At 36.4% G+C, this 72,089-nt stretch overlaps 1 pseudogene; it reads left to right on the top strand.

The window, feature by feature from the left end:
* The first annotated feature begins 31,375 nt into the window (after positions 1 to 31,375).
* Positions 31,376 to 34,115, top strand: LOC149170983 (SAC3 family protein B-like; annotated as a pseudogene).
* Positions 34,116 to 72,089: the final 37,974 nt, after the last annotated feature.

Here is a 72,089-nt window from a genome sequence, read left to right as displayed (position 1 = left end):
CGAAGAATAGAGAAGGGTGGCTATGTGATGTGGTGGGGGTGTTGGGCAAGAATTTTCCTGAATTATCTCTCTTCCTATGAGGCATGAAAATAAATATTTTGGTTAATTCTTTTGTTTTTTCTGCTTGTACCTGCAAAACTGAAATTGATTGAGCAAACAAATTGCAACTAACTGAAATGAATTTGCTAAAATGAATTTGCAGAACTGAAAGCAAGGAAATGACTAATCTACTTTTGTTGAAATGGAAAATGCAGAATTGAAATGAAAGCAGGGAAATGACTACTCTACTTTTGCTGAAACAGAAATTGCAGAATTGAAATGAAAGCAAGGAAATAACTACTCTACTTTTGCTAAAATAAACTACTTAGCAGAATGTTGCAAGAAGTAATAGAAGAAAGTTGTAATCACAAAATACTCTAACGCTTCCCCAGCAACAGTGCCAAAAAAGTGGTGAGCACTAGTATTATAGCAATAATGCTGCAACTCCTGGGGCTTCCTACTTTACTTTTATCAACCCGGTAGTTTGTAACAAACTTGGAAGCGATGGTGCGTATGCACAAGTACTAGTTCTTACTACAGGCTATCACTTGGTCAGAACTAGGAGCTCAAACCAACTTCTATGAATTCTAGAAGAAGCTTTATATGTAATGAAAGAAAGAAAAGGTTACTCTACAAAGGCTACTCTACTTGCAGAAAGAGAAAGAACACTGAAATGTGAAGGAACCCTAACAAACCCTAATTAACCGACTAACCGTACTTTTGCAGAAAGAGAGATGAAAAACCATAAAATGAATGCCATTACCTACTTAGGAAGTAAACAACATCTATTCAAGCTATCTCTAGAAGGAAATGAGAAAAAAACATATTTTTGGGTTTTTATATATTTTATGTGAAATTGTCATGCATGTAATTTATTTGTTTGTGGATGTGGCAGCGAATAGGTGGTGATGGAGGGTGACTTTGTAGGAAGGTGTGGAGGGGTCTTAGGAGGCCTCTGGTAACCTTCTAGAGGCTTTCCCTGCAATCAAACTTCAAAAAGTCACCTACAGGAAATTCTATAAGAGGTTGCAGGGGATCTATAGGAGATCTACAAGAGGATGTCGCGGGCTATTTTAGAGATTTTAAAGGTGGGAAAATGATTGGAAAGGGTAGCTGAAGGCTAGGAGTATGTGTTAAGGTGTTTGAGGTTCGTCAAGGAGGATTAGGGGAGAGAATGATGGTTGGATTTGTTCAAGGGATGAGAGGAATGTTTATGAGAAAAGTGTAGAAAATTAGGGCAGATTTATGAGGGGCTATGAATGACCTGTGGAACATGTAGCAAAGAGAGATTGTGATCGCTGATTTATTGACTTATTATGAGCATAGATGTACTGCAAGAGAGCTGCAAATCAAACTCTGAAACTGAGCAAGAAAAGAAACTATCTTCACTAAAAATAGAACTATATCTCATGTTAACCTAAATTCTAATCTAGGAAAATAAAATGTTGAACAATGCTATATGGAAAGGAAATCATGGAAAAAGATTTATTGTAGAAACATAAATGAGCATGGAAAAATGCATCTAAAGCAAAGCATTAACCTCTAAATCAAACTATAACACCAAAAATTGCATGGAGAAGGAAAAATTGTGTTTTCGTGGCTACAAGAGGGTCTTGACCTTAGGTCATGGTCCTAAAGGGATGAAAAGAGGTCAAGGATCTATTGATGGCCTTTTTGTATCTTTCTCCTAACACTATTTAATCTAGTTCAGCAAACTGAGATGGAAACAACTATGTAAATCACCAAAAGAAACCTATTCTAACCAGGAAAAAAATCTATCTAACTGCAACTAATTCATAAACTGCAACAAAACATATAAATACAAAAAAAGAGGTGTTGGGTAGCTTGGGTTGGGCCCTAACCCAAGACATTCAGCCCTCTGAGGTAACTCAGTGCTATCTGTTAGAAAATTATATATTACGGAGCAATGGAACACATAAAATATTGCAGAAATATAAACATAGAAAACGCACAAAACAAGAGAGACACAAATATACGTGGTTCACCCAGTTTGGGCTACGTCCACCCCGAATAGCCGGTCCTTCCTTTCTATTATCCAGCAAAATGAAGAGACACAACCTACAGCAAATCTGCTGTAATATCCTCTATTTTCTCTCACAGTCTCACCTCTTTGTTTCTCGCTCATAGAATACACATCTATATCTCAGCCTCAAAATACAATGCCCTCATACAAAGAGAGGGGGTTTCCTTCTAGGGCAAAAAACCCTAAACTAAACATAAGTTCTACCGTCGGATCATCTGCCTAATGAACGGCCCAGATTGACCAGAAATTACTATACTTTTACAAGGCAATTTTACATTTTTTTTTAGCTTCGGGGGCGCTACCCCCGAGCCCCCGCCGGGGGACCACTGGCCCCCGGACCCCCCAGCTGGGGGGATCAGCCCCCCCGGACCCCCGCAGGGGGGACAAGTCCCCCCCACACCCCCTCGAGTGGAGGGGTGTACAAACTTCCTGGGGTATACATTCGGCTGAAACAAAGACCTTTGAACAATCATGCTCCACACACAACACTAGCTCAGAAAAGATTTCATCTTCATTATCAAAATAATAGTCACATTACATGAAATTGTCCACAAAAATAAGCTCAAAATGAGCTGAGCAAAAGCTGCCACAAAATTGTGAAAATTTGACTAACATCCAACAACCTAATGAGGCTCTAGGCCTCTCTAATTATACAACTGGAACTCCCAATAGTTCTCCTCAATTCGAGGAGGCTTGGTTCCCAAGACTTGAGATAGATAGCAGTTACTCTTCACTTGCTCGGCTACCTCTTTGATGCATTGATGTGTCTGCTTGTGCTCCGAGCTTTCTGAAGGAGGATTCGAAGTAGCGAGTCATCAATAAGGGGGACACCCTCCTATAAATCCTCTCCCTTGTCTTCCTCGAATATTTGCTGCCAAATGCTCATTAAACCTTTGCCTTTGTCTCAAAATTGACCAAAAATCTACGTAAAGCAAAAATTAGACTTCATGGCATAATGTCTAATCCAACTCACTCTATTAATATACATATAATAAAAAACATGCAATAAACTAATGAGAATGGTGGATTAAGCTAAGTTAGGAGGCAAAATGAGCCCATATAATTACCCATTTATGGGGCTCATCAGCTGTCTCAGCGGAACTTCCTATAGCTGACAAGATTCATCACATGGCCACAGGATTCTGTACGATCCAAGAGGAGGCCGTGATAACCTAGTGGGAATTAAATTTAGAAATTATGGAGCTAAGACTGAAGGCCTAGCCACCCACACCCTTGGGAGTTCGAGAGCAGCGCCGCAGGGAAATTCGAGCAGGACTGCAAGTGATAAAGCATGCTATCCAAGATTGCTCGAAATTGTTGGATCAGTCCCTCCTGATGCTCACATCCCTCCAAGAATACCCAATGCTACAACAAGTATAGGCAAAAGTGCGGCAGTTACAGCAGGTTTATGACAAAGTCTGGGGAACTATGCAAATGGTTGCCGTCATGCAGTGATTAGCCAAAATGAGGGAGGCTCGGGTTCTCAAGGCATAAGTTGATGCTGCTCGATAGAGGGAAGTAGTGCTTAAAGAATGCATCCAACCATAGCTTGATGAGGCATTCGCGGACTCCAAAAAAATCAAAGGAGATTTAGCACACATGCAAGCAGTATATCAACCTGAATAAGCAATAGAAGATTGATACTGATGCATCGGTGGCTCGCGTAGAATGGATACAATAGATGGCGGAAAATTTTGTTGCGAATGCAAGTGAAGCACAGAAGTTGTTGAATGACCTCCACGCGAAGATTGCTGCACCAGCCGAGTGACTCAAGACGAGTCATGATAATTGTGTTAGGGGCTCGTTATGTAGCAGAGGGCCCACATAATGGTTTTGGGGCTCAATGCCCACAATTTTGGATAAAAGTATGGTAAAAGCTCCATGAGGTGTGCAGAGCGGGAATTGTAATGAGTCAAGTCAAAGGGTTGTCCGCCCAAAAATAATGTAAGAAAATAGAGAGTGAGTCGACCTTCCCATGGTCTGTGGACCATGGAAGTGTATAAATAGAGCAAGGCTCTATGCTTAAAAGTCAGCTTTTTGTTTTGATCTTAATTGTTATGGTTTTATGAAGGAAATATTCTATATGCGTCTGTAAGTCCGAGTCAAGGAAGTTGGTAGATAGATAGAGGCTCTGCAGCTGTGTGTGCAGAGGCTTGGTAGAGTCCGCAGCTATGTGCACAGACCCCTACAGCTGAGTGCACAGGGTGGATCTGGTTGTATTGGTAGAAGATAAATAAAGATAAGAATTGCTAAAACATTAGGTGCTTTATTGCCAATATATTTATTGCTTATGTTCTGAATTTATGCACTGTCTTTTTTGTTAATTATGTGCACTTAGTTTTATTGTTAAATGTTTGCTTAAAGACTGTAAGAAGAAGATGAGATCTATAATAAATTCATTAATAAGAAAGAGCATATGTGTGAATCTATGCGGAAGATCGACAGCAGTACAGAGTGGTGCAAGGCGACAGAATGGTTTGTGACCCCTCTAGACCACATCAAGACATCCCAAGGGTGCGGAAACCTGGTTCCAGCACCCTGCCCTACTACCTCGGGTGAGACTTTAGTCCGTGCCCCACGAATTATTTCTGAAAGGACTGGTAGTATGGGACTTGTTTGGCTAATAACTCTTCCGAACCTAGGTTAGGCCATAATAAGTTGGCGGAGGCCTACAGCAAGGTACCAGAGTTGGTTGTCCCAGCGGAACTTCCTATAGCTGACAAGATTCATCACATGGCCGCAGGATTCCATACGGCCCAAGAGGAGGTCGCAAAAGCCCAGTGGGAATTAAATTTACAAATTGTGGAGCTAAGACTAAAGGCGCAGCCACCCACACCCCCAGAAGTTCGAGAGCAGCACTGTGGGGAAATTCAAGCAGGACTGAAAGTGATAAAGCGTGCTGTCCAAGATTGCTCAGAATTGTTGGATTAGTCCCTCCTGACACTCACATCTCTCTAGGAAGACCCAATGCTATAGTAGGTAGAGGCAGAAGAACGGGAGTTATAGTAGGCTTATGAAAAAGTCTGGGGAACTGGGCAAATGGTCGCCATCACGCAGCGATTGGCCAAAATGAGGGAGGCCTAGGTTCTCAAAGAACAAGTTGACGCCGCTCGATAGAAGGAAGCAATGCTTAAAGAATGCATCTAGCCATGGCTCGCATAGAATCGATACAACAGATGGCGGAAATTTTTGTTGCGAATGTAAGCAAAGCACAGAAGTTGTTGAATGACCTCCATGTGAATATTGCTGCACTAGCCGAGTGACTTGGGACAAGTCATGATGATTGTGTTGGGGGGTTGTTGGGTAGCGGAGGGCCCACGTAATGGTTTTGGGGCTCAAAGCCCACAATTTTGGGTTAAATTATGGTAAAAGCTCCGCGAGGTGCATGGAGCATGAATTGTAATGAGTCAAGTCAAAGGGTTTTACGCTTGAAAATAATGTAAGAAAATAGAAAGTGAGTCAGCCTGCCTATAGTCCGTGAACCATGGAAGTGTGTAAATAGAGCAAGGCTCTATCGTTAGAAGTCAGTTTTTGGTTTTGGTCTTAATTGTTATGGGTTTATGAAGGCAATATTCTCTCTGAGTATGTAGGTCCGAGTCAAGGGTGTTGCTAAATAGATAGAGGCTCTGCAGCTGTGTGTGTAAAGGCTTGGTAGAGTCCACAACTATGTACGTAGACCCGTGCAGCTGAGTGCGCAAGGCAGATCTGGTTGTATTGATATAAGATAAATAAAGATAAGAATTGCTGAAACATTGGGTGCTTTATTGCGAATCTATCTGTTGCTTATATTCTGAATTTATGCATTGTCCTTTTTGTTAATTATGTGCATTGGGTTTTATTGTTAAATGTTTACTTAAAGACTGTAAGAAGAAGATCAAATCTGTAATAAATTCATTAATAAGAAAGTGCATCTGTGCGGATCTACGCGGAAGATTGACAACAGTACAGAGTGGCACAAGGCCGCAGAATGGTTCACGACCCCTCCAGACCACATCAAGACATCCCAAGGGTGCGGAAACCTAGTTCCAACACCCTCCCCTACTACCTCAGGTGAGACTTCAGTTTGCACTCCGTGGACTGTTGCCAAAAGGGTCGGTAGTGTGGGATTTGTTTGGCTAATAAATCTTCCGAACCTGGGTCAGGCCCCAACTTGTGGATCCATTGTGCGGATACTAAATTGTGTCTATCTGTGTACTATGTATCATTTATATATGAATTCTCAAGTAATACATGGATAAATTTCCTCAGGAAGAAATCTGAAGTCTTTGATAGATTCAAAGAATTTAAGGATGTGGCGGAAAACCAGAGAGAGAAGAAGATAAAGGTATTGAGAACAGATAACAGTGGAGAGTTTTCCAAGAAGGAATTTGAAGAGCTCTGTAAGAAGTGTGGTATAACATAACAAAAGACTACTCCATATGCACCTCAACAAAATGGAGTTGCAGAAAGATTGAACAAAACGTCGATGCAAAATGAAAGAAGCATGCTTAGTGGTAAGGGGTTAGGACAGGAATTATGGGCAGAGGCAATGGAGAGTACATGTTACTAGGTCAACAGATCACCTTCACCACCGTTGGAGGATAAGACTCGAAAAGAGGTATGGCTTGGTGAGAAATCTTCTCTTTCACATCTGAGGGTATTTATACATGACACATATGTACATGTTCCAAAGGAGAAAATAACAATGTTCGATAGTAAATCTAAAAATTGCATCTTTATTGGGTACAAGGATGGTTTAAAAGGTTATAAGATTTGGAACTCATAAACAAGGAAGGTTGTGTACAATCGAGATGTGGTGTTTAGGGAGGTAAAAGATGTTATTAAACATGAATTCCTACCAAAGGAACCTAAGAAGATAGAGTTTGAGCTAAAGGAGGAATATTCAGACTCTACAGTAGAAGAGGAATCAAAAGATGAAGAGCCACAAACTCTAGTTGTGAGAAGATCATTTCGAGAAAGAAGGAAGGTAGAAAGGTATAGTCCATCTGATTTCTGTTCAAATTCTTCTTTGTCTATTATTGATGATGATCCCAAAACTATGAGGGAAGCAATAGATTCAGAGGATGGAAAACTCTAGAAAGAGGCCATGGTTGATGAAATGGAACATTTGCACAAAAAAGAGACTTGGGATTTAGTGGAGTTGCCGGATAGAACGAAACCCATTAACAGCAAATGGGTGTTTAAGAAGAAGATGAATTTAAAAGGAAAGGTGGAGAAATAGAAAGATTGGTTGGTAGAAAAAGGTTATTCCCATGTGTGGGGAATTGATTTTGGTGGCATTTTTTCTCCTATTTCCAAGGTAACTTCTATTATATTAATTTTATTCATTGCTGCTACTTTTGATTTTGAGGTAGAATAGATGGATGTGAAGACATCATTTATTCATGAGGATCTAGAAGAATAGATCTACGTGAAGCAACCTGAAGGCTTTGCAGTGAAGGGTAAGAAAGAACTAGTATGCAAGTTAAAAATGCCCTTTTATGGGTTATAAAAATCACCAACTTTGTGGTATTAGAAATTTGATACATTTATACGGGGACTTGGCTTCACCAAAAGGAAAGAAGATCACTATGTGTATTTTAAATTAATTGGTGATGGTGTTATTTATCTAGTCTTGTATGTGAATGATATGTTGTTGGTTGGAAACGACAAAGAAATTATCCAGGATTTGAAGATCCAATTTCCCTCCAAATTTGACTTGAACAATCGTGGTGTTGCAAACTATATTTTCGACATGGAAACTAAACGAGATCAGGCAAAGAAGAAGCTCTAGTTAAACTAAAGGAAGTATGTCGAGAGAATACTGGAGAGGTTTAGTATGAAAGATAGTAAACTGGTGAAGCTTCCTATTCCTGTAGTTGTAAAGATATCTGTTGAATAGTGTCCCAATACACAAGAAGAGAAAGAGGACATGTCCTGTGTTCCATATGCAAGTCTAGTTGGTAGCTTGATGTATGCAATAGTCTATACTAGACCAAAGATTTCACATGCAGTGGGAGTATTGAGTAGGCTTATGTCAAAACTAGGGAAGGATCATTGGATAGTAGTGAAGTGGGTTTTCAGGTATTTGTGTGGTACTAGTTATTATGGCTTTTGCTACCAAGAAAGACCGGGATTGGACATAGTTTTGGACATCTGTGGCTTTGTTGATGCAGACTAGGATGGAGATCTATATGCGAGAATATCTACAAGTGGGTATGTGTTTCACCTATTTGGAGGTAGAGTCAGTTAGACGAGCAAGATACAGTATGTAGTGGCACTTTCAACTACAAAAGCAAAATACATGGCAACCACTCATGAAAGCAAGGAAGTAGTTTGGTTGTAGACATTGCGTTCAAGTATGGGGTTAGTATGGCAAGCTATAAGGATAGACTGTGAGAGCCAAAGTACAATTTTACTAGTAAAGAACCTGGCTTATCATTCAAAGATAAAGCGCATTGATGTTCAATATCACATTGTGAGGTATATGGTTGAGGACAAAAAAGTGTTGTTGGTAAAGGTGGACACTTTGAAGAATACTGCAAATGCATTAACAAACTTTGTGAGCACTGAGAGGTTCCCTTCGTGTAGAGAAACAATGGGCATTGCAGAGATGGATCAATGACTAAGATCTCCTGTGGGAAGAAAACAAGAAGTGGAAGAATGTTGGGTTGTGTTATATTCTTTGCATGGGTTCTGGGGCAACGCCTCGAGAAATTATTTTTGGGCCGTATATTAGGTGGGAAAACCTACCTATGGTTTTGTGCATGGATTTGACACATGGTTTTGGGCATGATAGTTTTGTGTCCATGGTATTTTGTAGATCTGGTCAAGGGAACTACAACTATGTTCTAATCTAGGGTTAATGGATTGGGGTTTATAGACACTTCGACATGTATATATATGTATTGGAACATTGAAAGGAACATAATGAAAAATCAATCTAGTAGTCTCAGTTTTGGGATTCAGGGGAAAATCTTTGTGTATTTCTATTTTAGGTTTTATGCTCTCACCTTTGTCTATTTTCTATTTTTAGAATTCGTGTGCAGGTAATTTTTGTACAGGGTTAAAAATTACATTTGGTATCTGTAGGTTTTAACTCCATACATAAATTACCTCCATACGAATTTTAAACACAGAAAATAAACAATGCAAGAGCATAACACATAAAACACATATACACAGAGATTTTCCCCTGGATCCCAAAACCAGGACTACCAGCTTGATTTTTCATTATATTACTTTTAATTTTACAATAAATATTTATACATACTGAAGCATCCAATACCATGGACTAAAAACCATCACTTCCAAAAAACATGTGCGAAAATCATGCACAAAACCATAGGTCGATCTGCCCAACCTAACATAGGGTCCGAAACCAAAATTTTCTGGGGCATTGCCCGAGTCCCCATCAAGTGGGGTTATGGGTATGCATCAAACCCCTTGTGACCCCCCCCCGCTACACATTTGGTGCAATGAAGGGGGCCGGACACTAATCCCCCGGTTAACTATGTGGGATAGTTGTGGAAAGAATATAACACAACCCAACATTCTCCCACTTGTTGTTTTCTTTCCACAGGGGCCCACAAGAGAGCTTAGTCATTTTTCTAGCCTTGAAATGTCCATTGTCTCTCTACACTAAGAGAACTTCTCAGAGCTCACAGATTTTGTTAATGCATCTATAGTATTCTTCAAACTGTCCACCTTTACCAGCAACAACTTTTGTCTTCTATCATATCCCTCACAAAGTGATACTGAACATCAATGTGCTTTGTCTTCGAATGGTATGCGGGGTTCTTTGCCAAGAAAATGACACTTTGGCTGTCAAAATGTATCCTTATAGCTCCCTCTACTAACCCCATGCTTGAACACAATCTTTGCAACCAAATTGCTTCCTTTCGTGCATGAGTGGTTGCCATGTATTCTGCCTCTGTAGTTGATAGTGCCACTACAGATTGTTTCTTACTCATCCAACTAACTGCACATCCAAATAGGTTAAACACATACCCACTTGTAGATCTTCTCTGATCCAGATCTCCAACCCAATATGCCGCATCAAAGCCACGAATATCCAACATTTTGTCCAATCCTGATCTTCCTTGGTAGCACAAACCATAATCACTAGTGCCATGAAAATACCTGAAAACTCGCTTCACTATTGTCCTGTGCTCCTTGCTTGGTTTTGACATAAACCTGCTCAATACTCGCACTGCATGTGCAATGTCTAGTCTAGTACAGACCATTGCATACATCAGGCTACCGACTACACTTGCATATGGAACACGGGACATGTCCTGTTCCTCTTCTTGTGTCTTTGGACACTGTTCAACAGATAACATCACACCTATAGGAATAGGAACCTTCACTGGTTTACTATCCTGCATATTAAACCTTTGCAATATTGTCTTGATATACTTCCTCTGGTTTAACCAAATCTTCCTCTTTGCTCGATCTCTTTTAATTTCCGTGCCCAAAATATTGTTTGCAGCACTAAGATCTTTCATGTCGAATATGGAGGACAATTGGGTCTTCAAATCCTGGATAATTTCTTTGTCATTTCCAAATGGCAACATATCATCCACATACAAGACCAGATAAATAACACGGTCACCAATTAATTTAAAATACACACAGTGATCTACTTTTCTTCTGGTGAAGCCAAGTCCCCATATAAATGTATCAAATTTCTGATACCACATCCTTGGTGACTGTTTTAACCCATACAGAGACTTCTTTAACTTGCATACCAGTTCTTTCTTACCCCTCACCCCAAAGCCTTCAGGTTGCTTCATATATATTTCCTCTTCCGGATCCCTGTGAAGAAATGTTGTCTCCACATCCATCTATTCTACCTCAAAATCAAAAGCAGCAGCAACAGATAAAAGTAATCTAATAGAAGTTACCTTGGCAACAAGAGAAAAAATATCACCAAAATCAATTCTCGGCACTTGGGAATAACCTTTTGCCACCAACCGAGCTTTGTATTTCTCCACCTTTCCTTCTGCATTTGTCTTCTTCTTGAACACCCATTTTCTGCCAATGGGTTTCCTTCGAGCCGACAGCTCCACCAGATCCCAAGCCTCATTTTTGTGCAAAGATGCCATTTCATCAACAATGGCCTCTTTCCAGAGTTTTCCATCCTTTGAATCTACTGCTTCCTTCACAGTTCTGGGATAATTGTCAGTAATAGATAAAGAAAAATTTGAACAAAAAGCAGATGGACTATACCTTTCTGGCTTCCTTCTTTCTCGAATTGGTCTTCTCACACCCGAATTTTGTGGCTCTTCATCTTCTGATTCCTCCTCTGTTGTAGAGTTTGATTCTTCCTTCTCTAGCTCAAACTCTATCTTCTCAAGTTCCTTTGGTTGGACTTCATGTTTAATAACATATTTTACCTCTCTAAAGACCACTTCTTGGCTGTACACAACCTTTCGTGTGACTGGGTTCCAAAGCTTATAACCCTTTAAATCATCCTTATACTCAATAAAGATGCACTTTTCAGATTTACTATCCAACTTGGTTCTTTTCTCCTTTAGAACATGTACATATGCATCACATCCAAATATCCTCATATGTGAAAGAGAGGGTTTCTTACTAGTCCATACCTCTTGTGGAGTCTTATCCTCCAACGCTGATGAAGGTGACATGTTAACCAGGTAACATGCAGTATCCGCCACCTTTGCCCAGAATTCCTGTCCTAACCCGGCACCACTGAGGATTCTTCTTGCCCTTTCCATCAACATCTTATTTATTCTTTCTGCAACTCCATTTTGCTGAGGTGTATATGGAGTAGTTTTCTGTCATGCTATACCACACTTCTTACAAAATTCTTCAAATTCCTTGTTGCAAAACTCTTCACCATTATTTGTCCTTAGCACCTTTATCTTCTTCTCTGTTTGATTTTCCATGAGAGCCTTAAATTCTTTAAACCTATTAAAGGCTTCAGATTTCTTCTTAAGGAAATATATCCATGTATTCCTTCAGAAGTCATCTATAAATGATACATAGTACACATACTTACCTAGTGATGGTACCTTCACAAGTCCAAACACATCACTGTGCACAAGTTCTAATATCTGTTTCGCCCTCTTACTACTAGAGGGGAAACTCACCTGATTCTGCTTCCCATATACACAATTTTCACAGAAATCAAAATCCAGAGAGCTATTACTCATACGTTCTACCATACCTTTACCATGAAGTATTCGAAGGCCCTTCTCTCTAATATGTCCAAGCCTTTGATGCCACAACATGGTCTTCTCTCCAAAGACCATTAGATTTTTTGCTCCACTTTTAGGAACCACAAAACTGTTGTAGCCATCAACAACTGTTCTACCTTGTAGCTTGTACAGAGTTCCAATCCGAACTCCCTGCATCAATACCAGTGCTCCCTGAACCATCTTGCAAGTATCCTTCTTGAACACTGTTTTTACGCCTACATCATCTAGCTTGCTTACAAAAATCAGATTTTTGGCCAATGCAGGAATATGCAGAACACTCGGAAGTGTTCTAACGCTTCCACCTTGCAACTTCAACTTTACTTTTCTGCGACCAATGATTCTAGCCTTCCTATCATCCCCTAAGAAGACATCACCACCATCATATTTCTCATACTCGCATAACCACTCTCTATGGGGAGTGAAGTGAAAGGATGCACCTGAGTCAATTAACCATGCCTAATGATCTACATGTGTACCTGAAGAAGCCAAGTACACATCCCCACCTTCATCTGAGGTGGTTTTCGCCTCTATAGAGCGAGCATCATCAGATCCCTTTCCTTTATCAGGGGCTTTAGATTTACAGTCCCTTTTGAAGTGCCCTTCCTTTTCGCATTTCCAATACACCACCTTTACAGGTTTTCCTAGAGATTTAGATCTCTCTCTAGATTTAGATCTCCGACTCGATGGCTTATTTTTGTTTCTGTTCTAGGATCATCCTCGTATAGACAAGGCATCAACATTCTGGCTCTCCATATTTTTCTATCTCATCTCCTCGGTCAACAAGGCTGAGACTATTTCATCAAATTGCAAGGCAGTTGCATTGTTACCTATTGCAATAACCAGACTATCCCATGAATCTAGCAGAGAACACAACAAACTAATGCACTTATCTTCATCTAAAATTTTAATATCAACATATGCTAACTGATTTACCATAATATTAAATGCGTTCAGATGCTTTGTCACTGAGTCTCCATCTTTCATCCTTAGGTTATACAACTTTTTCCATAGGAACAGTTTATTCACCAGAGACTTAGATTGGTACAAAGTCCCTAATTTGTCCCACAAAGCCTTCACCATAGCTTCCCTTGATACATTCAGCAATACTGAATCTGAGACACATAATCATATTGTGCTCTTTGCCTTCTAATCCAACTTCTTACATTCTTTATTAGACACTCACATTGGTTTAGTACCTGGATCTACCATGATCCACTGATATTTATCCACCAACAGATCCTCCATCTTGAGTTTCCACAACTCAAAACTCTGACCATTAAATTTCTCGATCTCTATCTTTCCACTTCTCACCATCTTCTTTTACCATCAGAATCGATATCGTAGATCTCCCACTAAACATGGTCTACCACAAGCCCGAGCGAAACCCCTCAGCAACAAAGCCATCCCCTTGAAGCCAAAACAACTTTGATATCAAGTGTAGGTTTTAACCCGTACAGAAATTACCTGCATACAAATTCTAAACACAGAAAATAAACAATGTGAGAGCATAACACATAAAACACATATACACAGAGATTTTACCATGGATCCCAACATCAGGACTACCAGCTTGATTTTTCATTATATTCATTTCAATGTTACAATCCATATTTATACATGCTGAAGCATCCAATACCATGGACCGAAAACCATCGCGTCTAAAAAACATGTGCAAAAATCATGCACAAAACCATAGGTCAGTCCGCCCAACCTAACATAGGGTTCAAAACCAAAATTTTCTGGGGTAGCATAAAGTGGGGTTACGGGTATGCCTCAAACCCCCTGTGAACCCCCCCTACATCCCCCACTACACAATCAGCACAACGAAGGGGGGCTCCGCCCCCTTCTAACCCCCCGGTTAACTACGTGGGCTAGTCGTGGAAAGAATATAACAGAACCCAACATTATTAGAGGTGTTTTGGCTTCAAGGGGATGCCTTTGCTACTGAGGGGTTTTTCTCAGGCTTTTTGGTATACCCAGTTCAGTGGCAGATGTATGGGATCGATTTTTGCAGTGAAAGAAGATGGAAAGTAGTGGAAAGATAGAGATCAAGATATTTAATGGTCAGAGTTTTGAGTTGTGGAAAATCAAGATGGAGTATCTACTAGTGGATAAATATCATTGGATCGTTGTAGATTCAGGTACTAAACCAAAAACCATGTGAGCTCAAGACTGTGTGAAGTTGGATGGCAAGGTAAAGAGCACAATATGATTGTGTGTAGCAGATTCAGTATTTTTGAATGTATCAAGGGAAGCTTCGTGGAAGGCTTTGAGGGAAAAGTTAGGGACTTTCTACCAATATAAGCCTCTGGTGAATAAATTATTCCTATATAAAAAGTTGTATAACCCAAGGATAAAAGATGGAGACTCAGTGACAGATCATCTGAATGCATTTAATATTGTGGTAAGCCAGTGATCTAGATTTAAAGAGGAATGCAAAAAATTACAGATATAACCATAAATACAGAGATGTGGTAGAAATAACTCTTCATTTCATTAATATCAAATATTGAAATATGCTTACAATCAGAATGGAAATAAAACTAGCTCGGGCAATGGTAACTTATCTCTGAAAGAGATGTGATGGCTACATGTCTCTAAATTGTGTTGCAATGAGGCTCAAAGGCCTATATATTATTGAAAAACAATGTAAAACCATAAACATCCAAAAAACTAACCCTAGGAGATGAAGCACCAAACTAAGGGCCGTGTTTGGGTAAATTGGTACATCAACTTCCTGGGGTCGTAACTTTGGAATACAACTTCCATCTGATGTCCATAATACCTTATTAGAAACATATATCTGAGGATTAGAACTTTTGAATGGCTGACATTGTTATACGACACATGTTGGCCCCATTTTTCCCAAAAACATCATTTAAGACCTCATAACAGCTTTGGAAGTTTAGGACCCAAAAATTTGCCAAAAATAGTAAATTTTGCTACAAATAAGGAAACTAAAAAACTGAAAGAAATGATAGTGGGTGTCCAAGTGGAATAGGTGGGTGGCTATCAATATCCTGTAGAGGCAGAAACCACCTCAGATGAAGGTGGGGATGTGTACTTGGCGTCTTCTTCAAGTACACATGTAGATCATGAGGCATGGTTGATTAACTCAGGTGCATCCTTTCACTTCACTCCTCATAGAGAGTGGTTTTGCGAGTATAAGAAATATGATGGTGGTGATGTCTTCTTAGGGGATGATAGGAAGGCTAGAATCATTTGTCATGGAAAATTCAAGTTGAAGTTGTAAGGTGGAAGGATTAGAACACTTCTTGGTGTTCTGCATATTCCTGAATTGGCCAGAAATATGATTTTTGTAAGAAAGATAGATGATGCAGGTGTAAAAATAGTGTTCGAGAAAGATACCTTCAAGATATTTTGGGGAGAATTGGTATTTATGCAGGGATTTTGTATTGGAACTCTGTACAAGCTTCAAGGTAACACTGTTATTGATGGGTGCAATAATTCTATGGCTCCTGAAAATGGAGTAGAAAATCTAGTGGTCTATGGAGAAAAGACCATTTTATGCCATCAAAGGCTTGGACATATGGGAGAGAAGGGACTTCAAATACTTCATGGTAATGGTATGATAGAAGGTATGCATAATTTCTCTCTGGATTTTTCTTTCTACGAAAGTTGTGTATATGGGAAGAAAAATCGGGTGAGTTTCCCCTCTGGTGCTAAGAGGGCGAAAACATATTAGAGCTTGTGCACAATGATGTGTTTGGACCTGTGTTGGTTCCATCACTTGGTAAGTCTTTGTACTATGTATCATTTATATATGACTTCTTAAGTAATACATGGATATATTTCCTCATGAAGAAATTTCGAGTCTTTGATAGGTTCAAATAATTTAAGTCTATGGTGGAAAACTAGACAAAGAACAAGATAAAGGTGTTGAGGATAGATAACGGTGGAGAGTTTTCCTAGAAGGAATTTGAAGGGTTCTATAAGAAGTGTGGTATAGCACGAAAAAAGACTACTCCATACACACCTCAGCAAAATGGAGTTCCATAAAGACTGAATAAAACGTTCATGGAAAAGGAAAGAAGCATTCTTAGTGGTAAGGGGTTAGGATAGGAATTATGGGTAGAGGCAGTGGAGATTGCATGTTACCAGGTCAATAGATCACCTTCATCAACGTTGGAGGATAAGACTTGACAAGAGGTATGGACTGGTAAGAAACCTTATCTTTCACATCTAAGGGTATTTGGATGTGACACATATGTACATGTTCCAAAGGACAAAAGAACAAAGTTGGATAGTGAATCTGAAAAGTGTATCCTTATTGGGTATGAGGATGGTTTAAAAGGTTATAAGATTTGGAACCTAGAAACAAGGAAGGTTGTGTACAATCGAGATGTGGTATTTAGGGAGGTGAAAGATGTTATTAAACGTGAAGTCATATCAAAGGAACCTAAGAAGATAGAGTTTGAGCTAAAGGAGGAAGAATGAAACTCTATAGTAGAAGAGGAATTAGAAGGTAAAGAGCCACAAACTCCAGTTGTGAGAAGATCATTTCAAGAAAGAAGGCAGCTAGAAAGGTATAGTCCATCTGATTTCTGTTCAAATTCTTCTTTATGTTTTACTGATGATGATCCTAGAAATGTGAGGGAAGCAACAAATTCAGAGGATGGAAAACTCTGGAAGGAGACCATGGTTGATGAAATGGAATCTTTACACAAAAATGATGCTTTGGATCTAGTGGAGTTTCCGGCTAGAACGAAACCCATTGGCAGAAAATGGGTGTTTAATAAGAAGATGAATGTAGAAGGAAAGGTGGAGAAATAGAAAGCTCGGTTGGTAGCAAATGGTTATTCCCATGTGCAGGGTATTGATTTTGGTGATATTTTTTCTCGTATTTCCAAGGTAGCTTCTATTATATTAATTTTATTTGTTGTTGCTCCTTTTGATTTTGAGGTTGAATAAACGGATGTGAAGACATCATTTCTTCATGTTGGGCATGGAATCCTCCCCAACAGCATGTCTTGGGGCTCAAAGCCCATGTTTTGGTCAAATATGTTGTAAGACTCCGCGAATTACAGGCACAGAGCGCGAAATATATATTGAGTCATAGGGTTGTCCACCCTAAGTGTTGTAATGTGATGTAATGTCATGTCAGCCTACCCATGGTTTGCAGACCATGGGATTGTATAAATAGAGCAAGGTTCTAAGTTGTAAAGAGAGGAATTAACAAGATATGGATTAATGTAATGATCTAGTAGCGCATAGAGAAGAAGTCTAAGTGTATTGGGTTGTAGTAGTAGGAAGAGGCTTTGCAGTTGAGTGCATAGAGGCCTAGTAGAGTCCACAGCTGAGTGTGCAGACTCTTGTAGCTGAGTGCGCAGGGTGAAGTTAAGTCTATAACCCAAGAAGAAGAATAATAAAGAGAATTTTGATTCTAAATACTGTGTATCTGTTTCTGTATGATTTTCTATGCGTTTATACTATTTTGATTATCGTGCTCACTTATATGAATATAGAACACTGTTAAGGATAATTGGGCGCATACAGTTAAGTTAGTAATCAGATAATATCAGTTTAATAGTAAGGAAATTGGGTAATAACACAGATCTCGCCTCGAACAGAGCTGCGCAAAGTCAACCTTGCAGACTACAAGGCACTGATAGGTGCGCGTAGCGACGTGCATGCAGGGTCAAACCATGGACCACCCAAAAACCATTAGACAACTCTAGGGTGCAGAAACCTAGTTCTAGCACCCTCCCATACTACTTTGGGTGAGACCTAAGTGTGTGCTCCACGGAGTGTTTCTGAAAGAGCCAATAGTACCAGGATTTGTTTGGCTAAATCACCTCTGAACCTGGGTAAGGCCCATACAAGCCAACACTTCACGAGGATTTGGAAGAATATATCTAGATGAAGCAACCTAAAGGATTTGCGGTGAAGGCTAAGAGAGAACTGGTATGCAAGTTAAAAAGGTCTTTGTATGGGTTAAAACAATCACCAAGGTTGTGGTATTAGAAATTTGATACATTTATACAGGGACTTGGCTTCACCAAAAGAAAAGAAGATCACTGTGTGTATTTTAAATTAATTGGTGATGGTGTTATTTATCTAGTCTTGTATGTGGATGATATGTTTCTATTTGGAAAAGACAAAGAAATTATCTAGGATTTGAAGACCCAATTTTCCTCCAAATTCGACATGAAAGAGCATGGTGCTGCAAACTATATTTTCCACATGGAAATTAAATGAGATTGGGAAAAGAGGAAACTCTCGTTAAACTAGAGGAAGTATACCAAGAGAATGTTGTAGAGGTTTAATATGAAAGATAGTAAACCGGTGAAGGTTCCTATTCCTGTAGTTGTAAATTTATCTACTGAACAATGTCCAAAGACATAAGAAGAGGAAGAGGACATGTCTTGTGTTCCGTATGCAAGTCTAGTTGATAGTTTGATGTATGTAATGGTCTATACTAGACCAAACATTGCACATGCAGTGGGGGTATTGAGTAGGTTTATGTCAAAACTAGGGAAGGATCATTGGACGGTAGTGAAGTGGGTTTTCAGGTATTTGCGTGGCACTAGTGATTATGGTTTTCGCTACCAAGGAAGACCATGATTGGATAGATTTTTGCACATTCGTGTCTTTGTTGATGAAAACTGGGAAGGAGATCTATATCTGAGAAGATCTACAAGTGGATATGTGTTTAAACTATTTTGAGGTAGAGTCCGTTAGATGGGTAAGACACAGTTTGTAGTGGCACTTTCAACTACAGAAGTGGAATACATGGCAACCACTCATGCAAGCAAGGAAGTAGTTTGGTTGCAGAGACTAAGTTCAAGTATGGGGTTAGTATGGTGAGCTATAAGGATATACTGTGATAGCCAAAGTACAATTTTATTGGAAAGGAGCCCTTCTTATTATTCAAAGATAAAGCACATTGATGTTCAGTATCACTTTGTGAAGGATATCGTTGAGGACAAAAAGGAATTGTTGGTAAAGGTGGACACTTTGAATAATACTGCAAATGCATTGAAAAACTCTGTGAGCACTGAGAAGTTCTCTCCATTTAGAGAAACAATGGGCATTGCATGGCTGGATCAATGACTAAGATCTCCCATGGAAAGAAAACAACAAGTGGTAGAATATTGGGTTGTGTGATATTCTTTGCACAGGTTCTATGGCAGCACTTCAGGGAATATTTTTTGGGCCATATATTAGGTGGATGGACCTAGCTATGGTTTTGTGCATGGATTTCACACATGGTTTTTGCATGATAGTTTTCTGTTGATGGTATTTTGTAGATCCGATCAAGGGAACTATAGTTATGTTCTAATCGAGGGTTAATGGATTGGGGTTTATGGACACTTCAACATGTATATATATTTATTTTAACATTGAAAGGAACATAATGAAAAGTCAATCTGGTAGTCTCGGTTTTGGGATCTAAGGGAAAATCTCTGTGTATATCTATTTTATGTGTTATGCTCGTGCCATTGTCTATTTTCTATTTTTAGAATTTGTCTGCAGGTAATTTTTGTACAGGGTTAAAACTTACATTTGGTATCAGAGATGTTTTGGCCAAGGAAAATTTTAAGGATGGAAAATTTTCTTGAAGTTTAAAACATTGGCGAATCTCACTAATCCCTAATATGCAAATTATAAATGTTTATTGATATATTTGTAAAATTAATCAAATTTATAATTATTTTATATATAGTCACTCTATAATGTTGGCGATTTTTAAGGTAAAATAATTTTATATTCTAAAATTTGGGCGAATTGTCTTTTATAAAATTGGAAATTGGCGAATCTTTTTTTTGGAAAAATCATGGAAAATTAGCCCACTGGGCGAACATTAGCCCCTAAAATTTTCCATGGTTTTGGCTTCAAGGGGATGCCTTTGCTACTAAGGGGCTTTTCTCGAGCCTGGTGGTAGACCCAGTTTAGTGGTAGATCTGCGAGATCGATTCTTATAGTGAAAGAAGATGGCAAGCAGTGGAAGGATAGAGATCGAGAAATTTGATGGTCAAATTTTTGAGTTACGGAAACTCAAGTTGGAGGATCTACTGGTGGATAAAGATCAGTGGATCGTTGTAGGTCCGGGTACTAAACCAAAAACCATGTCAGCTGAAGACTGTGTGAAGTTGGATGGGAAGGAAAACAGCACAATACGATTGTGTGTAGGAGATTCAATATTTTTGAATGTATTAGGGGAAGCTTCATTGAATGCTTTGCGAGAAAAGTTAGGGACTTTGTACCAATATAAGCCTTTGGTGAGTAAACTGTTCCTACAAAAAAGTTTGTATAACCTGAGGATAAAAGATGGAGACTCGGTGATAGAGCATCTGAACACATTTAATATTGTGGTATGCTTGTGATCTGGATTTAAACAAGAATGCAACAAATTACATATATAGGAAAAAATATAGAGATGCGGTAGAAATAACTCTTCATTTCATTAATATCAAATATTGAAATATGCCTACAAACAGAATGGAAATAAGACTAGCTTGGGCAATGGTAACTTATCTCTGAGAAGAGATGTGGTGGCTACATGCCTCTGAACTTTGTTACAATGAATCTCAAAGGCCTATTTATTAGAAAAATAGTGGAAAACCGTAAACATCCAAGAACCTAACCCTAGGAGATGAAGCACCAAACTATGGGCGCTATTTGGGTAAATTGGTACATCAACTTCCCGACATCGTAACTTTGGAATACAATCTCCATCTGACGTGCACAATAGCTAATTACAAATATATATATGACAATTAAAACTTTTGAATGGCCAACATTTTTATACAACCCATGTGGGCCCAATTTTTACCAAAAAGGTCATTTATGACCTCAAAACGACTCCGGAAGTTCAAGAACCGAAAATTTTCCAAAAATAGTAAATTATGCTACAAATAAGGAAACTGAAAAACTAAAAGAAAAAATGGTGGGTGTCCAAGTGGAATATGTGGGTGGCCACCAATATCCACCTAGAACATTCCTCCCCCCTTAAGAATCAATGGTCCCTATTGTGTTGAGTTCTTCCATGAGATGATGAAACTTCTCTGAACTTGGTCCTTGGTGAGATGTTCTGCAATCTCTGATGTTTCTAGTAATGGTGGGAAGCATGGTCGAGGGATGTCAAATTGAAAACTTGGTGCAAGCCAAGGAATGGGGGAATGTTATGCTCCAAAGCATTGCTTCCAACCACCTTGGTAATGTTGTAAGGAGAATATCAGAGTGGTCTGAGCTTTTGATGGGCTCTTATAAGGCGTTTTTTCTGTAAATGCAACCAGACTTTATCGCCCAACTAAAATTTGTGTGGCACCCGATCTTGATCATGTCAGTGCTTGTACCTGGTATTTTTGAAAATGGAATGATGATATATCAGCCCGTCGGGTAGAGATGCCCCAGAAGTCAGATCGAATGAATGCCTGATTTGACAGTGCAATGGTACTCCTATGGGTGAGGAGAAGATGTCCCTATATTCTTTCATGACCATATCCACCTTCTTCTATTACATGGAGGAACCCTTCCTGCAGACCATAGATGTGGCTACATGATCTTCCTCTTACTTTGAGAGTGAACCAGAAAGAAAATATATTTCCTATTCTTGGAGATGATCTTGCTACATTTCTCAGCAGAGATCAAAGAAGTGGCAGTAGGTGGTGCTACCTCCAATATCATGTATAATGTATGACCCAAAGAAATAACTACAGAGCAAGGTTTAGACTCATATACAACATGTCACCTCCACAAGTATTGTTGTCCTAATAATACATCACAAACATCGAGAGGTGAAACATCACATAATACCTCATCTGTGAAGGGCTTGATGTTGTAGGGGAAGGCGACACTGCTGGCGGACTCATAGATCTCATCCTTGGTGAAGCCACCTGATGTTGTATGGTTGCGGGTGTGATGTGGTTGGTAGGCCCAGCTGCTTCATGACCTTTGTTTAAATTAGGTTCTTTTGGATCCCACTATCGACAATGAATTGCAGTGGAGAACCCTTCACCCACATATGTGAGTGGAAGAGACACTCCCCCTTCTCTGGATCTCCAAGCTCATTCTTCTAGATCTTGGTGGTGCGAACAATGGCGCTAGGCTCCACATAAATAATATGCTTCCCTTAGTCATTCCTCTTGTCGGGTTCTAACTCAGGGTTGGAACATGAATCTGAATTTGAAGCTTTCAAATTGGCCACTAGCGACTACTTGGCTCGACACTCACTTGTGCTTGTGCTATGAGTGGGGCTCTTATGGAACTCACACCACTTTCTTGTGTCCTTCTTTGACTTCCTGGTGGTGTTATTTTCTTGCAACTTCAACAGCTTGTATTGGGTCACCCTGCCTTAGCTTTGCCCTTTGTTCTTGGGATTAGCAGATCCAAAGTCTCTCTTCTTTTGTTTAAACTTCTGCTCAATCTTGACAGCTTATCGGTACATTGTGCTAAGTGAGGAGATGTACACAAACTCCATTTCATCCTAGATTTACTTGTGTATGTAGCTGTGGTATTTGAGAAATAAATTCTGCTCAGAATCCTTGATACCCAACTTGTTGTGAATAGTATGAAAAATATTGATAAACTCCGACACGTCTTGGTCCCTTCCTTGCCGCAACATGGTCCACTTTATGTATTTATCTTTATAGCTTCCAATAGGGTAGTACTGTTCCTTGATGGTATCCTAGAATAAATTCCAAGTGGGTGCGACTAAAAACAGTGAAGGCATACTTTCATTATTCTATTGGCAGTAGGTTTCCTACTAGTCCTTGACGTGGGGGTAACTTTGAGAAGTGCAAAAGTGATATTTTCCTCGCTCAAAAAATCATGAATAGGAAAATATCCTCTAGTAGATTTAGCCATTTATCTATGACATCCACATCTATCTGACCCTCAAATATGGGAATGTCAAAGTTAAATTGTACCTTAAAGGGCGCGGCACTTCTAGAGTAGCTTCTGGAAGTAGATGTGCCGCCCCTGGGTAGCCGCCGAAGGATCTAGGAAAATTTGTCCATAATCGCATTCCTTTGTCACCCGAGGGATTCTTAGAGCAATATTTTGATAGGATATCATGCCCCCTCATCTTTCTTTTCATCCGCCATGGGAGGCTGTCAGGATTTGTGAGGTTGGTCTTGCGAAGGTTCGACCAGTTCAAGCCCTAACTCCTTATATCCTAACCTTCTTGGGGACATGTAAATAAAAGTAGAGAAAGAGAAAACCACTCTAATACCACTGATCTAGATTTAAATAGTAATGCAAAAAATTAAATATATAACCATAAGTAAAGAGATCAGTAGAAATAAATCTTCATTTCATAAATATCAAACACTGAAATATGCCTACAAAGAGAATTGAAATTAGACTAGCTCGGGCAATGGTACTTATCTTTGAGAAGACATGTGGTAGATACATGCCTCTGAACTGTGTTACAATGAGGCTCAAAGGCCTATTTATTATTGATAAGAAATGGAAAATCCTAAACATCCAAAAACCTAACCTTAGGAGATGAAGCGACAAACTATGGGCCACGTTTGGGTAAATTGGTACAGCAACCTCCTGGGGTCATAACTTTTGCATACGATCTTTGTTTGACACGCACAATACCTCGATAGAAATATCTATCTAAGGAATACAAATTTTGAATGGCCAATGTTCGTCCATAACCCATGATGGCCCTAGGTTTCCCAAAAAACATCTTTTAGGGCCTCAAAACGGCTCTAGAAGTTAAGGACCCAAAAAAATGCCAAAAATAGTAAATTATTTTACAAATAAGAAAACTAAAAAATTCAAGGAAACAATGGTAGGGGTCCAAGTGGAATAGGCAGGTGGCCACCAATATCCACCCAGATCATCCAGTTATTATCTGTTGATATTAAAATTTCATATGAAGATAAGTGCATCAGTTTGGTGTGTTCACTACCAGATTCATGGGATATCTTGGTTGTTGCAATCGGTAGGAATGAAATTGCCATGTAGTTTGATGAAATAGTCTCATTCTTCCTGTCAGAGCATATGAGATGGAAAAATATGGAGGGTCAAAAAGGTGATGCCTTGTTTGTATGAGGAAAACCGGTAAAGGTGTGCTGGAATTGTAGAAAGGAAGGGCACTTCAAAAGGGATTGTAAATCAAAACTCCTAATAAAGGAAATGGATATGATGATGTCCTTCTACAGATGTTAAAAGCAACTCAGATAAAGTTGGGGATGTGTACTTCACCGCTTCTTCAACTACACTTGTAGATCATGAGGCATGGTTGATTGACTTAGATGCATCCTTTCACTTCACTCCCCATAGAGAGTGGTTCTGTGGGTATGAGAAATATGATGGTGGTGATGAATTCTTAGGGGATGACAGGAAGGCTAGAATCGTTGGTCGTGGGAGAGTCAAGTTGAAGTTGCAAGGTGGAAGGATTAGAATGCTTCTTGCTATTCTACAATTTCTGCGTTGGCCAGAAACATGATTTCTGTAAGAAAGTTGTATGATGGAGGTGTAAAAATAGTGTTCGGGAAAGATACCTCCAAGATTGAATAGGGAGAACTAGTATTGATGCAGGGAGTTCAGATTGGAACTCTGTACAAGCTTCAAGGTAGCACTGTTATTGATGGGTGTAACAGTTCTGCAGTTCCTGAAAGTGGAGCAGAAAATGTAGTGGTCTCTCGAGAAAAGACCATGCTATGGAATCAAAGGCTTGGACATATTGGAGTGAAGGGCCTTCGAATACTTCATGGTAATGGTATGATAGAAGGTATGTATAATTTCTCTATGGATTTTGATTTCTGTGAAAGTTGTGTATATGGGAAACAATATCAAGTGAGTTTCCCCTCTGGTGCTAAGAGGTCAAAATGGATATTAGGGCTTGTGGACAGTGATGTGTTTGGACTTGTGTTGATTCCATCAATGGGTAAGTCTATGCACTATGTATCATTTATAGATGACTACTCAAGGAATACATGGATATATTTCCTCAGGAAGAAATCTGAAGTCTTTGATAGGTTCAAAGAATTTAAGGCTCTGGTGGAAAACTAGACAGAGAAGAAGATAATGGCGTTGAGGATAGATAACGGTGGAGAGTTTTTCAAAAAGGAATTTGAAGAGTTTTATAAGAATGTGGTATAGAACAACATAATAATACTCCATACACGCCTAAGAAAAATGGCGTTGTGGAAAGAATGAACAAGAAATTGATGGAAAAGTAAAGAAGCATGCTCAGTGGTGCGGGGTTAGGACATGAATTATGGGTAGAGACAGTGGAGACTTCATGTTACCTAGTCAATAGATCACCTTCATCAGCGTCGGTGGATAAGACACCACAAGAGGTATTGACTAGTAAGAAACATTCTCTTTCACATCTGAGGGTATTTGGATGTAATGCATATGTACGTGCTCCAAAGGAGAAAATAAAAAAATTGGATAGTAAATCTGAAAATTGCATCTTTATTAGGTATAAGGATGGTTTAAAAGGTTATAAGCTTTGGAAGCTAGAAACAAGGAAGGCTATTTACAGTCAAGATCTGGTGTTTAGGGAGGCGAAATATGTTATTAAGCATGAATTCCTGCCAAAGGAACTTGAGAAGATAGAGTTTGAGCTAACGGAGTAAGGATCAGAGCCTCTAGCAGAAGAGGAATCGGAAGATGAAGAGCCAAAAACTTCGGCTCTCAAAAGCCAAAAAGTTATAGTCCATGTACTTTCTGTTCAAATTGTGACTTATCTATTACTGATGATGATCTAAGAACTGTGAGGTAAGTAGTAGATTCAGAGGATGGAAAACTCTAGAAAGAGGCCATGGTTGATGAAATGGCATATTTGCACAAAAATGAGGCTTTGGATCTGGTGGAGCTACCGGCTGGAAGGAAGCCCAATGGCAGAAAATGGGTGTTTAAGAAGAAGATGGATGCATTAGGAAAGGTGGGGAAATACAAAGCTTGGTTGGTAGCAAAAGGTTATTGCAAGGTGCCGAGAATTGATTGTGGTGATATTTTTTATCGTGTTCCTAAGGTAGATTCTATTAGATTACTTTTATCTGTTGTTGTTGCTTTTGATTTTTAGGTAGAATAGATGGATTTGAAAACATCATTTCTTCACAAGAATATGGAAGAAGAGATCTACATGAAGTAAACTGAAGGCTTTGTAGTGAAGGGTAAGAAAGAACTGGTATGCAAGTTAAAAAAGTTTCTATATGGGTTAAAACTGTCACCAAGGATGTGGTATCAGAAATTTGATACATTTATACGGGGACTTGGCTTCACAAGAAGCAAAGAAGATCATTGTGTGTATTTCAAATTAGTTGGTGACTGTGTTATATATCTGGTCTTGTATGTGGATGTTATGTTGATGGTTGGAAATGACAAATAAATTATCCAGGATTTGAAGACCCAATTGTCCTCCAAATTCAACATGAAAGATCTTGGTGTTGCAAACTATATTTTGGGCATGGAAATTAAATGAGATTGGGAAAAGAGGAAGCTATGGTTAAACCAGAGGAAGTATGTCGAGACAATATTGCAAAGGTTAAATACGCACGATAGTAAACAGTGAAGGTTCCTATTCCTGTAGGTGTAAAGTTATCTGTTGAATAGTGTCCCAAGACAAAATAAGAGGAAGAAGACATGTTTCGTGAACCATATGCAAGTTTAGCCAATATCGCGATGTAGGAAATGGTCTATACTAGACTAGAAATTACACATGCAGTGGGAGTATTGAGATAGTTTATGTCAAAACTAGGGAATAGCATTGGATAATAGTGAAGCAGGTTTTCAGGTATTTGCGTGGCACTAGTGATTATGGTTGGTGCTACCAAGGCAAACCAAGAATGGATAAAGTTTTGGACATCTGTGGCTTTGTTGATGCAGACTTGGTTAGAGATCTAGATCAGAGAAGATCTACAAGTGGGTATGTGTTTAACCTATTTGGAGGTGCAGCTAGTTGGATGAGTATGAGACAGTCTATAGTGGCAATTTCAACTACAGAGGAAGAATACATGGCATCCACTCATGCAAGCATGGAAGTAGTTTGGTTTGAGAGATTGTGTTCAAGTATGGGGTTAGTACAGTGAGTTGTAAGGATAGGTTGTGAAAACCAAAGTGCAATTTTCTTGGCAAAGAACCATGCTTATCACTCAAAGACAAGGCACATTGATGTTCAGTATCACTTTTTGAGGGATATCGTTGAGGACAAAAAGGTGTTTTTGGTAATGGTGAACACTTTGAAGAATATTGCAGATGCAATGAGAAAGTCTGTGAGCATTGAGAAGTTCTCTTAGTGTAGAGAAATAATGGGTGTTGCGGGGGTGGATCAATGACTAAGCTCTCCAGAGGAAAGAAAACAACGAGTGGGAGAATGTTGGGTTGTGTTATATTCTTTGCACGGGGCCTACGACAGCGCCCTAGGAATTTATTTTTGGATCCTATATTAGCTGAGCGGACCTACCTATGGTTTTGTGCATGGATTTCGAACATGGTTTTGGGCATGATAGTTTTCTATCCATGGTACTTTGTAGATCTATTCAAGGAAACTATGGTTATGTTCTAATCCAGATTTAATGGATTAGGGTTTATGGATGCTTCAACATGTATATATATATTTTAACATTGAAATGAACATAATGAAAAATCAATCTGGTAGTCTCAGTGTTGGGATCCAAGTTAAAATCTTTGTGTATATATGTTTTACGTTTTATGCTATCACCGTTGTTTATTTTCTACTTTTAGAATTCATATGTAGGTAAGTTTTGTAGAGGGTTAAAACCTACAATATCAAGTGTTATTATAGCTATTTAGAGAGGTATTAGTGCCTTCTTGGTGATTCTCATATGAATACTATCAATTGATGATCAAATATGCATTCATGGCATGTATCTTATAAGTTTTCCATATGTTTGACAAAATGTCTAGTGTGTTATAAGTAGTCTAGGTCAAGTTTCTAATTCAAGTTTGAATATTTCGATTTGTCATTATATGAAATATGATTATGGAAATCTATAGGAAGTTATAGCTTGTGGTCTGTAGGAAAGCCTAGAAAAGTGGCTGAGATGTTGGGACCACACACAGTAAAGTGGTGAATTTAGTCCATAAGTTCATGGAAGGAGGCACATGCATGTAGTTCAAGGCCTATAACAAAACTGTTTCATTGTTGAGTATGAGGTTGGGGTGTTAGGTTAGTGAAAAATGATTCAATCTCAAGGATTAATAACCTAGGGTGGTTTCTAACTCCTGAGTGATTTGTAGTCCATGTGGCATATTAGTTTGTGGTCGGTTTGTAGTCCCCAATTCCTTAACTAAAACACTCGAGGTCGGGTCATGTCATTGTGATACTTGTATCATGTTTACCTTAGCAAGCATGTGGATTTGGGTAAATGTGGGAGGGGTGGTTATAGAGTGGTATCAAAGCGAGGTTGCAACACTAGACATTGGGTTGATGTGATTATTATGCATGCATGTTAGTTTTCGATGTGCTTGTTGAGAATGCCCTGTGATGGTGATTGTTTTAGTCTTTTGTGATCATGATGTTGATGTTGAGATGCTTGATATGTTGATTTCATTATATGTATGTGTGTGTGTGTGTGTGTGTTCGTGTGTGTGTTTTTCTAATATATATTGATTGCGTAGACAAGATAACCTCCCATGAACTTCAACAAGGTATGCTTGATTATGTTTATATTTCATTTATCTAACATGGTATGTTTGTAGGAAGACGAAGATAAAAAATGACAAGTAGAATAGTGGATTACAATTCATGAGACTTTACATACAGATCCGCTGAACAACATGGGAAAGAGTACTCTCCTGATATAGAAAATACTTGGAGAAGTATGAAGGTAGAAATTAGAAGTTGCAAGGAATGATAGGATAATTCAGTCACAGGAAAGGTTTTTCCAGAGTCGAGGAAAAGAAAAGGTGGAGTGATTTTTTAGAGCTTATAAGATTTACAGAGATAGGGACAATGAAGAATAAATTATGGATAGGAGGAAAGGAAAAATGGGACATATGGTAGTAGTTCTCACAGAGGGAACATGTCAGGTTAGGATGGCAGGGTTAGAGGTGGTAGATGGATGGATACACTTGACAGGAGGGGTAGTGGTTATGGGTTCTATTCTAGTTATTTTTAAGAGAGACATCACTATCGTCATCATTATCATCATTATTTGAGGAGTGAGAATCACTAATTTTTAGATGAGTTTAAGAAATTCAAGCCTCCTACCTTTGATGGAGATCTAAAGAAACTAGAAGATGTAGAATCTTGGCTACTTGGGATGAAGTTCTTTAAGTTGCATGATTATACAAAGAATATTCAACCTAGGATAGTTATTTTCTTTGTGAAAGGGAAAGTGGATATTTGATGGGAATATGTGAAGTGTGTCAGAGGGATAAACAAAAATGAGTTGAGTTGGCATGAGTTCAAAGACTCTTCAGAAAGAATCACTTGCCTAAGACATATTATGATGGAAAGGATAAGGAATTCTATGAGATGAAGATGAGATTTATGACAAATGAAGAACGTACGACTATTTTTCTAGAGCTATTGAGGTATGTGTGATATATTAAGGATGTGAAGATAAAGGTTCAAAGATTCATCAACAGGTTTTCTTTAGCGTTTATAGATTATATTGAGTATGATGAGACTCGGTCGTTGGAAATTTGAAGAAATTTTATGAGAAGTCTAAGCATAAGTTTGATCATAAGCATGATTGGAAGGGGAATGAAAAAATTAAGGAAAAGTAGGATAAAAAATGAGGAAGACCTAAGGATGTAGGTAACAGGGAACATGAATTGTCATACATGAAGTTCAATGTAGTTGACAAAGGACGTGGGTCTCAGCCTGAGGAGCAGAGCAAAGGTCATGGAAGGAAGCCTTTGCAATGTTGCAATTGTGGTGGAGAGCATCGCAGGAGAGATTTTCCATAGCATCAGGGTGGCATACATCATATTCATAGTGCTTAGGAGGTACAGATAGTTGGGAATGTTGGTCATAGCATTCCTTAGATTTATGCGACAATGGATAGTAGGTGGGAAGATCATCATTCATCTATTATCAATAAGGAAGGTCAGATTTTTGATAAAGATGTTTCTATTTTGGTTCATCTTGGATCTAACTATAGTTACATTAGCCTTGACCTGGTGGATAAGTGTGGTGTTGGGTAATTTAATTGAATATTAAATTACTTGCATTTATATGTCAATCCAGGTACATCATCTTGTTAAGTACACTACATTGTATGTACTAGGAGATCATCTTTCAATATTTGTGTACAACTGAAATTAATTGTAAACTTTGTTAGACTCAGTCTTGTCAGTCCTCTGTCAGAGTCAAATTCACGAAGGTTCATTTCTCATCATTTGCAGTCATCAAATGCCATTTTGGTCAAAAAGAGTCATTTTAACTCTTGAGTCCAGGATTTTGTCTCCAGAGGTGTGAAATAACACTTGCGGGCCAGAGGGAGGTTCAGTAAGTTTTTATTTTAGGAATGTCATCGTCAATAATGCGAGATTGATTCTTCTTCAAAACCCTGTTTTGAAGAAGAAATCATCAAATGTGTTTTTGTAATAAATGTGTAATTTGTCAAAGTGTTTCAAAGTTGTACAACTCTTCAATGGCAGCAACTTCAGCTGCTCCTATCCCTACAAAAGCACAAATATAAAGAACATCATCAACACAAAGAGACAAAGCAAAATCAAACAAAACAGAGTTTGCATTCAAATGCCCGAAATGCCAAATTATACAACTTGGTTTGTTGAATCAGAAGAAATCAAAGTCATGCCTTTGTGAAAATGTTTCTATGTGTATCAATGTCAGTTTGGCATTCAAAGGGTCGATTGAAGTCGAGGTTTAGTGAAGAGAAGGCAAAGCTTGCAAATTTTCAAGCCGTGACTGTGTAAAATCCTAGCGCGGCGCATTGGAGAACAGCGCGGTGCATAGGTGCAACGCGGCGCATTGGGCGCTCCTCCACAGTGCATTTTTTACACTGGCACGATGCACTCACCAGACGCAGTGCATTGGTTGGTCCGCGGCGCAAAGGCCTGAAACAAATTTTTTTACCACTTCTCACTCAAATTTTGCCTCCTATGTTTTGATGTGAATCTTTAAATTGCTTGTTGGGTTCGTTTGGAAAGAATAGGAGGATTTATAATGTCAAAAACGTCAACTCAGTTTCAAAATCCACTATGGACAGCAGCGATTTCGGCCTTTTCAATCATCTGTTGCGCAAACATAGTTACAACACCAGCAGTATCATGGAATGACAAGGACTGTATCTCCCGAACCTGCTGCGGCATCAAACAGTTGCGGACTCAAGCATTAGCTTCATTGCACAGTGGGTTGCAGAGGAATTGGGGTATTTCAGTTGCTCAGGTTGTAAAGTGGTTAGGCATGGACAAAGAAGATATTGAAGGTCTTCTAGAATACCACGGGTTTTCTCTCAAGCAATATGAAGATGCTTACATGGTGAAAGAAGGTCCATTCTTGAGTAGTGATACAGATTTTCCCACCAAGTGTTCCCAAATTGTATATTAGAAAAGGTCTGCAAAAGTAGTCTTCGATGTGTTTTCTTCTGGTCAGGGGCCAATTATGGATGGCACTTGGCAAGCTATGAAGGCTTTGGATCTTCCAGTTGATAAGTCTAATAGGGATACTCAATCTAAAGAATCTACAGTTGCTTCCATTGTTCCCCGAGAAGAGGAAATGCTTGATTATGAAGAGGATGTGCAACTCAATAATGAAGATCAGGTCCAACACTGACAGATTCTTCAGGAGTCTGGAAGTCATCAAATGGAAGAGGTAGAGGAAGCAAACAAGTTGCTAGTCTCATTGCCCATGCCAAATTTGAGCATAGAACATGTGACACCCAGATTTGTAGCAAGTCGAATTCACTGCAAGAGCATCAGCCAAAGAAAAAACGTAGAAATGTGTTTGCTTCTGAACTAGAGTTGGACGTTAACAGGAGTCTTATTCCGGTGGAAGAATGCTTAGTGAATCCAGTTGAAAGAAAGGATGTATCAAAATCGTTATGTGATAAAGCTGAAACACGTGGTATTGAGAGAGTCAAAGAAGATGAGAATGTCGTAATTGAATCTGAACTTGAAGAAGAGAAAGCAAGACTGGCTATGTGGATGGCAGAAGCTAATCATGCTAAATTGAACATTTTCCTAAGGAAATGGAAGCATCAGGCAGCAAAAAAGGTGCACAATATGCGTCGAATGAAGGCTGCTAAAGCTCTGAATTCTCTCTTTTTGGGCCCTCCTGTTAGATCCAACAAAGTGAATGCATGCTATGAAGAATTCGTGGCAGGCATACCCACGTGTCCTCCACCGGCGTTAGAGATCAAGATTGATCAGATTATAAGAGAAAGACGTAAGAGACATGAAAGAATGTGGTCAAGACTGGATGGGCCTGAGATAATCATGCCTATTTTAAAAGAAAAAAATCCTCATGCCAAGTGTCTATGTTGGAGTTAGTGACATGTTCTCGAATGCAAGATAACTTAGGCCATTCTATGGAATCATGTAACTTTCACAGCACCATGGTGGGGCGATGGTTGCGTGCTGAATTAATGAGCAATGGTGAAATAGACAGCAAAGAGTGCAAGTCAGATATGACTATTTTGAAGAAATGGATTGCCATGGATACTGAAGGTAGTGGCACTCATGATTTGTTAAGTTTGTCCATTTTGAGAGATGTGGCTTTTGATGCTGACAGTCTTGAAAGCAATGAGGCTAGCTTAGTAGGAGCAAGCGGCCTTCTGTTTCTATTGGCTGACAATGTTCGATGGGATCTTGAACGAACAAGACTGCAGTCTCTTGTAAGGAGTGTTCAACCGGGTTCCCACTTACCTCTCCTGATCTTGAGCTCTGGAAATGTTGAAGGAATCACAATAGAGAACCTGTTAGAGCTTCATAAATTGGATAGGATGAGGATTAATAGCTGGTCTGTTATTCTTGATAGAGAGAATGAAAATGATGTCAAAGGGTTTTTTTAGTGATGATTGCTTAAGAGAGGGGTTATTGTGGCTTGCCCATCATGCTCCTTTACAACCAAATGTTTATCCTTCAGACGTTCGAGATCTGGTTTTAGAGTCTCTGGACCCTCATTTGAACGCCCTCTTAAATGTGAAGCCATCAGAAGTGACACCGAGGGATTGTATTGCTGTTTTCAATCAGGCATTGGAAAGAACTGAAAGTGACATTGTTTCGCAGCTCAGAACAGTGTTCCTGGTTGGCCGCCACCTAAAATTAATGTGTTTGATGATATTGTGGAAGGTGGATTTCTAAACTCATATTTTCCCAAGTCTGGATGGAACGTGGTTTCTAACATTGATTCAATTGTTCATGCACTCAGAGTGTGCAAGCTTCCCTACTTTCCTTCATTAAACTGGGGTCCTGTTTCTTGTGGGGTCAAATTGCAAGAATATTCATCATTGAATTTACATCCTCAAATTAGTGCATTGGATGACGTCCAAGAACAGAAAACATATCTTGAGAAATCCTTATGTCAATATTTGACTGAGATAAGCTTGGCAAGAAAAGGTGATTTGATGATGTTGATGGAGGCTGATTTAATGGTACAGAACAACACTTCTTATGAATGCATTGGTTCTAGAAGTCTTATTATTCCAAAATGGGTTCCTATATATCGAAAAATTTACAATTGGCGGTTAATGCTATTAGCTAGTGAACCTGCTCCTGTTGCATATGTTTCACGACCAGGCACCATTGTTTCAGCAGGAAATGATGTAAAGAACCTTCTTTCATCTACTCGTCAAGTCTTTATATCCTCTGCAAGTGCTACCAAAGTGGAACCTTCATTAAATGAAATGTTTGAAGCAAGTTCCAGGGCTCTATCAAGGGGTTTAAGGTTGGCACCTAATGGATAGATTCTAAAAAATCAATTCTTGTAGCATGCAAGGGAAGGCAATCAAGAATCAGTGGTATTGGATAAAATAACCAGAGAACTCAAGGATGCACCTGTGCAATCACCTCTGATGAGCAAATTTTTTGGTAGAAAAAGGTGGCATGGAAGAAGTAAACTACCAAATTCCAGATCTTGATGAGGTGCAACACACTATAGATTTTGGTCAAACAGAGGAGGCGGCCTTGAATGACACAAGTCTTCAATACAGGTGACAATGCATTATTCAAAAATCGATTCCATAATGGCATACCACAAACAAAGGAATTTTTTCTTGCAGTAATCTTTTGGAATGTGATTACCAACGACATGGTTCACTTCCAAATTATCAAACCAAAAACGAAATCCAAGATTCCTTGCGCTATTTAAAGACACTTTTCTACAACAGTTTGATTTTAAAGAGACAAGTCGAACAACTTCCGATGTGTGCCTCAGTGGAAAGAATGTGCTGCTACAAGCATAATTCAGCTGCAACAAATTCTTAAGTACCCTGTAGTTTGGGTGTAAGTTCGATGAAATAAATTCATTACCTGACTTGACTTTTTCTTTGGGTCGAATACTAGTTTTAGTCATAAAGAATGAGAGAAGAATATCATCTGAACTTAATTGAGACTCTTTGAAGTTGGTTCCATTTCGGTCTTAGAAGAATCTTGAGTGGAGTATCAGTGAGAGGGATAGATCAAATTCTATAAAAACGCATTTTCAGTCCATAATATAAGGGAAGGGGGGAAGGCATTGAACACATCAATATTGTTGTAAGCAGTGCATAAAGGAGGAGGCTTTGAATGACACAAAAGGTGAAAAAGTCGAAAACCAAGCGGTGAAAAAGGCACAGGGAAGGCAAAAAGTCAGAAACCAAAAAGCCAAAATTTAAATCAGAGACATCTACCAGGGCAGAGAAACAGGATTCGATTTCCTATTTTTCACTTCAGTTATGATATGCAGCTACAGTTGTCGTCTTTTTATTGATCATCAAAAAAGTTTCAAATGGAATAATGTAACGCTGCTCTGTCCCCAGCACAGATGGACAGCTCTTTCCCTATCTTCGTCGATTGGTTTTCCAGCTCCCTACTTTTCATCGATTTGTTTTCCCTCAGATGAAATTTATTTATTGTATGACAAATCATTTGTGGAGGGTTCTGAGTTCTAGGAAACAGTGGAGGAATAACTCAACGTTTGGATATACAGTTTGATAGAGAAATAATTAAATGGAGTAGCTCTGATTTATAAGTTTCTTGTGGTATGATTTTTGGCATGTGTTTTTCTCTTTGTTTCATATATATCCTGTGATATTTGGGAGTTCATTCATGATCGTTTCCAGCTGAATACTTTTAAGTGAGAAAGGTAGAATTCAGTCATTGCTTTGCCTTGAAGAAGTGTTCAGTATTTATGTGTTTTCTTCTGCCTGGAAAGGATTCATACATTAATGCCCTTTTCAGCTTTCTTAAACAGTCTTTTCACCCCATTCAAATTCAATTCAATTGCTAAAACCTCATGCTTATCTCGCCTTATGAAATATCCTGTGCCTTTGGTTAAATCTCTGCTCATGCTATCCTTGTCCCATGCAGCCCAACAACTTAGTCATTAAATCAAATATCTCTCATTCAAATTCATTTTACTAGCCTAAAATCAGTTTCCAATTTTAAGTCATCTCGCCCCCTATTGCTCATTTTATCGATATTGACTAGAGAGAGCCCTCTCCTGTCCTCGTAGGGCTAGCTACGATGCTGAGCTTGGTTTGATGTTGCCTCAAATTTTGCCTTCCTTCAGCCTGAGGTAGATTCGAGCGCTAACAACATCAAAAGGAAATTAGATTCTTTAATATAAACTATGAAAGTACTAAGATTTTGGAAAGGAAATTAACATTAAACTAGAAAAAAACATAAAGATTATTGATCTAAGAAAACATGAGATTTTACCCTATGAAAGCATGGAGATTTTGTTCTCAAACTTACAAACTTTAATCTAAGGAATCATGAATATTTTAATCTAAGAAAGAATAAACATTTAATCTAAGGAAATCATGAGTTTTTAATCTATGATAAGCATAAACAATTAATCTATGTAAAATAAACCATTCATGAGAATATGAATGAAATGGAAATCATATATACTATTCTCATAGATCTCTAGGGGGGGCCTCTTGAGGACTACAAGGTGTTGAAAACTTAGATCAAGAGAAGAGATTTAAATCACCAATTTCATTCAGATTTGTGCCATATTAAAAAAAACTACATTTAATGAAAAAAATAGATTTCTTATACTTCAATAAGCAACAAAAATTACAAATTAAGACCATCCTTTAAATCTACGATCATCCTTGCCATCTTTGATCAAAGAGACTGCAATTTATACAATTTCGAGAAAACTAACAAACTTAGAATTTTATTGCTTGAGTTTTAGTCATGAGATCAAATCAAATAAAATTTCATGGACTTTTGGATCAAAGATCAGCCCATATCTGATCAAAATTATCTCTATGCCACAAATTTGCTAAAGAATAGCTTGTTCAGGCCTTTTTGTTGACTATGCGTTAAATGAAAAATTGAAAAAACATATATACACATAATCAGAAAAATAAGGCTCCAAATAACTTCAAAAATTTCTCAAATGGTAACAAATTTGAGAAAAAATCTCTATGCAACCCTAACTAGGCCTGTTTTGAACAAAACCCATGTTTGTGTGTTCCAAAATTCTCTTTTATTTTCTCAGAAAACACATTTGAAGTTGAATGGTCAAAATTGTTGCGATTTTCCCTTGATTTGATGCTGGAGGTCCACACGTGCAATCTGGGTGGAACTTGACCAATAGAAATCCATAATGGAGCTTCTAGAAACCAAGTCCAAGTGTAAAATTTCCTTCTAGAGTGGTGCTACTACCTTATCCATGGAGATAGCTATGCAAAGTTGATAAAACTGCAAATCATTCGTAATACATTAAAAATAATGTAAATAATAATAAAAAATCACGTAAACATGTATGTAGGAATTTGGTGTGTTTATGAAGAAATATGGTTAAAAACGATGAAAATGGGTGAATGGAATGATGTGGAAATGGATGGTTTCATTAACAAGATAATGACAAATTGAAGACCCAACATTCCACCACACTGGAGATTTTACATGTCCACAAGCAAATAAAGCATTGCAAAGTTTCATAATCCAACCCATTCCTTGTTTTCCTTTATTCTGTCATTTCAACTAAATCCTTGACCAAAGCTCCAAGAGAGCAATATTGACCCTCTTTCTCAATAATATGCACTTTTCTCTCTCTATTTTTCAATACTACTAATATGGTAGCAAAACTCTTTGTTTCTACACTTGCTTGTTGTGTCATTAGATTAAGAAAGAAGAGTTACCCATCCTCCTTTGAATGTCAAACAACTTGAAGTCTTTAGATACTAGGTTGCTCATGGATGCTATAGAGGTAGAAGAGATGCCTACTGATATGTTCTTCTCTAATAAAACACACATCCCTGCATTACTTATTAGACCCTTTCACAATATTATATACAACTTTGGTGAAGGGAAAGGGTGCCAACAAAGTAGCATATCCAAGTACTTTTTCATTGTTGTCAAAGCCTTTGCAAATTCATTTTTTTTTAATATAGCTCTTGCAATAACTTGGAGCTATTTATGAGGTTCTTGGCACTACTTAATTATGCACAATTTCTTCAATCCTTGGGAGAATTTCATATTGTGAATAACACATAAACACTCTTACTCCATCAATACATTGTGATTTCCATCCTTGTGAAAATCATCCCATTAGTATGGCTAGAAATGATCATAGATTGGAGCCCATAATGATTCTCTTCTTATCATCCATGCATAGCAACCAAAGTTATTTCAACAATGTTATCAAATAGTTTCTTCAAGAAACCACAAACTAATGAATGAAGAAAAATTCCCAATGTGAATATTTGACAAGATGAGTCGCACATCAAACAAAATAAGAGTTGTTGGTGAGTGTTATACAACTTACCAAAGCCTAAAATATGCTTCCAAGTGATTTCAAGAGTGTCTGAACAAAGCCTTGTTGCAACCTTCTTCTTCTTGTGGCTTTGTACTCATCATTTCTTGGCTTCCATTAAAAATTTTAAGATGAAAAATATGACACATAATTTAAGTGCTCCATGTACCTTTTGATCATGTGCTACAAACATGTACCATGAAGTCATGTTTTTCTATTTCTTAAGAACATCATGTTGATGGACCATCAAGGAAAGCATAGATTAACAAGAAGAGAAAGTCTAAACAAGAGTGTGATGAAAGCATAGAAGAAAATCATTATGACCATGGGAGAAAATGAGATGATTGCATGGGTGGCAGGACTTTATTGATAAATAATCAATCATAGCTTGTAGGATTGGTTGTTAAAGGATTCACCAAAACATAATGGGAGATAAATTGGAACTACATGTTTACAATAAATTTTCATCAAAATTTCTAGAAATTTTAACAACTTAAAAAGTTTATGGCTTTTACCTAAAGTTTACCTTTTGGAATTGGACAAGGGAACACAATCTAATGGCTGATTTGGTGTTGACTTGTCTTAGGTACTCTGTTCCATGATGTGTTGACCGCCATTTTGACCTTGCTCCACAAAATGTATATTTTTCATGTAGCAGACTTGCTTCCAATTTCTCTCAAATACTAGCTAAGATTCTCCTGAAATTTTCTAAGGTGTTACTATTAATATTATGCATCTTCCCACAAAATATCTCAGCAAATCGGTGCACGATCTCGAGAAAAATGAGAAGTTTGTGTAGTTGAAAATGTCCAATTTCTTGAAAAATACACTTGAATTTCGTGAAATTTTGTGTATTTATTTTCCCTACCTCAATGCATTTTCCACAAGAAAATCAAGACCAACGGATGCACAGTTTTCAAGGTATGATCAAATAAACTTTTTCCATGTTTAACCCTTCACGTTGCCCAATGTTGCAACAAAAAATATGCCACGAACTCATTTTAAGGCCAAATTGAGTGATTCAAAAGGGAAACAATATATTTTTACCTTTGTTTACTGCTACATGCCTTTAGAATCCACTTTTGATGGTGAAAAAAAGTTTTTCTACAAAAATACCAAATTCCGTCCTAATTGTGCATAGTGATAAAAATTGAAAATCTACCTTAACAACCTCCTAAAAAGTCTTGGAAATTTGCACTTTTTTGAATTATTCTTGTGTCTAACTCAATTTACCATATTCTAAGAAATCCTAGAAACTTGAAATTTTTTATTTCTACTCCAATCCCTTACAATATTTGTGCCAAAACTGCGTCTGGAACGCGTTGCTATAGAAAAAAAAAGATGTTACAGTAATAGCTGCAGAAACTAGAACTTTTCGTAGTTGTTGCAAAAAACGTCAATTTTTGTTGAAAATTGTTTTCTCCATGTTTGAACTACTAATTTGGATTTTGTCTTACATGATGAAGTAGAAACCATGAAACATAATGCATATTGACTAAAATATAACAAATTTTATTTTTTTTCTCGAAAATGAAATGAACGAAAAAGTGTTGAGGTGGTTCCATCATGTTGTTGTTGAATGAAAACAAGATGAACATGTTGTTACAAGAAACAAATAAACTATACTACTGCAAGTTGTTTTTGATTCCATAAAACCATATAGTCTTCATCAAAACCAAAATTCATGGTACAAATCTTACGATGCAAATGAATGTGCCGAAGTCGAGCATGGAAAGGAATCATTGGATTATTGATCAATAATGAAAATCATTAACCAATGAGAGACAACACACCGATAATGTAAATGAGTGTCATGGTACTTGAGTGCATCTTGATAGGGACAAGTGAATGTGTTGAAGTTGAGTCACCTACAAAATTAGACTATCAAAAGAGATTGTTCTAATCCATTGTTGTAAAAAGGGATGCTTGTTGTTGATGTATGCAAGTTCCAAGGCACTCCAAATAATCTCTGATCTTGATCCTAGATAAGGTGTTGATGTCGATGGGACAAGGCCTATTGGAAGGTGGGTCTTAAGGAATCCCACATCAACCAACTCAATCATAGAACCAAAAATGATTTGGAGAACCATAATAAAAGATTGAAACCATCATAAAATTGCAAAATTTATTGTGAACTTTGCTTGCCAGTTTCTTGGTCTCCAAGAAAAGTTCATGTCCAATTGAGCTAGGAAGATGGTTTTCATAATAGGACTTATTTTTCTTTTTACTTTTTTATTTTTTATTTTTTATATGTCTTACTCTACTTGAAAAATAAATATCATTCAAGTATATGAATCCTTCCAATGAAATCATGTGTGTAACAAGATGATAGATAAACTCATATGCAGGTTTGAAATATACTCTTTGATATGTACTAGTATATGAGAGACAAACTTCTTTTATTGAGATGATGTTAGAAGATATTGAAGAATGGAGTATTGGGATCCAATGACTGTCTTGAACCAAGACTTAATGTAATATTGTCTTCCTTGGCTTCATTCTATCATGCCATGCAAGTCTTTAGAGATGTGATCTCCATTCATAGAATATGGTGATAGGCATGCATGAAACGTTCAATATCAGGTTCCAACAACTACTCTTTATAGACAAGAATACATGATTCTTGGACCTTATCTAAATCTTCTTCTTATGGTTTTTTTTATTCAATGGTAGCTGGAGAAGCATTTTGTAATACCTCAAAATTGTAAGTGGATTGAGGTGTTTTATTATGTGGGATCTAAAATGGTTATGTAGGTAGTGGAGTGGGAATGAATCTTTGGGGTGCTTGTCTAGGTGGTAATGAGAAAGGTTGAATTGAGGTCATCTGATGGTGAAAATGGTGTTGTGGTGGAGGTGAATGGTATGGATAACATTGATGGTTGTATTGAGGATAATGAGGAAAATATTGAGGATATGGTGGATTTCCTCTTTAAGGCCGTTGCAAACCTTGTTTCCAATATTGTTTTTGAGGTTGGGATTGAGATGACCAAGGTGTCCAAGGTTGTTTTTGAGGTTGGGATTGAGATGTCGAAGGTTTCCAAGATAAGGGTGCTTTCCAATTACTTTTAGTTTGTTATGCATAACCCTAAATTTGAGAATTAAGATATTGCATCATACTAGATGATGATTTTTCCATGGTCTTCTTGGAGCTACATAATAGGATTGCTCCAGTGTTTTATTTTCTCCTTGGTAAACTGCCTTTAACCTTGGTAATGATGGACAATCTTTAATAGTATGTGATCCTGTACAGATTTCACAAATTTTAATGTTATCAAGTGGACATTCATGAAAATCATGTTTCTTTATACATTTAGGAAAAAATATAAATGAAGCAACAATGTCAACATTTTGCTTGTTTTTTATTCTTATCAAATTAATTTGTTCATTTAAATTACCAAGAATGTCTAGAAAATTGTTAACTTCAGTTTGACTTACCAATCCTCATGTCGATTTACTTACTCTTGCCATAAATGGACCTTGAGGGGATCTTCCACACTTTGCTTTTCCTCTTCATATGTTCTTGCACAGTTCAAAAATATCTTAAAATGACAATTGAGAGATGTCTCCTTTTCCCACCAGGTTAAGAAGATACATCCATTAATCTCTTATAGCATTTAGTGGGAGTGTTTTCAATGTGTCTGATCCTAAATTATGCAATTTAGATATTGTGATATTATAAGTAAATCTCTCCACTAAATCTTCTAGGCTTTCATTCTCTTTTTGGTTCATCTTAAATACTTCATTTCTAAGGTCTTGGTCTATGCAATAATCTTGATATTTTTCCAAAATTACTCTTTTCATATCATCCCATGTCTTTATAGAATTTGTTCCTAAAGTAATGAACCATTTGAGAGCTCTATCCTTCAATGTTGTCGAAAAATTCATTTTTTGAATGTGTAATTAGTGGCCATAACATCCAAAAATTATTTCAAATTCAAAAAGAAAGGTTTCTGGGTTTTTGATCTAATACCTTTGAAGTTAAGAACTACATATGGAGGGATATTCTTCATATGAACATTGACAATAGTTTATTCAATGGGAAATCGAAAAGGATCTTCCTCATTATCATCCTATCCATCCATTTCTTCAACCTCTTTGTTTCTCACTGTCAAACGATAAAAATGTGTCTTTTTAACTCCTAATTATCTTCACATTAATTGTCAACCCAGGGACGACTTTTTATTTCAAGAGTGTACTCAGTCTGAGGCAGCTATTTACTCAAGAGTAATGTTTTGCAGTATAGTGCTTAAAATCCAAAAGTAAATGATTGCTTAAAAAGAAATCTAACTACAACAACATAAACTCAAATGCTCTGTAATTAAATCATTCACTCAGAAAACATCAATCGAGGATACAGTAGCAATAACTCATTCCTCTAGAGATTGATACAATTGAAATCGAACTAGAACAAGACAATTAATCTGAGAACAAGGAAACAGTAACCAATGTTCTCTACAGTTGAAAGCCCTGCTGCACACCAAAGCAATCAATAACGCAAATAATAGGAAATGGAACAGCAGCTAGGAAATGTAACAACAACTGAATTCAATAAGCAACAACACCTTAGTCTATAAGAATAAATGCAACAATCGTGTTCTAAAAAAATCAGATGGCAATCCCCTATCTTTAAAGATGAATCGAATAGCACACGGTAAATAGAACAACACTGATTAATGATAGAATATGGAACAACACTTGAAAGCCAAATACAAATGCATAATAACTTAACACATGGCACAGCTTAATAGTAATCTGATCTAGTAATCCAATTACCAGTCTTAGTTATAAAGAATACGACTGTATTTTGTAATGGAACAACAACGTCAATAGATTCAACAATCGCAAGGAAATATAATCTCTAAGATGAATTCAGTAATACCAATTAATAAGTATTACAACACGAATATGATGTAATTGAACAACAATACATTCTGTAAGGATCAGAAACGTTATATCAATGATTAAAAGAACAGCAATGCATTACCAAGTCAAGATGAATCAATACGACATTCTTGTCATAGAGAACGATATTACTCAATTGAACATAAATCAGATATAACAGAACCGTGATGTAAAATAAATAGACATACCAGATTATCGAATAAATCTAATAAGAAAAACCACGCATAAACCAAAAAGATAATATACAGTAGCAGCACAACCAACCAGAGGCTGGGCCCTTAGCCACCAGCGGACACTACTGGGCTACTTCAGACGAGAGGAATGAACAACAACTCCCAAATCATATATTAATCATCAAATTGTGAAATCATTACAACAGCAAAAGCTTGAGAATTACAACATGCAACAATCTCTTTTTCCTCCTATTCTATCCTATCCCATCATCATTCCTGAATCTCTAATTTTGAATCCTTAATTCTCCATCGTTTTTCCATCCCCCTCTCTAATCTCTATTTTCATTTAAATAGAGAGAGATCAAAGAGAAGTTACAATAGAGATAACTAAAACATGATTTCTATTACAAAATTGGATTTTTTCCAACCAATTGATCAACAAGAAAATATATTGCCATCTATCTTTCAACAAGAGCAAGGTGAATTTGGCTTTGCAGCTGAGATTTGGGAAAATGGCCATACAACAAATATGAGAAAATCATGCTCAAAGAACCCTGTGTTTCTCTCAATACAAGTTGAATTTGGGCAAACAGTTCTTTAGTAAAGTTAATTTGGTCTGTTCTGGACAAAACCCATGTTTCGGATTTTCCAGATGCTTCCTCATTTGCCCAAACTCTCAAACACAATACTGTCACTTCTTATTCCAGTGAATTTCTGAGTTGGAATATTTGATGATCAAATCTTCAATCTGGAAATTGTATTGGAGGCTAAAAATGGTGAATAATGTTACAACCAATTTATTAAAACTATCATTGATAAAATCATGCATAATCATCAATTTATTATAAATAAAGGAGAATAAATAATATTCATCCATAAGAGCATAAATCGTTATAAAATGGATTTATATAATAGATTATAATAAATGGCATGATAAAGAAGAGTAAAAATGGATGAAATAAGTGTTAAAAAGGTGGTCGTATTCATGGCCCAACATACCCTGACACCGAATATATTGCATGTCCTCATGCAACCCAATGACAAAACCCATGTGTTAACCAAGCAATAAAAAATTTGTTCATCCCAGCTCATGAAATTGATAGAACAAATGAATTCTTCCTTAATTAATGAATATTCAATTTTAGCAATCTTGATGAAGGCATAACAATGAAGCTGCAAAAAAATATGATATAAGTGACAGCAAACTTCGTTAACCATTTTCTCAAAACTACAAACCAGATTATGTTGAAATTGTGCAAGTAGATTTTGACTATATTGATGCTTCTATGATCCAAAAATCAGATCGTTTTGATGCACGGATCATGAGATATAAACAAAACGGCTGTAGGTGATAGTGCATGATTTCCAAAAATTTATGAACCAATTTAATTTGAAATTATCTGGGTTTGTATATTTTAATGATACGTCTGTGTTTTCTAGAAATCACAAGAATTGAGTTCATAGTTTTAAAAATAGTATGGAAATCAATTTCTGCACTGAAATTGTATGCCTTAAATGAAAAAGAAAGTAGAAAACATCCATCATGCGTAGCAATTCCTCCGCCTCTCTGAAGAATTAGCATGCCCTCATGCTATGCTAGAAAACAAATTGATGTGGTTGCTACCAGCTGTTGAATTCTATGCTTGGTGTAAAACACCATGGAATAAGGGAGGTGTTGAGAATGAATAAGAATAGCAATGGATGATAAGGAATAGTAATGACATGGTCATAAGAAAGAAATGAATGAAAGCAATATTCCCCCAAAACTGAAAGATGATATGTCGCTGAAAAAGAGGGAAGTGGTAAAGATGTGGAATGAAGGATGATAAATAATGCTCAAAATGGATTTTCATTAAATTCTCCTAAATTCGTAATAAATCAGAAAATTATGCTATTTTACCTCAAGTTTTACCTCTAAAGAAAAATGACATATATGGACTGGCATTTGTTGAAGCTAATGTAGGCAAGGTGGGTGCTAAAAGTGATGTAGAAGGTAGAATCCAGGCAAGCACATCATGTCGGAAGACTTGTTCACGTTCGTGAGTTGCTTGAGCCTCTTCTGTTAGTTGCAATAGTGTGGTCATGCTGTAAATAGAATTTTGCCCATACTTGTTGTTCTCTTGTAAACAAATTACTATTTTGCATACAATGTTCTTGAATCCATAGTGTTAGCTTTGAATAGTAACAGATTAAGATGCATGCAAAAATTTCAATCAGAAAAACTTTTTGTATACATGCAATACTAATATTTTATCAAATCAACAAGTGATGGCAGAGTGTAGTAATCATATCACATGCAATCCCATAATGCATACATTCCCCCTCCAATTGGAAAAGGGATTTCATGACCATAAAGCCTATGAAAGGTGTTATGCTGACGGCAAGGCCAGGGAATGAACAATACAATAGTATATAAGGTAGAGTACACATATCAATGATAGGACAACGAGAGTTATGGTTATAATGAGAGCAGAGTGTGTAAAGATAGTTATGAATAAGAGATAGGACGCTTTGGATTGATGATAAGTTATGCGAAAAAGAAAAAGAACAACAATATGCTAAAAAGATGCTTTACTAATGGTATTCTAGCTGAAAATGATGTAATTGATCAGAAAATAATTTCTCATGCGTAAAGGTTCAAAATAGGGAAAATTAAGGAAATAACTTCTCTGATAAAAAGAAAAAAATAAGAAAAGGGTATTATAGTAATAATTGACGATAAGATATAACTTCAATACCATAAGCAGAGCGTCTACTGCCAACAGGCGTCCATAGCCTCGACAGGGTTGCTTTTTAACCCATATGAGCCAGGATGCTCAATTTATAAATGGAGAGTTACAGTGCTGTTCTACAGAAGAGATCAGTGTACTGGCGTGGTAACCAGATAACCACACTGCCATTCACTGGGATGTAGCAAAAGTGATCAGGCCAGCTCGTGATGAGACCTCTTGTTCCAAGGATAATTTGGCTATCCAATGGATCATAACCCTGGTGTGGTGGCCATAATGGGAATGCCACTTTGTTATAGCCTTATGAACATGGTAGGCTGGCTCGTAATGAGACCCCCTATCCTCTATTTGCGAAAATTTTTTTGTTGTTATTACACATTTTTATGATAAAGAGAGGGAGGCTCAGCACCCCTTAAGAGTAGGGATGGTGGAAGAAGTTGAACATGTCAATAAAAAAAATATACCCTTAATCTCATTTATTACAGACAGAGAAGATTATAACTAGGAAGGGTGGAACGAACATGGTATTAAGATAACCAATCAGTATCATGTACAACAGAAAACAATGCAGTAAAGTAGTACATAAATAATTGTGTCCCTTTTGAAAAGAATCTATCATCAAGGAGTTGTCCTGTTAAAGATCATAATGTGAATGATATTAACTCGCTTCAAAAGAATCCATAATTCTTGTCCTCATAAAAGTAGTGTACTTCATGCCATGAAAGGGAATCTGTAAAATGTGGTTGAGATGAACTAGAAATAATCCCACAAGAGGAATGAAGGGTTGCTCTCGAAAATACTCCCAAAGTGTTGTTTTTTTTAAGGAAAAACAAAAACACTAAAAAAAAGTGTTGGTCCTTGTAGGGAACAATAAAGGAAATTCACACCAAAAAGCAAAAATACACACGAAAAAGTGTTGTTTCGTGTAGGGAACAACGAAAGATGCATATGGAAAAGGGTTGTTCCTTAAGAGGAACAAAAAAATATGAAAATGTTGTTTCTTTGAAAAGGAACAACAAAAATTTGAAAGTGCTGTTCCTTCGGAAAGGAACAACAAAAATGTGAAAGTGTAGAAGTGTTGTTCCATTTGGAAAGGAACAACAAAACGTGAAAGTGCAGAAGTGTTGTTCCATTCGAAAAGGAACAGCGAAACATGAAAGTGTAGAAGTGTTGTTCCATTTGGAAAGGAATAGAAAAAAGTGAAAGTGCAGAAGTGCTGTTCCATTTGAAAAGGAACAGCAAAATGTAAAAGTGTAGAAGTGTTGTTCCATTCGAAAATGAACAGCAAAACGCAAGTGCCGTTCCTTTGGAAAAGGAACAGCAAAAATGAAAAGTGTCGTTCCTTTGGAAATGGAACAGCAAAAACGCAAGTGCCATTCTTTTGGAAAAAGAATAGAAAAATGAAAAGTGTCGTTCTTTTGGAAAAGGAATAGCAAAAACACAAGTGTCATTCCTTTGGAAAAGGAATAGCAAAATGAACCGCGAAAAAGGAACAACAAAATGAACCATGGAAAAGGAACGGCAAAATGAACCATGTAAAAGGAACAACAAAATGAACCATGAAAAAGGAACAGCAAAATGAAAGTGAAAAAGGAATGGCTGACACAAAAGGTGTTGTTCTTTTGAAAAGGGAACAAAAAAATGAAAATGCCGCCCCTTTGGAAAAAGAACAGCAGGAACAACAAAAGTGCACACAAATGTTGTCCCTTCAGAAAAGGAACAGTAAAATGCACAAGCATAAAATGCAAGCACACAAAGAATGAATTCGTTGTTCACTGTATTGATGCTGAGGATGGGTTACAGTTTGAATGAAGCAACACCTGAAACACAAAATATAAGAGAAATCAGAAAAGAAACAACATTTTATTTAAAAAATAGTATGTAAATAAATAAATTAAATTACAACAGCTATGATATTATGAAAAAAAAATGATCTCTTTGAAAAATGTTTTGGCAGTAATGACAAGACATGAATCTTCAAATTGAAATCAATTCTTCATTTATTCTATTACGAATCCGTTGGGTAATGAGTTAGATGAAATTCCTTTGTTTCATAAAATTTCTTTCAAAAATCACTCGTCCATAAATTCACCTTCTTTATTTTTCCAGGACCTGTAAAAAACGAGTATCTACTTGCAATAAAAAATTAAATCATGGAGAAAGAGAGGTGTGCAGGCTCCCCTAATCCAAGAATTATGAAAAAACTAAAAGGTATTTACTCAGTAGAACAAATCCATGGAGAAAATAACAAAGTAAAATTTATTTGTCACTTGCGGGAGAGCAGTGGTCGACCATACTAACCAGCAGTGTTTTAATCACAACTTCTTTGTTTCTTGTCCAAATTGAGTGATTCCAAAGCCAAATGAAAGCTAATTCAAAGGTGTATCTCCAATAGAAGTAGGTTTTAAAAATTCAATGATATGATATGTCAATTTTAGTTAGAAAAACCTGCATAACAGAGTCATTTTCGATTACCCTACTTAGAACAATAGTGAATGTTTTAAGCATAGATTCTTCGCTTGATGTCAGATTCGAATGATTCAAATTGGAAATGAAAGTAGATTCATTTATTTATCTCTAAAAGAAATAGGGTTTGAAGAAAAGAAGAATTGATAGGTCAAATACTGTAAGGAACAACCAGAAAGACAGAGTTTTAAGAGCGCTGATTTACGATAGATAGTCAGTATTTTGATCATAACTTCCCCATATGATATCAAAAATGAGTGATTCAGATTCCCTTGTAAACTAGATTCATAGGGGAATCTACCATAGAAACAGGTTTTAAAAATTCAAACATCTAGGCCTCCAAAAACTAACTGTCCCAACTCTGTTCCTGAGTTGCTCGCTAGACACCCTGTCAATGTTTCGGTTATAACTTTTTCGTTTCAAATCCAAATTGAGTAATTCAAATTGGGTTGGAAATTATAAATTAAGGTCTACCTAGGATAGAAACAGGTTTTAAAAATATTTCATTTTGTTCCCTCAAAACATGACTATCCCGACTGTGTTTTCAAAAATTCCATCAAGCCCGCAGGCCAAAAAAATGTGATATTCAAGTATTTTTTCAAATTGGCGATAAAAATGAATATGAGTGTTTGTAGAAATTTTACTTCCATTATAAATCATCTACACACACAAATAAATTGAAATATTTATCACCGATGTTGATTTCGATAGCGTGTTGCAACAAAGAAACAACTATTTTTACAAAAATAAAAAAAATGTGTTTGTTTTATTTCTTTATTTATTTTATTTTCTCCACTATCCTACTCTTCTTTGAGAATCAAATATGTTTATGTATAAGAGTATTTCTAGTGGAACCATTTTAGAAATAAGGCCTCATGTATGCACATACCCAAAGTTGAAAAATGCATATTAATGAACATTAGGGTATGAGAAGCCAACTTCCCTTCAAAAGATGGTATCAAAAATTGTTGAAGCATAGAGTGATGTTGTAAAAAAATGGAGTGAAACCAATATTTAATATATTTTTTAGTTTCTTGATTTCCCATAGCCATCATACCATGAAGTTCTTGAGCTTTTAAAATGCCTTGTTGATGCATACTAAAAGAAACTTCATTTTCTTCCATAACTTCTACAATTTCTGAATTTGAAACATTCTGAATCTCATTGTAAATTTTTTCTAATGGCGCATGTGAGATAGAATGGGTGGGAAGGGTGGGTAAATTTTGCAGTTCAACATTGTAAGCATGTTGTACTGGTTTATTGTGGTGAGGATGTGGAATTAGTTGAGCAAGAAATTGTGTATGGAATGGAGCATTGTGATGATGTGGTTGATTGGATTGTGTGAATAGTTTTGATGGGCAAGCAAGATGTTATGGAAGAGCCAGTAAAGAATATGGAGAATATGTTTGTGCTACAAGATGAGGGAAAGTAGTCATACAATCATAAAGTGAACCATGCCAGGCTTGTAGACAAGATTGATGGTTATATTGACATGGCTGCCCTAACACATTAGTATTCCATAATGGATTATGTAAGTAAGAAAATGGAGAAGAAGTGTTTTGAACCATACCTGTAGGCCATGATTTCCATGGTTTTGACCTTGTTGCAGCTTCTTCATCTCTTTGATATGATACTTCCATCCTAGATAAGGAAGGGTGAGTATCTAATGGATGCTCCTTTCGGTCATGAGGGCAAAGCACTTCATCAAATTCTTGATTTTTATGAACCGGAAAAACATCCAGTTTTTCATTTAGAGAGATAATAAAATCAACTTTAAAATTTTCAAATAAAGAATTGATTTCAGCTCTTATGTCCCCTATTCTTGTAGCAGATTTGGAAAACAAAGAACAAACATCTCTAGAATTCTTACCAGCCTTGGAGATTCCTCTTGGATACCTTATGCACAACTCATAAATATCATCATATGATAACTGAAAAACATCACCTTTTCCTATCAGATTTAAGAGTTCTATAAATTCATCTCTGATTCCTTTAAGAAGAAATGTTCTTAAGATTTCTTTCTCCAAATGCTTATATTTTGGTTTTTGAAGGTTATATTGAAATCAATCTACATAGTCCTCCAAGCTTTCATCTTCCCCTTGTATCATATTGAAAATATCTCCATTGGCCATGCAATAGTCTTCGTACTTCTTCAAGAATATGTTCTTCATATCCTCCCATGTTTGAATGCAGTTCCCACCTAGGCTCATGAACCATTGGAGAGCTGCTCCTTTTAGAGTAAGAGGAAACACTTTCAACCTTTGATCATTAGTACAATAATCATATCCTCTACAAAGTATTTCGAACTCAAATAAGAATGTATCTGGATCTTCATTTGCTAAACCATGAAAATTTGGTAGAGAAAATGGGGGAATTATGTGCATTTGTGTCACTCCTCCTAGATCTTTGATAGGAAATTCAAAAGTAGAAATGTGAGCCATTTCTTACCATAATAGAAGATGTTCTTCATGTGTTTCTTTGAGGCTCCTTCTTCAAATGTTCCTGTCAATCAGTTAGTGAAATGGGTGGTGCTTACATCACCACTTGAGTGAAATCATGAGATTTGTTTTTCAAAATTTCTATTTTTATTTTTTATTTTTTAGTCATTCACACAAAAATTCAAACATTTACCCTAAGTTCGTTAACAATTCTATTGGAAAGAAGGAGGGGGAGCAGGGCTTTTACATGCTCCTGTACGTAGGTTCTTACCTTCCGTTTTTAATACCAAATTCTTTCCTAACAGGCACTCATCAAATGCACACTACTCTTTAGAAATGGCTACACTCTCCCCAGCAACAACGCCAAAATGTCAAGCGATAAAAAGGTGTCTTTTTAACTCCTAATTATCTTCAAATTAATTGTCAACCCAAGGACGACTTTTTATTTCAAGAGTGTACTCAGTCTGAGGCGACTATTTACTCAAGAGGAATGTTTTGCAGTATAGTGCTTAAAATCCAAGAGTAAATGAATGCTTAAAAAGAAATCTAACTACAACAACATAAACTCAAATGCTCTGTAATTAAATCATTCACTCAGCAAACATCAATCGAGGATACAGTAGCAATAACTCATTCCTCTAGAGATTGATACAATTGAAATCAAACTAGAACAAGACAATCAATCTGAGAACAAGGAAGCAGTAACCAATGTTCTCTACAGTTGACAGCCCTGCTGCACACCAAAGCAATCAATAACGCAAATAACAGGAAATGGAACAACAGCTAGGAAATGTAACAGCAACTGAATTCAATAAGCAACAACACCTTAGTCTACAAGAATAAATGCAACAATCGTGTTCTACAGAAATCAAATGGCAATCCCCTATCTTTAAAGATGAATCGAATAGCACACGGTAAATAGAACAACACTGATTAATGATAGAATATGGAACAACGCTTGAAAGCCAAATACAAATGCATAATAACTTAACACACGACACACCTTAATAGTAATCTGATCTGGTAATCCAATTATCAGTCTTAGTTATAAAGAATACGACTGTATTTTGTAATGGAACAACAACGTCAATAGATTCAACAATCGCAAGGAAATATAATCTCTAAGATGAATTCAGTAATACCAATTAATAAGTGTTACAACATGGATACGCTGTAATTGAACAACAATACATTCTGTAAGGATCAGCAATGTTATATCAATGATTAAAAGAACAACAATGCGTTACCAAGTCAAGATGAATCAATACGACATTCCTGTCATAGAGAATGATATTACTCAATTGAACATAAATCAGATATAACAGAACTGTGATGTAAAATAATAGAACATACCATATTACCGAATAAAGTTGATAAGCAAAACCACGCATAAACCAAAAAGATAATATACAGTAGCAGCACAATCCACCAGAGGCTGGGCCCTTAGCCACCAGCGGATGCTGCTGGGCTACTTCAGACGAGAGGAATGAAAAGCAACTCCCAAATCATATATTAATCATCAAATTGTGAAATCATTACAACAACAAAAGCTTGAGAATTACAACATGCAACAATCTCTTTTTCCTCCTATTCTATCCTATCCCATCATCATTCTTGAATCTCTAATTCTGAATCCTTAATTCTCCATCATTTTTCCATCCCCCTCTCTGATCTCTGTTTTCATTTAAATAGAGAGAGATCAGAGAGAAGTTACAATAGAGATAACTACAACATGATTTCTATTACAAAATTGGATTGTTTCCAACCAATTTATCAACAAGAAAATATATTTCCATCTATCTTTCAAAAAGAGTAAGGCAAATTTGGCTTTGGAGCTGAGATTTGTGGAAACGACCATACAACAAATCAGAGAAAATCGTGCTCAAAGAATCCTGCTCTTCTCTCAATATGAGTCGAATTTGGGCAAACCGTTCTTAAATAAGGTTAACTTGGTCCGTTTTGGACAAAACCCGTGTTCCGGATTTTCCAGATGCTTCTTCATTTGCCCAAAATCTCAACCGCAAAACTGTCACTTCTTATTCCAGTGAATTTCTGAGTTGGAATATTTGATGATCAAATCTTCAATTTGGAAATTGTATTGGAGGCTAAAAATGGTGAATAATGTTACAACCAATCTATTAAAACTATCATTGATAAAATAATGCATAATCATCAATTTATTAGAAATAAAGGAGAATAAATAATATTCATCCATAAGAGCATAAATCATTATAAAATGGATTTATATAATAGATTATAATAAATGGCATGATAAAGAAGAGTAAAAATGGACGAAATAAGTGTTAAAAAGGTGGTTATATTCACAGCCCAACACTCAGCTCTTATTCTACCTGCAAAAATAAGAATTCAAGATTTGGAAGATAATGTGGCTCTTACTGCACCAGGTGATATAGTGGGGTTGGTAGGTGATTGAAGTTTTTTCCTTTATTTTTGTTTTAATGAATATACTTCTAGGATGTAGTAATATGAAATTAGTCTTATGCAACTAAATGGATGCAACTAATAATGAGATGCAATTGAAAGATAACACCTATGTATAATTCCCCGACAACAGTGCAAAAAAGTTGGGTAATTTAATTGATTGTTAAATTAATTGCATTTATATGTCATTCTAGGTGTGTGAGCTTGCGAAGTACACTACAATGTATGTGCTAGGAGATTAGCTTTAAATATTTATGCATAACTGAAATGAATTGGAAACTTGAAAATAAAATTAGATTCTTTAATATAAACTATGAAAGTAAGTTTTTGGAAAGGAAATTAATGCTAAACTATAAAAAAAAACATAAATATTATTGATATAAGAAAACATGAGATTTTACCCTATGAAAACATTGATATTTTGTTCTAAAGCTGACAAAGTTTAATATATGGAATCATGAACATTTTAATCTAAGAAAGCATAAACATTTAATCTCTAGAAAGCATGAGTTTTTGATCTATGATAAGCATAATCAATTAATCTATGCAAAACAAACCATTCATGAGAATATGAAAGAAATGGAAAGAATCCATACTATTCTCACAAATATCTAAGGGGGCCTCCTGAGGATTGTAAGGTGTTGAAAACATAGATAAAGAGAAGATATTTAAATCACCAATTTCATTTAGATCGGGCCATATTAAAAAAAATACATTCAATGAAAAAAATATAGTTGTTCTACTTCAAAAAACAGTAGCCATTACAAATTAAGATCATCCTTGACATCTATGATCATTACCCCTCTCATCAAAGATACTGTAATTTGTAGAATTTTGATACAATTAACCGACTCAAAATTTTCTTGCTTGAGTTTTGGTCATGACATCAAATAAAATAAAGTTTCATGGAATTTTGGATCAAATATCAACCCTGATCTGATCAAAATTATCTATATTCCAAGAATTTTCTAAAGAGAATCCCATTCAGGCCTTTTTGTTGACTGTGCATTAAATCAAAAATTGAAAAACCATATATCCACGTAATCTACAAAATACGGCTTCAAAGAACTTCTAAAACCTCTCAAATGGTAACAAATTTGAGAATACTGCTCATGATCAACCTGATTGGGATTATGATGAACAAAACCCATGTTTTTGTTTTCCAAATATACTTTCATTTGCTTAGAAAACTCGTTTGAAGATGACTGGTTAAAACTATTGCGCTTTTCCCTTGATTTAATGTTGGAGATCCACACGTGCCAGCTGGGTGGAATTTGACCAATACAAATCCATATTGGAGCTTCGAGAAACCAATTCCAAGTGTCATATTTCCTTCTAGAGTGGCGATAATTCCTCAACCATGGAGATAGCTACGGAAAATTGACAAAAATACAATAGCTTGAACTTGCTAAACTGTCATTAGTAAAACCATGCAAAAATATTCTTAATTCATTAAAAATAATGAAAATAATAATAATAAACCATATAAACATGTATGTGGGAATTTGGTTCATTTATGAAGAAATATGGTTAAAAATGATGACAATGGGTGCATAGAATGATGCGGAAATGGATGGTTTCATTAACAAAATTATGACAAATTGGAGGGCCAACATGTGGATTGAATAAATAATTACATGCAAAATCTTAGTTGGTGCAGTTTGCTACAGGGAACATGAAAAGAGTTCATCATTTAGTGAGAGCTTACACATTTTATTTGAATGATATGCCTACATCAGCACATATAAATGTGCTTCCTTTGGGTTCATACAATATTCTTTTGGGCATGGATTGGTTGTTCATTCACACGACTACGGTAGGTTGTTATGATAAGGATATTGAGTGCCTGGATGGTAATGGGGAAATAAGAATCTTGTAGGTAAAGAAGAAGCCTACATCAATGAGAATTGTTATAGCTATGCAGGAAAAGTGTAGTTGCAGGAAAGGATGTGTATTGCTTGTAGTTCATATTTCTAGTGACAAAGGGAAATATGTTGAGTATGTTGAAGTCTTGAATGGGTATACTATTTTGTAGTAGTTTTAGGATGTATTTCTAGAAGATATTTTAGATTTATCCCCTCATAGGGAAATGGATTTCTCTATTGAGTTGGTACCAGGAGCAACAACAACATCAAAGGCACCTTATAGGATGATCACTCTAGAGTTTGTGGAATTGAAGTTGCAGCTTAAGGAAATGCTTGATAAGGGATACATTAGGTCAAGTGTGTCACCTTTAGGTGCATCAATACTATTGTTTTTAAAGAATAAGGATGGTACTCTCAGGTTGTGCACTGATTACAGGAAGTTGAAAAAGGTGACTATCAAGAATAGGTATCCTTTGTTGTAGATTGATGATTTATTTGATCGTTTGAAGGGAGTAGTAGTGTTTTCAAATATTTGATTTGAGATTAGAATATCATCAGGAATGAATCAAATAAGAGGACATCTACAAGACTACATTCCATTTCAGGTATGTGCATGATCAGTTTGTGGTGGTTCCTTTTGGTCTTACTAATGCTCCAACTACTTTCATGTGTTTAATGAATAGTGTCTTAAGTCCTTATCTCGACAAGTTTTTGATATTGTTTATTGGTGATATATTCATATACTTTACGAATGAGGAAGAGAATGCAAAGAACATAGTAGTAGTACTAATAATTATGATAGAGCATCAGTTGTATGCCAAGCTCAACAAGTGTGGTTTCTTTTAGACTAAATTTCATTACTTGGGGCCTATTGTTTCCAAGGAAGGTATAACAATGTACCAGGGAAATATTAAAGCTACCATGGAGTGGGAAACTCTTAGGACTGTGGATGAGGTCAAACATTCATGGGACTACAAGGTTATTACAGGAGGTTCATCAGAAACTTCTCACAGATTTCCTATCCTATTACATCTTTGTAGCAAAAAGGAAAGAAGTTTGAATGGACTAAGGAGTATGCAATAGGTTTTGAGAAATTAAAGAATTTTCTTACAAACTCTCCAATATTGAAGAATGCAGATCTTGATAAATAATTCATGGTATGTATGGATGCTTGCAAGAGAGGATTGGGTGGATTGCTAATGCAAGAAGGACATGTGGTATGTTATGAGTCAAGCAAGTTGAATGAGCACGGGTAGAACTATGTGACTCATGATCTTGAGTTGGAAGCTATCATTCATGCTTTGAATATGTGGAGACACTATCTTCTTGATAGAAGGTTCATCTTGATGAGTGATCATAGTGGATTGAGGTACTTGTTTGACTAACCCAATCTGAATTCCATGCAAGCTAGATGGTTGTCTATCCTCAACAACTTTGACTTTGAGATCAAGTACATAAAGGGAAAAGAGAATAGGGTTGCAGATGCAATTAGTAGGAAAGCACATGTAAATCACATTGCAGTAGTGAGTTCTTATGGGAAAAAATTGTATGAGAGAATCTTGCAGGTTGGGTAGCATGATGGAATTTATCAATGGTTGAGGCACATATTATAGTAGCAAAGTGAAGGTAATAGGGATGAGGAGTATCATCTCACTATAGATAGCTTGGTCATATTCAAGAATAAGATTTATGTGTCAGATGATAGTGAGCTCAAGAAGACTATCTTGAGGGAGTTTCATGTCATGCTGTATTCAAGTCACCTAGGATATTAGAAGACATTGACAACACCTAAGAATTTCTATCATTGGCCAAACTTTATGAAAGAGGTGGCTATGTTTGATGATATATGTTTGGAATATCAACAAGTAAAATTAGTGTAAGCATCTAGGTGGTTTATTACAGTTGATTCTGATTCCAGAGTTGAAATGGGAGGTCATTTTGATGGAATTTATTATAGGTTTACTATGGAAATCAATACAACATGATTCCATCATGGTTGTGGTTGATAGATTAAGTAAGGTAGCTGACTTCATTGCAGTGAGGTCTACAAGTTTAGCTAGTGAGGTAGCTCAGATATTCATAAGGGAGATAATGATAATGCATGTTGTTCCTAAGAATATTATATCAGATAGAGATGCCAAGTTCACTTCTAATTATTTGAAGGAGTTGTTTCTAGGCTTAGGGATAGAGTTAGCTTTTATTACAACTTATGATCCACAGATAGATGGTAAGATAGATAGGGTCAACAAGATTCTTAATGACATGTTGAGGATGTATGTCATCCATCAACAACAAAAGTGGGAAGATTATTTTCCTCTAGTAGTGTTTTCTTATAATAATGGGTATCATGAGTCCTTGAAGATAATTCTATTTGAGCTTCTTTATAGGCATAGTTTTAATACTCCTATAAGCTGGATTGATCTATTGAACAGGGTGTTGTTTGGACCAAATATGTTGGGAAATATGGAAAAGGAAATGTACGTTACTAAGAAGAATTTGAAGGCATGATAAGATAGGCATAAGAGTTATGCATATTAGCACAAGGCATTTAAGGATTTATAGGTTGGGGAACATGTGTACTTGTGAATCAAGCCTATGGGAGCTCCTCGAGGATTGGATTATGTGCCAAGCTAGCACCTCAATATTTTAGGCCTTTTGAGATCCTTGAAAGGATTGGACCAGTGGCCTGCTAGCTTGCATTGCCTTCAATGATGAAAGTCCATGTTGTTTTCCATGTTTCATTACTTAAGATATATGTCCAGGATGTTGATCATGTGATTGAATAATCTCTATTTTAGGTGGAACTAGACGGAGAATTCCAGTCATAACCATAATGAATATTGCAACAAACACAAATCATGCTCTGGAACAAAGAAATCGAGTAGGTTAAAGTGTAGTGGAAGCACTTTAGGTCCAATGAAGATACATGGGAGAGATGCAGAATTTATATATTTCATTCTTTGTTGGTTCAAGAAAATGAGTTTTTGTTATATGTATATGTATATGGTTGTTTTATTAAATACCACAATGAGTTTTGTTGTAAAGATCTAATAAGAAATATGTTTATTTTATTTCTTAGAATAATGCCATTGTAAATAATGCATCGAGATATGTTATAAATCACCATTGGAATTATGTTTTGTTTTTCAGAAGTTTGCTAGTCATAGTTGTCACAAAACACGAAGGACAATGTTCCCCGAAGGGGGAAGGGTTTATAATAACCCACAGTTGATTTTTTATATAAATAAAATAAGACAAAGGTCATGGGACATGTATTCCAGGATGAATGTTGGGAAAATCACTTTAGTGGGCATCACTTGAATTAATGGCTATGGAAATTAGCAAAGGCATTGGAAAAGGAAAAGAGCTAATAATTGGCATTGATTTATGAAAGTAAAGGAAATTAGGAGAAAAGGAAGGTTAAGAGACACATATTTTTCATGCAAAAGAAATTAGAGGATAAATGAAGAAAGTGGATGCCTCGATGATAAGAATACATCATAGAATCAATTCCAGCCTTTTGACAGTTTTGAGTTGATCTCTCTTTCATTCTCTCATTCTCTCATAGACTTTCACACTTAGAGAAATATTGAAGCATTCTTGGAGCACTTGGGAATTCACTTGGATTTGGAGAAAGAAGGAAAAGGAAATCATAGAAGTGCAAGGAAAGTGTGGGATCAAAAACTGTAGTTCAATTTATTTGCAGGTAACAAATTGCATATGTGATTTCCTTGTTGATTCTTGGATGCATGATATATGCATGTGAGTCTTTGGTTATGTGTTGTCATTAGCATGGATATTTTCCTAGATTGAAAATGGATTTTAGCCTTGCCTTACCATTTCCTGGATAACCATGGTATTGTAGGTTTCTTCCACTTGTTTTTTTTATTGCTTCATAGGTTCCTTATGGTTGTGGGTTGGAGAAAATACTCTATACACCATAGAACAACTCTTTTTTGGTTACTAGTTACTAGAACTGTAGTTTGGTGTAAACACTCTGAAGCTCTTAGTGCATTAAGTTACTAGTCATTAGAGTTGCATTGCAATAAATGCTCCAGAGCCTTGGAAGGATGTGGATTAAGTTACTAGTTTCTAGAGCCCTGAAAGACTTGGGTAGAGACTGATTTGGTTGATGTTAGTGATTTTCAGACCATAGAGATGGAATCAATGTGGTTGAGGGTTGAAGTGGTTTGGCCTCTAGAAGCCCTGGTTTGATTTTTTTTTAGTTTATTCCATGAGATCCCACATTAATTATTGGAATATAGAGCAGGGGTGATTGGTTGAAAGAGAGATTGGATTCAGCCCAATCTATGGTCGGGTGGTACGTGGAAGTCCCCGACTTGGATAGAATTTTCATATGTTAATAAGAGCTATTTTCCTATTGTGGTTTATGAGCATTTGTATTGGTTATCATGTTGACATTATGGCTTATTTTCCATGGTTTCTAGTTGGTTATTTGTTGGTTAGATGATGTATTCTATCTTTTTCTATTGACATGTTTTGGTAACCCATGGAATTATTCAAGAATGCATGGAATAACAAGTGTTATTGCAACTAGCTAGAGAAGGATTAGATCCTTCTTGGTGATTCTCAGATGAAGACTATTAGTTTATGATCAAATATGCATTCATGACCTATAGCTTACATGTTCGCCATATGTTTTTCAAAATGTCTAGTGTGTTATAGGTAGTCTAGGTCAAGTTTCTAATTTAATTTTGAATGGTTAGATTTTTCGTTATGTGAAATATGATTCTGGAAATTTATAAGAAGTTTTTTGTAGTGGTATAGAGGCTAGTCTTGAAAAGTGACTCAGATATCAGGACTATAGGCATTGGACTAAGGATTTTAGGCCATAATCACATAGAATCAGACCTATGCGCATGGTTGGAGGCCTGTAACCACACCATTGCCTTGTTGTGTGTGTGGTTGGGGTGCTAGGTCAATAAAAAGGGTTCCAACTTAGGAATTGATCACTTAGTTTGGTTGTCCAACTCTTGAGTGGTATGTAGTCCTTGTAGGATGTTAGTCTGTGGTTATTTTGTAGGCCCCACATCCTTAACTACAACACTAGAGTTTGTATCATGTCATAGTGACGCTCCTCTTATGTTTACCCCTATGAGCTTATGAATTTGGGTAAATGTGGGAAGGGTGGTTACGAGTGGTACAAGAATTCAAGGCCCCCTTTTGTAAGTGTAGAGGTTATAAAATTTGTCATAAGTGCCATGTTTTTTATAACTTTATTTTATCATATATCCTCTTTCCTTTCACGGAAATCCATTTAGGCTCTCTATATGCTTAGAACCAACTCAAGAATATCCCATTCCTTAGATAAAGTATCATGGGACCAATCTCACTTTTTCATACCAAAAAGAGGCATTCCACATAGTAATATGAGACCATTAACCACAAAATGCACTTCCAAATAGTAGTATTCTATTCTAGGCCTTGAACTCATAGATGCATGACAAGGTTTCATAACATGAACCATTGACAATTTAAAAACACATCAATATACTAGAATTTTATAGTAATGCAAGAACATTTAAATCCATGCAATAATTTTCACAACAACCCTTCTAAATTCCATAACTATAAACATATAGAATTTTATTTACAATTCAATTAAGAAGGGAAACTAAAGGTGGTACTTCGATTTTCCACCCAACCATAGATCTACTATAGCAAGAATTACTTACAACAGTCATCCCCAAGACAAATCCATGAACTAAATGGAATTCCTTCTCAACAGCCTTAGTATGAATCCTTCTTCAAGACATAGAGGATAGGAAATACATATGATGATGGGTGTTTTATCAACTAGTCAAGCAGACTAGAATTCATTGTAAGTTTAGTTTATCAACTAGGTCAAGCACTCTAAGAGTGGTTTATCATCCCCTAGTAAGCACCCAAGGTAGCTTATCAGCTATGTTAGGAAATTAATGAGTCCTTTATCAGCCAAGAACAATCACTCTTCTGCATGTGGTTTATAAGACCTAGAAAGAACCTTGAGTGGCTTATTAGCTATTCCAAGCACTCCATGAAAGGTTTATCAACCCACAAAAAGCATTCATTCCCATTTCCTCTTTCTCTTCTAGCCACAATTCTTCTTTCAAGGAATTCCCATTCCATCATCTCATGGCTACTTCCATATTTACTCATGAGTTGTGCCAAGAAGAGGTCCAATCCCATATTTTTGTGCATTTTAATTTTTACTATTTTCTCAGGGGCCTCTTCATGTTCCTGTTAGAATACTCCTCTTCCTTTATTTTTCTCATTATTTACACCATAAAATTAATTTATGGTACCAACTAATCCCACTTGGGTTCATCTTTCCACTTCCCTCTTAGATCATGAATTTACGATCCCATGCTACAATCCATTACATTGTAACATTATAAAATCAGGGGAACAAGTACTAGGGGTCTCACAATGGCCCTAAACCTCAACAAACTTGGGTACATTAGCACTACATGGAGCCCAAGGAAGAAAATTTGTGTTGACAATTAAGGGTTCTTTATAGAGAATTCTAACCCCTCTGAAGCCCCCGAGTTTTCTTAGCACCCTTAACCCTAGACTGACCAGGGAAGTCTAAATAATAGGAGAACTAAATGCCTTTTAATTTCCTTCATGTGACCAAACACCAAATATCTTCCCTATGGTGGCCCTCTCAATCTCTAAATGTGGAATTCATCGCATTGAATTCGACACCTTGTGGCTAAGTATCTCTACTCTAGGGAGTAAAGAGCCGCAACTAAGGCAAATGACGTAAGAAGCCAAAACCTCACTCCACCCCCCAAAGCTCTAAAATGCTCTAGAATTCACCGAGGGATGGACAAAAACATACAATATTTAGCATAAACCTCTAATCTTAAATCAAAGTTTAAGCCAAAAGTTATAAAAAGTCACAATTAAGATAAACTCTATGTCTGTCGGAGAAAGGCATTTGAAAAGACAATTAAGATGATAATTTAAACACCACCTAAGAGGCACACCAATTCTCACTCCAATTTTCATTACCATAATTCAAAACATCAGAGAGCGGAGGGGTTCATTCGCTCTTATCACCAAAAGTCCCCAATTCCTATTAGTGAATGCAAATATGAAGACCTAGAGCAAACCTATAAACCCACCCAAAATACATGCATGCCTATAGAAATGAAAAACATGATCTAGCCTTCATACTAGGTCTATAGAAATTACTAAAAGAAAGGAGCCTGAAGTGTTCCCTAGTAGATCCTCCCTTTCTACCTAACCTTGCCTCTGTCACTCTGACCAGGCCACGAAGATGCAATTGGTTATCTATGGAGGCCACGTCAAACCAGGATCCCAAATACAATTTATTTGAAGTACCACACTAGAGTTGGCAATGTCGTCAGGGCTATCTTGAGCTCCTTCCCAACTTGTCGCAACTTGAAGGGTAGGGGTTGGCACAACTAGAATTTCACCTTCTAGGTCTAGACAATCGATTCCTTCCACCACTTTTACTACCATAACCTCATGCATCCAACATCAATCTAGAGGACCTAATCTACCATATATGTCCCTTGCCTTCTATAAATACTTTGACACATGCTTGCAGCATAAGGTGTACATGACATGCCTATTTATTACCTATGCCACATGGGTGAGGGTGGCAAGTCCCCCTCCATGATGTCATTTCCATCAGTTGTCACACTCATTGGGGAAAATAAATTTTACATTTTAAAATAAAAATACTATTTATTTATATTGTAAATTTTATTATTTAAAATCGAAATGACACTTTATATATATATATATATATATCAAATAAATTAAATATAATTTAATTTTTAAAATTACAATTTAAATGATTCAAATTTTAGTTTGAAATTATTATAATAAAAATTAGGCTACATATATTCTTTTGTAATATGAAAATTTATAAAATAAAAAATTTCTATTCTTAAATTAAAATATTTTTAATATAAAATTTCATCCATAGACCATGTGTTTACTTGTAATATAATACAAGTTCAAATATAGAGGGATAGACTATATATATATTTTTACATTTTGCAATGCTCAAAAGTGGGTTTATTTTGGGGTCTTATACACCAATTTGGTGTGTTGATACCTTAAAATTAGATTGTTAGTATTATTATGTAGATTGATGTGTTTGGAATAGAGCTTCCAAAATTTAATTGTAATTATTGTAACCATATATATTAAATATCGCCAAAGAGTGATGAGCATCAAAATACCTACTTCATGCATTAATTAAATTATAACTTTATTTTATTGCATCAACACTTTACAACCTAGTATAGGGTAGATGTGTAGGTGTTAAATGTTAGATGTTAGATGTTAGATAATAGATGTAAATATTTTTAAATTCATTTTCTTTTATATTGTAATTTTATTTTCATTAATAAAGTTACGAAAAAAATTTAGATAAAAGAAAATCATAATAAACATATCACGTTAAAATATATAGCATATAAATGGTAGTCACAAATTTACATCCATTTTATCACATAATTTAAAATAAATCTATTTAATTTTAATTAATAAGCACATAAAATTTTAATATTTACAATGTAACAAGATTTTCACTTCGTTTTAGCAAGAGATCAAATCTCTTGAGTCGTACCTCTTTTAAAGTGAAAAGATATTTGATCCCTATTAGTGTTTCGTAATATGGATCTTGTTGGCATTATGATACAGGGGTTGTCCTTGATGGAAACTCACTCAGAAGCATGATTCAGGTGATGGCAACTTAATCAGATGGCAGATCTAGTATACGCAGGTTCATTGTGACAAATCAGCGTATACACGCGGGTAGGACGTGCCGAAGACGCGTATGCGTATACACGCACTTTCATGCAAGGAAAAGTGCGTACAGGTGGGAAAACTTATGACTTGGTCCATGGTAGTTAGTCCTCGGTATTTGAAACTATGGTTTGGACCATGGTATCTCGACAAGTGTGTTGAACCCAAGTATTAGGCTCTTGGTATTGATTTATTATGGTTTTGGACCGTGGTATTGAAAGAAGCCTAACCTATATAAGGAGAAGATCATTAAGCAAAGGAGAATGAGAAAGGCATGGATGTCTGAAGAAGTGGGAAGATCTAGTATTGCTGGTTATCTGTTTGTGACACTTGGCTAAGGTTGGATCTCACAGCTAAGGTATAAGTAATTATCTTTAGATCTGTACGCGGGTTGTCTTTGGTGAAAGCGCGTATACACGCGGTTTTGATATAGTCAAGTAGCGTATGCATTATGAGATTTGGTATTTCATGTTGCTGTTGATTCCAGTGGTTGTTGCAGAGTTCTGGGCTCTGGTTTGTGTTCTGTGTTTTGATAACAGGGTTTCAGTGATTTAGTATTGGGTGATTCAGAGATTTATGATGCAAGTATAAGTTGATGATTGTATTGCAGCAGTGATTGTTTTGTACTCATGGATCCAGTCTGAAAGTTAATGAAACGTGGTCCCTGAAGAAAAGAAGGTTGTAGCCTTCTGTAGGTCAGCACCTACGTACTAGTATATTAGCTAGTACAAGAGCTGAGAGGGTTGTAGCCCTCTGCAGGTTGAAGCCTGCGTGCCGGTAAAGGACTGCACCAGTACATTGTAAAAGAAGTTTCTTAAAGGAAGAAAGAGACGAATTGTAGCAGGTGGTTTTCACCCACATTGGGTTTCCACCTTATATCTTGTGTTCATGTGTGCTTCTTATGTGTGATGATCTGTTCTTTTTTTACTGCACCTGATTACTGGTATTATGGTTAATAATGTTTTGATGAATTTACTGAAGATAAGCTAACTGAATCATAAGATTACTACACATATGCTAGTTGCATTTAACACAGTCGCGTATATACGCTGGTATACTGAACTAAAGCCGCGTATATGAATTTGGGTATGAAATTGAAAAGTATCTGATTTGATAATACTGATTCACCCCCCCCCCCCCCCCCCCCCTCTCAGTATTATTTCCAACAATTGGTATCAGAGCAGGTCCTTCAGAGGTAGCTTGATCACTTGAAGGAAAATATCCATCAGAATGACTAATCCAGAAAGAGAGGCACACATTAGGCCGCCAATCTTTGACGGGAACAATTTTACCCACTGGAAGATAAGAACCACTGCATATCTACAATCACTTGGAGCAGAAGTTTGGGGAATCGTAGAAGGAGGATACAAATTCCCATCAGCAACTCCTACAGATGCAGCAGAGAAAAAGCAATATGAGCTCAATGCCAAAGCGGTTACTGTCTTATTGGGAAGTTTGACACAAACAGAATTTTTGAAGGTCATGCATTTCAAATCAGCTAAGTCAATATGGGACAAAATCATTCTGAGCTACGAAGGAGATGATCAGGTAAAAAGAGCAAAGCTTCAAACTCTCAGAATCCGGTATGAAAATCTTAAGATGCATAGTAATGAAAGCATAGCTAATTATTTCCTGCGTATGGATGAAATTGTAAATTGTATGAGGGATCTGGGTGAAGAATTTAAGGAGGTTGTCTTAGTTGAAAAGGTTTTGAGATCTTTGTCTGCTAAATTTGATTCCAAAGTGTCTGCCATAGAAGAAAAGGAGAATCTACAGAAAATCACCATGTCACAGCTTCACGGAATCTTAACTACTTTTGAAATGCGAAAAGAGGGACCATCAGAAGCAGCATTTGAAGCGTCAGGATACATGTCAGAAGAGGAAGATGAAGTAAATTTTGTCAAGAATCTTGAACGGGGAACTGGACGGTTCAAAGGTAAGCTACCTTTCAAATGTTTTTCATGTTGTAGAGTTGGTCACTACGCTGCTAGATGCCCTCATAACAAAGGAAAGATGTCTGAAGAAGGTAATAGAAGCTATTATACCTATGTTAAAAGTAATGACTCATTTAATGGTAGTGAAGACATTAGAAGTCTCATGGCATACGAAAAGAAGAATGCAGAAACTGAGGAAGTTACCAAATTAAACGAACAATTGGAGACAGTAACCAGGGTAAGGGAGAAATTGCAGGATATAGTAAATGATCAGAGCATAACAATTCAGAGACTTGAATCAGAGATCCTCTCTCTAAAAGAAGATCTTGGAAAATCAAGAGAGCAGAATAGACAAGCTCTTGAAGATCAAGAACATGAAGTGATCAAATTAAAGCAACAAGTGGAAGAAGGAAGAAACGCTGAAGAAGACCTAAGGAATCAGTATCTGGAAAAGGAAGAACAACATCAGGTTGAGGTAAATATCTTAAAAGGTAAATTAGAAGAAAAGGATAAATTGCTGCGATTTCAAGATAGTACTAAGATTTTGGATGACATTCTTGGTAGTCAAAGATCCCCTTTTATCAAAAGTGGCCTTGGTTTTTATGAATCCGTTGAAGGTGAATCTAGCTCACAAGGTGAGGAAAGAAACTCTAATGAGAAATCTGAAATGCTCAACAAGGAACAACCAAGGAAAGAAATTCCTAAAGGAAAATCCTTTACTCCTAACTATGGAAGTTTCCTCCACTGAATAATGTTGAATGTTATGAATGTCATAATCTTGGACATGTTGCAGCCAGATGTAGAAGTAGAATGGTTCAAGACCATAACAAAATATCGTCGCATCCCAGGTATTTCAGAGGATATTGCTTTGCCTGCAATGCATATGGACACAAAGCAATTGATTGCAATAGAAGGAACATGAAATATGTAAGATGTTATACATGCAACAAACTTGGACATAAAGCAAGGGAATGTAGGAGCAAATTTCGAAATTAAAAACAAGAGGACCATACATCATCACAGTTCCAGGAATTGAAGAAGAAGACAGAATTAGAGACAGAAAGGTGTGACATAACTCAGTTAGCTGACATAACAGACACAGGGGAATCTGAAAGTGAAGAAATTCAGTATTCCATCTTGCATACGCTGATATAATGAAGATAAGTCGCGTATATACGCGAGTTTCAGGCTGCAGAGTCGCGTATATGGAGATCAGAAGAAAGGGCAGCAGAACAGACCCAGGAAATGGTTCGGTCATGGTTGGCTCAGGCTCAGGGGGAGCATATACTTCAAATAATGCATTGTTGGCATTATGGTTAGCAGTTGTGGATAAAGTCTATGAAGCTAAATGATACATCTTGCTGTTTGATCAAAGGAATGGTATTGCAGGTTTGGATGCTGATGCTTATGGTGCAGATCATATATAATGAATGATAGTCGTGGCCTTGAATGAATTGCTGTTCTTAGAACTGGCATGTGCTCAGGGGGAGCATGGACGGATTGGTACATCTTGGCATGTACAAAGGGGGAGCTCAATCAGAGATTCCAGCAGGTACTCAAGGGGAGTATCGACAGCAGATGGAGATCAAGAAGAGAATATCTTGGTCCGCCCTTTGCCCTTGATGTCAAAGGGGGAGAGTGACTTGGTGTGGTGGTTGCCATCAAGTCCAAAGGGGGAGATTGTTGGCATTATGATACAAGTGTTGTCCTTGATGGCAACTCACTCAGAAGCATGATTCAGGTGATGGCAACTTAATCAGATGGCAGATCTAGTATACGCAGGTTCATTGTGACAAATCAACGTATACACGCGGGTAGGACGTGCCGAAGACGCGTATGCGTATACACGCACTTTCACGCAAGGAAAAGCGTGTACAGGTGGGAAAACTTATGACTTGGTCCGTGGTAGTTAGTCCTCAGTATTTGAACCTATGGTTTGGACCATGGTATCTCGACAAGTGTGTTGAACACAAGTATTAGGCTCTTGGTATTGATTTATTATGGTTTTGGACCATGGTATTGAAAGAAGCCTAACCTATACAAGGAGAAGATCATTAAGCAAAGGAGAATGAGAAAGGCATGGATGTCTGAAGAAGTGGGAAGATCTAGTATTGCTGGTTATCTGTTTGTGATGCTTGGCTAAGGTTGGATCTCACAGCTAAGGTATAAGTAATTATCTTTAGATCTGTACGCGGGTTGTCTCTGGTGAGAGCGCGTATACACGCGGTTTTGATATAGTCAAGTAGCGTATGCATTATGAGATTTGGTATTTCAGGTTGGTGTTCATTCCAGTGGTTGTTGCAGAGTTCTGGGCTCTCGTTTGTGTTCTGTGTTTTGATAACAGGGTTTCAGTGATTCAGTATTGGGTGATTCAGAGATTTATGATGCAAGTATAAGTTGATGATTGTATTGCAGCAGTGATTGTTTTGTTCTCATGGATCCAGTCTGAAAATTAATGAAACATGGTCCCTGAAGAAAAGAAGGTTGTAGCCTTCTGTAGGTCAGCACCTACGTACTAGTATATTAGCTAGTACAAGAGCTAAGAGGGTTGTAGCCCTCTGCAGGTTGAAGCCTACGTGCTGGTAAAGGACTGCACCAGTACATTGCAAAAGAAGTTTCTTAAAGGAGGAAAGAGACGAATTGCAGCAGGTGGTTTTCACCCACATTGGGTTTCCACCTTATATCTTGTGTTCATGTGTGCTTCTTATGTGTGATGATCTGTTCTGTTTTTACTGCACCTGATTACTGGTATTATGGTTAATAATGTTCTGATGAATTTATTGAAGATAAGCTAACTGAATCATAAGATTACTGCACATACGCTAGTTGCATTTAACACAGTCGCGTATATACGTTGGTATACTGAACTGAAGCCGCGTATATGAATCTGGGTATGAAATTGAAAAGTATCTGATTTGATAATACTGATTCACCCCCCCCCCCCCCCCCCCCCCCTCTCAGTATTATTTCCAACAGATCTAGGTTGGTTTTAAATTATTTATTTCGCCGAGACATGCTTTATAGTGTAGTATAGGGGAGATCAAATCTCTTGAGTCGTACCTCTTTTAAAGTGAAAAGATATTTGATCCCTATTAGTGTTTCGTAATATGGATCTAGGTTGGTTTTAAATTATTTATTTCGCCGAGACATGCTTTATAGTGTAGTATAGGGGAGATTTGTAGGTATAATGTAAGAAAGTTTGTTAGCATTTTTACATGTCGGGTTGATATATTGAATTTATAAAAAAATTGTAAACATTTACGTTTAGGTACAACTAAATAATAATAAAAGATTAAAAGTAATATAAAGCTAATATAAAGAGATGTTGTAGTATCAGTATAATGGTAAAAGTATTAAAAATAATAAAATTCAATTTGGTATATTGTAATTTTGTTTTTATTAATAAAATTGCAAATAATTTTTTAGATAAAAGTAAATGATAATATACATATCACATTAAAATATATAAGTAGTTATAAGTTAAGATTAATTTCATTTAAACTTATGATTTAAAATAATGATTTTATAATCATATTTAAATTTAATTAATAAGCACATACAAATTTTAATGCTTACAACAAACATAAAATATAACAATATTTGAACCATTGATATTATCAACCATACCATACCATGGGCTAATATCTCATTTCAAAATCAAAAGATTTTATAAATATTAATATTTTTAATTTAATTTTATTACATTTTTTGCATGACACACTCTCCATCCCAGTATGGAAGAGATGTTTTAATGTTATTTGATGTTATGTTATCTAAGTATTTGACTTGGTTAAATTAAGTTAAATAAAAAAAAAAACAGCAAAATAAATCTATTAATTATAATATTTTAAGTATTGAGAAGTTTTGTCAGCACGTTTCGAACCAACCAGTGCGGTACATCTTCAGGACAAGATGGAGAATCGGATGAAGGCTTACAATTAAATCAAGAGAACTTAATGTATAGAGAATTAATTTATAATGGTTAGAATATAACAACTTGTTTTGACTTGATAAATATAGTTAACTAGCATTTGTACCTGATGTTGCAAAGGAAAGCCATAAGGCATAGAGTGTGGAAGAATAGCGACATGTGAATGGACATTGTTGAAAGAAAGGGTATATGATAATGTTGAAATTATTATTTATGTGTATTCTGAATATGGATATTGGAAGAATAGCAACATGTGAATGGACATTTTTGAAAGCAAGGGTGGATGATAATGAGTTATAGTTGAAAATATTAGTTATTTGTATTTCGAGTATGTATATTTTGTAAATAATAGTAGTGTGTGGAAGAATAGTGACATGTGAATGCACATTGTTGAAAGCAAGGGTGGATAATAATGAGTTATAGTTGAAATTATTAGTTATGTGTATTCTGAATATGGATAATTTGTAAATAATAGTAATGTCATGGAAAGGTTATCCATTATCGATGTACTTGTTTTTGTTTATGTGAACATGTTTTTGTATATTATTTTAATGTTTTTTTTAAACAATTTTTGGGGACAAAATATTGTATAAGATGTTATATTTTTCTTTTCGAGATGTAATTTTTCCATATGCTTTATATTTATGTCGTTATAAAAAAATACTAGTAGATTCTAATGGGGGAGGTGAAAAAAAAGATACAACATTGTCAACAACATCATGGTTGTCATTCCCTATTTGAAAATGCAACAAAACTTGTTGGATTCATCGAAGACTTGAAGAAACAGTAAATCACTTGAGAAATGTATATTTTGTTAAAGTGACATAGAAGTATTATTAATATTTGAAATATGTAAATTAATTGTGTAAATTCATAAGTAGTAGGTTACATGGGAAAGGTTATTGAAAATAATATTTAATAAACAAGATTGCATGTAATGGTTGAAGGTGAAGCTAAGTGATACACATTAGGTGGAATTTCCATATAGCACAATGTTTGTAACAAAGAATGCCTCTTGATCTTGAAACATGTTTTTTCAAGTATCAATTGAAAAATACTAGTAGTAGATTGTAATGGAAGATGTGAAATAGAACATTGTGGTTGTGATTCCATATTTGAAAATGCATCAAAACTTCTTGGATACAACGAAGAATTGAAGAAGTAGCAACGAACATGCAAAATGTATATCTTGTTAAAATTTGGAACATGCAAATAATTATGGAAATTTATTAGTAATAGTTTGCATGTGAGTTGTGTTAAAATGAATTTGGAATGAATGGAAATGAGCTTACCTTTGTCATGGGGATTTAAATATTGTTAGTCGAAAATACAAGGCGAATGATGGCATATCGAACACCATTGAATATTTATGCATAGTTGGAGATGCATATTTATTAATTTCCATTCGACCCATATATTTGACATTCTGTCACGTTGATGAATGTGGATTATGTGTATTAGAGCAGATTTTATTTATAGTAATAATTGTATAGTTGGACAGAGGCTGTATAATGGCACTTCCGGATTTGGTACCGGTAGAAATTTGTTCTGTACAGTTTGCAATGTAAGTATTGATGCTTCAATTTCGTTGCGGTAGTTATATAGTTATGCTATGTCTGAGTCCATATGTCCTGTTGCAATAGAAAGAAAATTTTAGAACCAAGTATATAGAAAATATAATGAAAATGTAATATTTGCAACCATGCATTATTAATAATGATTAAATTTGATTATTGTCCAAAAATATGAAAGGTATGTTATGAAATAGATTGATCTTAGAAAATATAGGAAACCTTTTGGTGATGTTAACGTATGCATTGGAGCAAATTGTCTACAGGTGGCATTGAAAGGATAATTTCTTCTTTGTGTTTTCTGGGAGCAATTTTTTTATTGTCTTTCATTTTATTGTAACAATCAAAACTAAATGTGGGGAAAATTTGGAGGTTTGTAGAGAAGGGACTCTTGAAATTGCTGTGAATGTGAGATCTTGGCGTTCAGTTTTTCCAATGTCAATTGTATCTTTTGGCAGTGCCATACCTATTTGGTCAATTTAATGTTCTTAAATTGCAAGCATAAATTATCAATCGGAGTTGGTAAAGTTATGAAGTGTGGGTGCACTATATCTGCTAGAAGCCTACTATTTCATTTAGTAAGATGATGGTTATGTTTGTTTTAAGATTTTTGTTGTTATCTAAATTTTTAGTAGAGTTAAATTTCTACAAATTAATATATGGAAGTTAATCTATTGTTAGAAAAAATGGGAGTTAAAATATTGTTAGATTACTTTATCAAATCAT

Source organism: Pinus tabuliformis, chromosome 4_2, assembly GCF_031772625.1.
Source record: "Pinus tabuliformis cultivar Carrire ecotype Pingquan chromosome 4_2, CPIR1, whole genome shotgun sequence".
Lineage (NCBI taxonomy): Eukaryota > Viridiplantae > Streptophyta > Pinopsida > Pinales > Pinaceae > Pinus > Pinus tabuliformis.
Note: the sequence above shows the minus strand (reverse complement) of the source record. Positions and strands in the feature narration are given on the sequence as shown.